Source organism: Zootoca vivipara, chromosome 1, assembly GCF_965207765.1.
Source record: "Zootoca vivipara chromosome 1, rZooViv2.hap1.1, whole genome shotgun sequence".
Taxonomy (NCBI): domain Eukaryota; kingdom Metazoa; phylum Chordata; class Lepidosauria; order Squamata; family Lacertidae; genus Zootoca; species Zootoca vivipara.
Window position 1 is genome coordinate 93,186,493 of NC_142582.1, and position 60,948 is coordinate 93,247,440.

A 60,948-nucleotide genomic window follows, 5' to 3' on the forward strand; every position below is an offset into this window, starting at 1 on the left:
ACGTTATGGCAAAGTTAACATTCAGACTTTAAAAGAAGACCAACAACAGATATCCCCAACGGAAATTTTAGAACTGGAAGAAGAAGAAGAAATCATTGAACAACGGACTGAAAATAAGGAGCAATGGATTGAGAAATCAATGCAACCTGTGAGAGAGGAAGCATTGACCACCTACGTGACTTTGGATGCTAAGGACCAAGATGGACTCTGGGACCTGGTCTGCCCAGTGAGAGAGGGCGACCAGATCCCAGAAAGAAACAAAGAAACTGAGGAGGGAGGAAAGAGTCTGGCCATTGCCCCCCCAGTGAGAGTGAGGGGACGCAGACCAGACAGAAGATTGGAAATAGGGGATACTGGAAATAAAGATGAGGGTGGGAGGCTGGTGGAAGAATTAAAACAACGGAAGGGGAAGAAGGAGGAATGGGGTGGTTTAGAATGGCTAAGAGTGGGTGTGGGGTAAAGAAGGAATATAAAGTAGATGGATGGATGGATCAAAAGGCTTGAAATTGGACAGTATGAAGACGCTGGCCGGGGAAAAGGGGAAACTGCTACCTGGGGAGGGAGGGGGTGGGATTTGAGGTTTAGCTATAAGATTGGATAGAATCTGAATCAGGAAATGGTATATCTTTTTAGGGGGAAATTATAGGCTAAAGGAAATTATTAGAAATAGTTAAAAGTAATGTAGTTTAAAATTTAATAGAAATTGTTGTGTGGGGTAAAAAAAAAGAAGTTGTGAAATTTGATATGGAATAGACCCGGGAGGGGAGGGACGGGGAAGTCGGGGACAAGATATTGTTAGAGATATTACTTTTCTTTTTTCTCTTTTTTCCTTTTTGTGCCTTTTCTTTTGTTTTTCTTAATTTTTCTTTTCTATTTTTTAAGCTTTTGTATTTTTGTGTGGTATTTTTTTATTGCAAAAATTTCAATAAATATAATTATAGAAGTAAAATCCCACAGTTAGCAGCTGTTGAAACATGCAAATGCAGGGCTATACCTGCTGCTAATTGTACACAATAAATTCATCTCAAAAGCTGAAAAAAAAATTATTATTGCCTTCATGGTCTAGAATGGTGGTTGGGATCCTCCAGATTAGGCTTGCTAGGCCTCCCTATTTGGCCTGCCATAAACCTGTTGGGACACATACTCCCTGCCAAAAGTGGGGTTTACAGGCATGTACCAGTGATCAGCTGTGCCTTTGCAATTGCCACCATGGCTGTCCATGATGGAGGTGGCATGCAGACAAGACAATCTTTATACTCTAGGCCGTCCACAGGAGCATGCAACTTTTCAGCATAAGTAACTTCTTCCTCTGGACCCCTTACATTAATTGCATGAAACTTGCTGGTCTCAGGCTGCCAGTCACATGCATGCCCCTCAACCGTCTCGCTTTAAGCAGAACCTCCCAGAAATACAGAAGCCAGCTTGGCTTCTGATTGGATCCCGGGATGTCTTGTTTTGGTGTCCTGATTCTCCTCCGTGGCAAGTTGGAGGGTGCGCACGTAGACTGTTCCCTCCCCACAATTAACCGACACTCATTAAACATACTAATAATCGGAATAATAACAACTGAAAGAAGAACCTGCTATTTAATTAGAGCTGTTTGCAGAACCAGCCTTCGAGTGCTAAAGGTAAAGGTAAAGGGACCCCTGACCATTAGGTCCAGTTATGACCGACTCTGGGGTTGCGGCGCTCATCTCGTGTTATTGGCTGAGGGAGCCGGCGTACAGCTTCCGGGTCATGTGGTCAGCATGACAAAGCCACTTCTGGCGAACCAGAGCAGCGCACGGAAACGCCGTTTACCTTCTCACTTGGAGCGGTATCTATTTATCTACTTGCACTTTGATGTGCTTTTGAACTGCTAGGCTGGCAGGAGCTGGGACCAAGCAACGGGAGCTCACCCCGTCGCGGGGATTCAAACCGCCAACCTTCTGATCGGCAAGCCCTAGGCTCTGTGGTTTAACCCACAGCGCCACCCACGTCCCTACGAGTGCTTCCCTTCGAGTGCTACCTGATGCTATATTCAGCCCTGAGAGGCGGGCAAGGTTCCCGCTTCCTCTTCCCTCTTGCTAATAAATTCTCTCTCCTTTCCTGCAGCAGAAAGAATGCCAGGAGGAGTTTGCCTCCAGCGGTGAGGTCACCTTCCCACTTGGAGTGTCTGCTGGAATGAATTGCTGATTAATACGCTATCTTTCCTTTAATCACAATAATTGTTCTTTTCTGTAATTTCTTTTGCTGTTGCATGGGGAACTGGTGACCTCATCATGCTGGCATTTATCACTTTTATTGCCGCACAGTGCCAGGGCACGATTAGCTGGTGGAAAGCAGATCCCATTAGGTCATGCTTGTGCGGAATGTTTGCATAATATACGCTTGCTTTTTGTGTGTTGATTCTCATGTGTTAAGAGGGTCAGTGGGAGCAACACGGAATATTTTGATCTGCAATTGTGCATTTCAATCAGGACTTTATTATCTTGTATTCATTTTATCATAGTTTGAAATTTAAAGCTGCTTTGAGGGGTAGAATATACATGGGCGGTGTGTGGTGTGTGTGTGTGTGTGTGTGTGTGTGTGTGTTCATCTCAGCTGGGAACATCCTTTGGAGCATAGCTGCCAAGTACCCCGTTTTCCCCAGGAAACCCCCGTTTTTACTTACCTTTTCCCGGTGGTCCCCCGTATCACTTCGTCTCCCGTTTTTCTCCGTTATTTTCTCCTGCCGGCGCAACTTCTGGTGTAGCCCCGCCCATCTATGGGCACCAAACATGGCCGACACCAGAAGTCACGTCGACGCACTTCCGGTCATGCGTAGAAGCTACTTTTGAAGCCGGTGGCGGCCATTTTTTGTGCCCATAGAAGGGCAAAGCGACACCGGAAGTTACGTTGATGCAACTTCCGGTGTCACACGGCTGCCGGTCCCGGATTCTGCAGTCCGGGACTTGGAAGGTAAGCTTTGGAGTCCAATGTGCTGAACTGTTTAAAGCTTTATACGTCAAAACCTGCACTTTGAACTGGACCCAGAAACTACCGTATTGGCCCGAATCTAAGCCACACCTGAATATAAGCCACATCTTTAAAAATAAATGGGGGAAAAGACAATAGCTGAGGAGGAACGGGGGCAGTGGCAGCAGTGGGCAGCAGCACTTCCAGAGGGTCAGCTCCACCATGGCCCACCAATGGGACGGGCGGAGAGAGGCAGTGGCTGGCTGAACTCACGTGCCACTCGGCGGGCTAAAGCCAGGCAGCACCTCGGGCTATCGCCAGTCCCAGTATACCAGCTGTATCTCCTGTTCCTCCTCCTATCAGACCTTCTCTCTCTCTCTCTCTCTGTCTCTCTCTCTCTCTCGTCCATGCTCTTCCTTTCCTTCCTCCTCCTCACTGCCTTCTGGCTCCCTCTCAGGGACCCCCTCGCCACGCCGTCATCTTGGGAGCTGGCCCAGCCAAAACCAGGCAACAGCCAGGGACAAGCCCGCTCCAAGCCAATTATTGTGAGGTCGTGAATATAAGCCGCACTTTAACTTTTCATGGTCAGAATTGGGGGGGGGGGAGTGTGGTTTATATTCAGGCCAATACAGTAATTGGTGACCAGTCTTGCCCCAGTGAGCAACCTGGCTGCTGAATTCTGCAACAACTGAAGTTTCTGAACTCTCTTCAGAGGCAGTCCTATGTAGAATGCATCCGGGGGGGAGGGGTGGCTTCAGCCGGAACTTTCTGGAACTCAGTTCTGGCACCTCTCAGGTGGGTGCCATTGCCATTATAAGGGAACAAGGGAGGGACTCGTGATGAGTTCTGGCACCTCTTTTTCTAGAAAGAGGGAGAGTAACCAGGGCCAGCCCTATGGCAAGGCTGGGTGGCGCAGGGCGCCAGGGCGCTGGGGCGCCACGGGGGTGCCGCGCTGCAGGCGCTGGGAAACGGGGCGGGGGGCGCCGGAAGGATCTTCGCACCATGGCACCAGGGCGCCAGATATGCTTAAGACGGCCCTGAGAGTAACCCTATCAAGAGCAAGCAACCTCACATCCATCTGATTTAAGGAACTGCCCACCAACAGTGCCTCTGTCTTATCTGCATTGAACTTCAGTTTACTGGCTCTCATCCAGTTTTATTACAGTTTTAGGAGCCATTTTTCAACCCAATTTTTTGGTTGGCAAGCTGCATCAGACCCTCCAGAGAATTGCAAATTTTGTTTCATGGGGGAATTAGGAAGGTCTTCAAATGCAAAACAAACCAAATTTCTCCCCCAAACCCTGCTCCCAGAGCCTATCGTTTTCTATTTCCAGTTCTTATATTTTCACTCAGCTGACAGTTGTGTACAAATAAAATGCTGTTGAAATTTTCTCGGTAGTATGACACAAACATTGCTGGGGAGACCGCAGTGTTACTGACCTTTGTGATGCTGACAATGAAACCAGTTGAGGTGCACAGCAGAAGTTTCATTTTACTAGAAATACTCTTCTTAGAGGCATTTACAATGACCTTTGTTTTTCCTCATAGCACCTGAACTTTCTGAAGACGGGAAAGAGTATGACAAACTCACAAACATTTTTTCTTGATTCCTCTCCCTCCAACCTTATGTTTTGCACTTTGCAAGGAATGCAAGTACTGTAGCTCAAGCCCAAATTTTTATTACATTACCCAGCTTATCTAAATTAGAAAGATTTTACAAGGTTCTACCCTGTTTCTATTACTACACAAAGCTGATTGACTCCCAACTACTAGTATTAGTGTGATACAGCTACTGCACAAATTATAAACACACACACACACACACACACACATGCTCGCAAATCTGTGCCCTTTGAAAGAGGATGAAATTGGATCTTATTTATTAGTGATGTTACAGGAACTATCCAATAGGATGACTGCAGCACCTCTTGTTGAACTTCTTTGAGAGGCTTCAGATACCCTGGAGGGGAAATGATGGACATGCAATGTTATAAAATGTTTCTGTTAAGTGCAACAAGATGAGAATGAGTAGGCTTCCATGTTTGTGAAGAGGTATTTTCTGTATGGGGACCCAGGTGGCGCTGTGGGTTAAACCACAGAGTCTAGGGCTTGCTGATCAGAAGGTCGGCGGTTCGAATCCCTGCAACAGGGTGAGCTCCCGTTGCTCAGTCCCAGCTCCTGCCCACCTAGCAGTTCGAAAGCACATCAAAGTGCAAGTAGATAAATAGGGACCGCTCCGGCGGGAAGGTAAACAGCGTTTCCGTGCGCTGCTCTGGTTCGCCAGAAGCAGCTTTGTCATGTTGGCCACATGACCCGGAAGCTGTCTGCGGACAAACGCCGGCTCCCTCGGCCTATAGAGCGAGATGAGCGCCGCAACCCCAGAGTCGGACACGACTGGACCTGATGGTCAGGGGCCCCTTTACCTTTTACTTTATTTTCTGTATATATTTTCTGCATGTGGATGTTTATTTTAAAAGACTGGTAGTCTGCCAGGGCAGATGCTAGAATCTATGATGAGCGAGAACAATTACCTGAGTACCCGAAAATCAGAACGAGATATTTGTTCTTTTGTAACTATTGAGCAGTAACAATTAAGGTACCTTAAGGCATTTCATGAGGGCTAGAAACTTCTTGTCTCCTAGCAGCAAAGAGCCAAGCTCGGATCCCCAGGCTTCCTTGGCAGCTTACAGATTTTGCTTCCCATGCTCTGCGGTGCAACAATCCCAGCCATGCAGATTTCCAAACTTTTCATGCTAACGTTTCGGCATGAACATGAAATTTAAGAACGTGAACCCTAAACTCCATTCTCACAATGCCCAGTGCTGCTAATTAGAAGCCTAAGGGCACAGACTCTTGAGACAGAGATGCATGCAGATATGCAGATGCAAATCTAGGTGTCTGTGCAAATTAAGGTCGTGAGTTGCTGGGGTCACCCTGGCACTGTGCTTTCCAACATGTCCAGAAGCACTGTAAACAACATTTTAAAGAAATTTTTAAAGGGGATGAAGAGCCGAGGGCCCCTGGGTCACCCCTTAACCCCTGTCTGGTGGGCTTAGTGCTGAGACTGTTTCTTCTTCCCCCAAATTGTTCCGAAGGTGTTTGGGGAGCAGCGCAGAGTCTCCCGCCTTCTGTCAACAAGTCCCAGCTACACTAGTGGCCAAAATTGTGGGAACCTTTTGGAGAAAGTGTATTTCCAAGGTTGGATGGGCTCATAACACCACTTTTTTTGGAGTAACACCATAAAATTACATATCAATGGAAAGATAATTTAATGAAGAATGTAATGGCATAACTTTTATGAAGGATTATTTATTACAAAAGCAGTCATAAAGAAGAAATGTGAAACACATAGAAAAAATGATATCAAACCTCGGAAATACACTTTCTCTAAAAGGTTTCCACAAATTTTGGCCACTAGTGTAGAGCCTGTGTGATTTCAGAAGCAAAGCAGGAAGCGATCGCAAAACCGTCTCACCTTAATACTGTCATCTTTTTCTCTCCCTCTTGCCAGGCAGCTGGCATTGTCCGTCTCACTCTTTCCATCCTCACATCCTCTAGTCTTGCTGTGATTAGCACTGAAATTGGCTGTTTAACCCTATGCTCTTTCTGGGAGCCAGACTGGCAAATCAGCACATGTACATTTCAGCTCCCAGGGCATCATGGCAGGAGACCTTTAAAAGGTAGGCGCTCCCTCCCTTTTGTTTTGTGTTGAGAAATGTTGGCAGCTCCCTGGCAAGTGCTAGCAGGAGGCTGGGGCAGTTTGTGCAATGCGGCTTTTAACTGGGCTGCCATGAAACAAAACATAAACAAGTTGATCCTATAAGCAAAGCCTGGATTCTGCCTGGGTTGGTATGCTAGCTATGAGCAGCTAGTATAAATATTGCAACAACCAGGCAGAGTTCTGTCCCATGGAAAATGTGGCACGGAAGTTGCAACCCCTTCCGATTCACAAAGGGACTGGATCTGAATGCCCAGCCTCAATGGCTCATGATCATGAAGACAATCCCTTCCCCCAAGCGCAATGAATGACAGTGCAAGAAAAATAGTCACAACTAGCTGGACCTGCCACGCGTTGCTGTGGGTTATTTGTGTGATTTCCCCTACCCTGTGCTGATCCATGATGTATCCCTGTTATTCCCCCTCACCCCCCGGCTTATCCCTGTGATTCCCCCCTCATCCCTGTGAATCCCCCAACTCTGTCCTGATCCATGACCTATTATGCCCCCTCTTTCCCCCACCCCCAGCTTACCCCTGTGATTTCCCTCCTCTCCTCCGTCCAACCCGCCCCCGGGTTATCCCTGTGATCTGTTCAGTTTGCACACAATCATTCCCCCAATGCGCGTGTTCTGTAAATTTTTGCCCTGTCCCAACCCTGACTCCCCTACCCATGTGTGTTATATGAAATAACATTTATTCTACCCAAAGGCACGGCCCTGTAAAAGGCCCATATTCAGTTGATTTTATGCTGCTGCCTATTCGCCCCCCACCCCACCCCCAGGCAGGCCCCTAAATCCACTCAGCTAGTCTGCAAAGCCGATGCGAGATACTGTGGAGAGGGCAGGTTTCATCCCTGTGTCTCCCCCCACCCTGTTCTGACCCATTACCTACCCCTGCCCCCTATTCGCCCCCCATCCCCCCCAGGCAGGCCCCTACCTCCACTTGGCAATGTTGGGCCTTGTTGCTGCAAAAGGCCTGTTTTCAGTTGGTTGGGCCTTGTTGCTGCAAAAAGGTCTGCTTTCAGTTGGTTGCTGTGGAATTTTGTGATGTCATCTGGTGGCGCGGCTTTGGAGGCAGCAGTGGGCGATCTGCCTTTCTATTGGATGCTGCTGGAGTCTTCAGAGCTTCTGCTGGTGACGTCTAATTTGGGCGCCACTTTTTTTGTTTAGTCATTATTTTAGGTATGAAAGGTTTGCTTGGGGGGGGGGATTTATGCCAGATCCCTGACTGATGGGCATGGAACGTTGTGGCCAAATTTGTTACATTACAGCTCAGCGGTTACGGAGAAAAGCTGTTACATCCACGTGCACAATGCCTATCTATCTATCTATCTATCATCTATCTATCATCTATCTATCTATACCGGTAGATTCCTCCCAGCTGCAGGAAAAGACAGCTCAGCAACTGCCTTGTTGGATCAGATGTAAGGGCTTTCCCCCCAACAGCAGCCAGCCAGATGTTTCTAAGCCTTCACAACCAGGCCAAGAATAGATTGGCTTCCTCTGTTGTTCATCCTCAGCAGCTGACCTTCAGATGTCTGCTTTTTCTGTACATGGGTTGCCTTTTCGGTTCTGTTCTGTTTTTGCTGGGAGTAAAGCAGCAACGCTTGCAATGAGTTACCCGAAATAGTGTGGGGTGAAGGACAGAAAAGAAGTCTATCCCTCACTTTCTAATTTTATGGAATCATAGACTTGCACGGTTGGAAGGGACCTCGAGGGTCATCCAGCCCAATCCCCCTGCAATGCAGGAATCTCAGCTAAATATTCCATGACAGATGGCCATCCAACCTCTGCTTAAAAACCTCCAAGGAAGGAGAGTCCACCACCTTCTGAGGGAGTCCATTCCACTGTCTAACACAGGTATCCCCAAACTGCGGCCCTCCAGATGTTTTGGCCTACAACTCCCATGATCCCTAGCTAACAGGACCAGTGGTCGGGGAAGATGGGAATTGTAGTCCAAAACATCTGGAGGGCCGAAGTTTGGGGATGCCTGGTCATGGGGATGCACATGGGCATAGCCGGAGGGGGTAGGGGAGCAGCTGCCTCCTTAAATCAAGTAAATCAATAAAAATACTTAACTAACTGAGGTTCTGCCCCTACCATAACATGAAGCCTCCCCCCCCCACATGAATCCTGGCTTTCCCCATGGAGAGGGGCTTCTTGGTGGTTGCTCCTAGATTGTGCCTACTAGTCTGGCCTCCTCTCTCTGCTTTCATTTCACCAGCAAGCAAAGCCATTTCCCGTCCCCCAGGGAGATGACATTGCGGGCTGGGAGCAAGCCCTCCCTATGTGCATGGGCCGGAATAGCTCCTGCACCATTGGTTGTCCCATAGCCGCGTCAACTCAAGGCTATCCAATCCAGACAGTCTGGGGGCGTGGCGCAGGCTAAACTGCCCACGGACAAGGACATGTTCCTTTTCTCCCTGCTCGGACAGTTCTCCCGCCCGCCCCCACCCCCCAGCTTAGGCTCTTTATCTCCTGACCTTGCTATAAACTTCAGTTGGTCGCCTGTTTTTTAACAGGGGCCTAGTAGGAAGTTTTTCCACTTGACAAATTGGCATTGGCCATTTGGTTTTTCGCCTACCTCGTAGCAATTCGTCACAACTTTGTAAGGTTTGGCGATTAAGCATTGGAGTATTAGGCTGAAGGGGAGGGGCGGTAGTGGCCACCACCTACCCCTCCTATTTCAAGGGTATTCCGTTAAAGGAATCCGAGGGGCGTGGTCCCTGTCCGAAGCCCCAGACGGGGGGCTAGGGCCACGGCACGACCCCTAGCGGTGACCCTGGGGGAGTTCCTAGTTGATGTGCACCAGCAGGGCTCCCCCTTCTGGTGGTTAACCCTTCCAAGACTCCTGCAGAAGGGCAGAAGTCAGATATAGTTGTGTGGTTTCCAATGCCTAAGCCAATACCACTCACATTCTGTAACCCAGAGGTCCCCAAACTACGGCCCCCGGGCCGGATGCGGCCCAATCGGCCTCCCAATCCGGCCCGCGGCGACCCCCGCCGCCCGCTGCCGCCGCCCGCTCTTACGGCGCGCGGCGCGGCGACGATCTTAAAAATCGGCAAAAAAATTGCCGAAAATCCTTTGTGCACATGCGTATGGGCCTCTCCCGACCCGGAAGAGGTCATTTCCGATGCACTTTCGGGTCGGGGGAGGCCCATACGCATGCGCACAAGTGATTTTCAGCGATTTTTCCCCGCCCATGTGCGTGTGCGCATGCGCACGGGCGCGCACTCCCCCGCCCTCCGGCCCGCTGCGCGCGCACTCCCCTACCCTCCGGCCCACTGCGCGGTAAGTCTGGGGACCCCTGCTGTAACCCATAAAGTTGTGGCCTTTTTTGCCCATTAAACTAAAATACTGTTTCATGTGTCTTTATTCCACTTCCTGGGAGGGTTTGAGACCTTGCCACACAAATACTTCTTTTGTTTCAACTTTTTGCCACTAACCAGCTGAAGCTGCAGGGTCTTTTCGTGGTGGGTGTTCTGTATTTTCTTCTCTTGTTGCACTTTTAAATGGTTTAAAGTTATTTTGAGTCAGCGCTTTTTTAATATGGCAACTTATTTGATTTTTTTAAAGAACAAATATTTGTGACTGGTTATTGTCTTTTTTGGAGCAGTATCTGTTTTAATTCAGGTTGTGAGGCACCTTGCGTTTTGCACTGGGATGAAAGTGGGAGATATGTATATTACACACACACACACACACCAGAATTATTGCCAAATGCCCAGCCCAGTTACAATGTGGGAATGACATCCCACCCACCCACCCACCCACCCCCGCTAGGGAAGAAGCTAGACTGGTGACTGGGAGCGGCCACCGAGACCGCATAACACCAGTCTTGAAAGACCTACATTGGCTCCCAGTATGTTTCCGAGCACAATTCAAAGTGTTGGTGCTGACCTTTAAAGCCCTAAATGGCCTCGGTCCAATATACCTGAAGGAGCATCTCCACCCCCATCGTTCTGCCCAGACACTGAGGTCCAGTACCAAGGGTCTTCTGGCGGTTCCCTCGTTGCAAGAAGCCAAGTTGCAGGGAACCAGGCAGAGGGCCTTCTCGGTAGTGGCACCCGCCCTGTGGAACGCTCTACCATCAGATGTCAAAGAGCTACCAGATTTTTAGAAGACAACTGAAGGCAGCCCTATTTAGGGAGGCTTTTAATGTTTAATAGATTGTTTTATTTTATTTTTCTGTTGGAAGCCACCCTGTGTTTAAGCCCACCCAACAACTTGAATAAGTTTAATTCCAGGAGAGCGTTCCCTAGGGACATGCCAGGGAATCCCCAAATGCCATTTCCTATAGAAGGGGCTTAAATACAAAAAAGGATTTTGACGACTAACTGCTCCCAAGTCCCTACTGTTTCCTCAGGAAATGAAGACTAATGGTATCACAAAGTCTGCTCCGTCCCTCACTTCCTCACCAGTGGAACATTTCTTCCTTTCTGCTTTGTTCAGAGCTGCATGAAACTGAAAGATGACTCATGCTGCTGGTGCCCCATCCAGTGTGCCAACCCCCCCCCCTTAGCCTTGAGGTTGTCCCACTCACTTCAGCCAACCACGGTCAACGTTTCAGGACTCTGGTTGGGAAGAAGCTGATCAGATGCCTCCTTATTTGTGCCATCGCAACCCTTTCGCTTTGCAAAAACGTCGGGTCAAATAATTAGCCCACCGGTTGCATATAATGCTCTGAATCTGGGGTTTTTTCCCCCCGGGGGGTGGGGGGGAGAGGTTACAGATGCTGTGACAGGAGCCATTGTCAAGCTGCGCTAGAGCTTCCACTTCCTAATCCTAGCTAAAACAATGAAGGTTCGAAGGTGGGCATAAAAAACAGCAGCACAGGGGACTGATTTGCAAAATAGCTCTGTGAAGTTAGTTTGGCTTTGCAGGATATAAGGTTGAGAAGAGAGAGTGCTTCCTTTGTAATTTGATGTGTGTGTTTTTTTTCTCTTTCCTGTAAAAGGGCATAAAAAATTACAACAGTGTAGCAGATTTCAAGAATAATCGCACGCATTTCAAAGCAAGCTTATAGGAAGCTCACGGTGTTGGGGAAATAAGGACTTCTCTCCCTAGTTTCTCGTCCATCAGAATCTCTGCATCTTTGACAGAGCCGGCAGAAACTTTTAACAAACAGAAACCGTATCCTTTACTATTGGTCTTCTGCCTGCTGCTACGGTTGGGTAAACTGGTCAATTTCAGTTTCTCTCAGTTCCACATTATTACGCTCCCTTCTCCGCATTTCCACATCAGTTTGCGAATTTATTTTGAAGTTGTGAAAATTCATCAGCTTTTTTAGTGCGAATCTCCCTTAATAGACACACACTTTTGTATGCAATTTTGCCTCGTGTTGCTTTTTGCAAAGCAATTTCCCCATATGCAAGACATTTTAAATGTGGTTTTCGCTAACACATACATGCATTTCTGTGCACATTTTACCCTTGTCTACTCATCTTTGTTCATATTGGCTGAATAACTGCATTGCAGAATTCAGAGACATGCAATTTTTAAGGGGTGGCTGTGTTTTGTGTCCTGTATTGCTTTGGAAAGGGCAAATTATGAAGAGTCACCTTTAAATTCAAACTGAATCAAATTCCTCCTCCATTCCTACCTGCCACACACCTGTTAAAGGTTCAGAGATACTGTCAGGGAATAAAATATAGCTACATTTTAGGACAGTTTCCTGTGCTCGCAACAGCTATATGGCTGCTTAATTTTCCCACGGTGTGGAAATGTGAGTTGCTAAATTTCTTCTTGTTGTGCAGCTGTTAAAAACACAGAAGGCTCTGCCAGAAACAAAAGTGGCACAGCTTGTGTTTGTACGCGACAGTCCTTAGGGTGGCTGTGAGGTTTTGACACAGAGAGATTCTTTTATCACTTTTGTGATGGGTTCTGCCAGGTGGGATGCTGGAAGATCTTAATCAGGACAGAGGTTCCCATAGCGGACTTGCACCACGATGCTCCTGTTAACCTTTCGTGCACCTGGATCCAGTTCCTGAAAGCTTTCCATTCTGCCTGCACGCTAGTGCGACGCTTCGTATCCCATCTGAGCCAAGTGGGGGACAAGCAGCCTGAACTGCTGTGATATACATCACAGTGGTTATAGACAGATACAACAATCTGTGTTATCAGCACCCTAGGCACCGGGGAGAAGATACAGAACATTATTGTAGGCCAGCTTTAAATGGGCTTCTAGGCAATCTTCCACAATGGGTGGCCCTTTTCTTGAGGAAGCAATCCCAATTTCCCCCTATGCCAGTGGGGTTTTTATGGAATTGCAGAGCCATGAGACACTTCTTTGGGTTCCTCCTCCATGTGAAGTCCAGACCTTTTCTGTGGTGGCTCCCCATTTGTGCAATGCTCGCTCCAGGGAGGTTCATCTGGTGCCTTCCTTATACAGTCAAACCTCTTCTTACATCCGCCTCCGCTCCCGTCCATTTCACCCAACGGAAGTAACCGACGGGTTTGCCGCCATTTGCGCATTTGCAGGAGCGCCGCTCACCATTTGCACATGTGCAGAAGTGGGCAGTTGCCACCTGCGCACAACGGTAATAATAATAATAATAATAATTTATTATTTATACCCCGCCCATCTGGCCGGGTTCCCCCAGCCACTCTGGGCGGCTTCCAACAAAACAGAAATTCTAAAACACAGAAATCCATCAAACATTAAAATACAGAGATCCATCAAACATTAAAAGCTTCCCTAAACAGGGCTGCCTTGAGATGCCTTCTAAAGGTGCTTCTCCCAGCGACCCGTTTCAGACAGAATCAGCAAGATCCCTTTCTCATCCGCTCACGTGTGTAACTAGCACTCTTTCCATTCTTACTCAGCAATTTTCCGAGCCAAAGTAGAGCATCTCTTGGCAAACCGGGGCAAACTGCACTCAGCTTGCCTCAGATCGATGAAAGGTGAAGAGTGTCTTGCTTGGAGGACCACAGGAATGCACATTCCCAGGTAGCACAGAGCTGCTCCTGAAAGTGTAGGGGAATGAGTCACACCTACGATGCAGAGCGCTTTCCAGGATAGAGCTAACAAAAGCCACCCTATACAAACCACAGAATGCCCAACCAAACAACTTTGATTTATTCATATGGAGCCCAAACTTGGGACACAGCAGGGCAGGGCAGGGGCAGGGCTCAAGCCCAGGCGATGCAGCTCCTCTTTTAAGGGACCAGAATTTGGACCACTAGAACCACCTAGTGGTTGAAGATCTGTCACTGCAGTTGCTGGTTATGATGTGGAAGCAAAGAAGGGAGTGTAGCAGCGGGAAAGGCCTTCTCTATATAAGGCTTTCTCTCTAAACAGACCTTCTCTCTAGACAGGCAGCCTTGTTTAGGGAAGCTTTTAATGTTTGATGGACTATTGTATTTTAATATTCTGTTGGAAGCTGCCCAGAGTGGCTGGGAAAACCCAGCCAGATGCTCGGGGTATAAATAATATATTATTATTATTATTACTATTATTGGAGTTGCACCATTATTTTACATGCATAATCGTACGCCGCACACTTCCACATTTCCTCCTCCTCCTTGTTTTTTAATGGTAGGAAGGAAGGAAGGAAAAACCCAACACCATCGGTTCACATTAAGGATGCAATAACCATCAGTACAGTTATCTGAAATTAACCCTATAAGTCAAAATAAGCCACCCAGAAGTCCAAACAAGTATCCACATGAGACTGATGTGAATAGGAAATCTGTTCTTCCTTACACCAGATCCCATTTTTAAAGGTTTCCTCAGCTGGACAATGTACAAATTCATAGTGGTCACCTGGCACACAGTGGAAGAGGAAGGGGGTGCGGGGGGTGCAGTCCGCCCGAGGAGTCATCACTGGGGGGGGGTTAACAAAATGAGTTTTTTTATTTAAAAAAAATGGGCTCTCACTAAACTTTTTAGGAGTGACGTGGTGACTTAGGCGCTCCACGCTGCCTGAAACAGCAGCGTGGGACTTCCTATTGCCTCTCCCTCAGCCGCCCTACAGCTGAGGGGGGGGGAGCATCAGAGAGGGTCCAAGCGTCGGAGAGGCTCGCCCCGCCCCATGGGCGGATTGTCCCGCCCCCATTGGCACAGATCGCCCCACCCCCATGGGCAGCTCTAAATGTGCATATGCAGATTGCATGGAAATCAATGTCCTTCTTTGTATGTGATTTGTATGTCCTCTTTTGAGGCAATAGCTTTGGGAGCCACCCTACCCAAAATGTCATTTAACATGTTTTTTTTTTAAATGTTAATGGCAGCAGGGGTAGGAGGGAGGGGAGGGGGAGTTTAGCCCTTTCTCTCCTCCTCCTGCAACCCTAATTAAAATCACCCACACTGCTGCTATTGCAAGCTTTACTTGCAGTGCAAACAGGAGTGTTGGGGATGTGATAGTCTAGGGGAGAAAGTGTTAAACTCTCCATGGCTGCTCACCACAGTTCACCTCTTGCCCATCCCCTCTCCCCATGGCAGCTATATGCATTTTTAAAACGGCATATATTAAATGCAAAAGAACATTTAATGTTGCATCTAATTGGGCCGGGAGGTTAGTTCTCTTGGAAACCCCGTCAAGCATCTGCAAACCATATTGCTGATTCCATCACTACAAGAGAAAACACATTTGCAATTCATAAAAGTGTTGTGTGTACATGCCCCTGTGTTTGTGTGTGTTTCCCCAGATACTTGAATCGGTTCCTGCTCTTGAGGCAATGCTCTCGTCAGTGTGAACGAGATGCAGGATCTTACCCAATATCCACACAGTATACAAACATGATTCACCCTTGTAAAATAAACAAGGCTTGGAATAGTGAGCCTGCAGAAACGGACGTGATATAACACAGGCAACATAGTAAGGAAATGGTCTAGCTTGTTGAGAATTGGAAAATGTTGGTTTACTACCACATATGTATCAGTGGGTTTCTTTTTTTAAAATGACTTGTCTGGTATGAAGGGGTCCGATGTGAGCTGTCTAGACTCTACACTCGTATGTATGTAGATTCATACATATTTGTTTATTTGAAAAGCATTTATAGACCACTTAATGTTTCAAAAATCTCTAGGCAGTCTATAATCTAAATGCTTTATATTTTTTAAAAAACACAGAACCTAAATCTAGTAAAACAACAATGCAAAATGACATACAAGAAAACATAAACTATTGTTGTTGTTGTTTAATAAATTTCTATACTGTCCTTCAGACACTGAGTGCCAATTGAATCTAGCCAGGACCCCAACTTTTATTTTATTTTATTTTTAAATAATTTTTATTAAATTTTACATAAAGAAAAGAGCGAAAAAAGAAAAGGAAAAGGAAAAGGAAAAAAATATAAAATAATAATACAAAAATACAGAACAATATTATCACATCTTATTTCATCAAACTTCTTCCCTTCCCCTTCTTACCATCCTTATTAATAATTATATCATTTCCAAATCTTAACTAAACATCATAAAATTGCATCTTATCTCTCATTTCATAACTTATTCATAAATAATTCTTATTCATTTTATATAAAAGAGTGAAGGAAAAACACACACCGATAAATAAAATTTAGAAAGGGGCAGGATTAGAAGTGGACATACAAAGGGAAAAAGTTAAAAAAAAACAAGACTCTGTGTGCTCTGCTCTGCTCCCTCTTTATTCCTGCCCAGGGTAGCTCTGCCCTCTGGCTGCCCCTCAGAGCTGGCATGTTACCCAGGGCTGGGCCTCCAGCAGCCATTATGAGCTGCCCAAGGGAGGAGGCTTGCAGCAGTAGTCATGGAGAGACAATGAGATGCTCCCTTGCCACCACTGTTGCTGTGGACAAGCACCAATTCACCCTCCCTGAGCTCAGTGGTGGCAGCACTGGCAAGGGGAAACAGGGACACTCCAGGATCGAATCTGAAGCTGGGGTGGCTTTCATATTTCCGGGACTGTCCCTGGAAAATTGGGACACTGGGAGGGTATGTTTTGGGAACCAGACTTCCCTGCTCTCCTCAACTACCGGTAATATCTATATAAATAAAAATGTAAATGTCCGTTTGTACATAACCAAAAATCTCCGAATATGCTTGACCGATTGCCTAGAAATTTTGACACAACGTTGCATGCGAATATACAAATGTTTGCATATACTTAGATTATGTAGATGTCACACCTGTGACAGGTAAAACATGATTTTGTGTAAAAATAGCGCCATCTGTTGGACTTCAAAGCAACAGACACTATAGTACATTTTTTACTCCCAGGACACCACGGGGAACGTGGTGGCGTTGTTCTGACGCGAGCGCGCAGAGGGTGCTGGGAGCGGGTGGCCTGCGGCTCTTTCTGGGAGAGCAGGGGTGGGATCCTCTCCCTCTGTCGCCGGCACCTCGGCTCTCCCCGCCGTCCTTGACCTTATCCGCCTTCGCTAAGGACCTGTAGCTGAGCCATCTGCCCCCTCACCCGCCGGAATCGGCCAGGGGAACCAGGCAGACCCTCCCCAACATGTCCATACGGTATGCGCGGGGGAGAGAGAGAGGGCTCAGGGTGGAGGGTGACGTCACGCGGGGGAATATGACGTCACCCGCCAAGGCAACAGAGGGAGTGGTGTCGTTACGTCATGCGTCTGTCCTGGGAAACAGGGGGCCTGACAGAGCCACAGCAACACATGGCTGGATACAACTAGCAGTCAATAAAGTAAATTCAAACTGAGAAAAGATGCATCCCTGTTTACATTGAATTTAAAAATGAGATCATGTCTCTAATGCAGCGAGCTGCCAGACCTTGAATCCCCACCCCACCCCAAAAAAATATTTTATTATTTTTTTGCAATTGTGGCCTTTGGCGGCAAAAAGCAAGTGAGAAACCAATGCCTTTCCGAGGAACTCTGCTAGCTGTTTGCTAACAAATGAACTGTTTTTTCTTAAGAATCCATTACATGGAATTTGTAATATATACATTATTAATTAAATATCTGGCTCATGACCCCTTGCAGAGAAACAAGAGGCCAGCTCATGAAGAGCTGGGTCAGAAGGGTGGATTTGCTGGAGAAGTGTGTTACTACTCCAGGCTTCGTCAGAATAAAGTTCATTAATCTTTAATTCAGCCTGTAGTCCATTTCTACAGAAGCAGCTGAAGACAAAACTCCCCTTAGCCTTTTCTAAGAATCCCAAAAATCTCCACAAGGGGGAAGGCAGGAATAGTACAAGAAAGTTCATACCTTTGTGTATGGGGGTGGGGAGCCAGCAATGATTACAAATCCTTTAAACATCATTTTTAGGGCATGTTCATGATCATTTAATGGTGATACATAATCTCACTTTCAATGCTGTTTTGGGGCAGACATACTGCTGCATTTCCAGTCGGTGCATATCCTGCTGAAATACTGTAACTTCCAGTTTATTTTATGTCTGCATGCTTTTGTTGCACTATAGCACAAGAGTGCCCCTCTAGATGGCAATAATGTAAGAACATTGGGGAAGCATTGCAAAACAACTAATGAAGTGGAACGATACGTTGACAGTCCAGTATAAATCCACTCCCAACGCAATTGTATTGTGGCAATAACATGTTGCAGAATAGGTATGCAGAATATATATACAGAACGCAGAAGAAGCGGCAGAATTGTTGGAAAGTATAAATGGGACAAAATGACAAATAGCTTTCATAAGTAGATAAAATATGGGAACAAATATTTGATTTTATAGTGGATTTATATATAATATGTCAATGGTTTTTCCTCTCAGTGCCAGGGGTATCAATGATGAAATTGCAAGGAAAAAGACACGGCACCATATTCTCCAATCCAGAACAGTACAACATACAAAACAAGACAAAATGCAATATGTTATCCAAAGGGCTACACTATATTGTATTACAGAGCTATTAACATTCTAATTATCAATGTCACACACCAGAATTTTTAAAGCGTTGTTGTTGTTGTTGTTGTTTGTTATCTGTATTTTGTTATATTGGGGGGGGGGGACAAAGAATAAAGAAAACAAATGAACAACATATATGAAGAAAATTTATTTAAAATAAAATCCTAAGACCAGAAAGTGAAGTATATAGCATGTGGAAAGCAAGAAGAGTGCTTATATATAAGAATACACATAGACACACATCCTCAAAAAGACACAAACAGATACCCCATTTTAAAAAAAAACCAACAGCCTGAAGGAGTCCAAGGTCCCTCCATGTTTTTTTCCTGCATTCTGTGCGAATGTCATTGAGGCATGCATTACTATGTTCAAACCCACCATTTATTAGGGGGGAAACTACAAAGGGGTACATAGGTATAAGAAAAATTCAGAATGTTAATACTGGGATTGCAAGGGACAAAAATGAAATGAAATACATACTCTTCAGGATCCAGCCAAGACATTTTGTTGTCTAAGGCAAAGGGCAAGATGTCACCTGCTTTGCATGTACAGAAGCCAACAAGCCTGGCAGTTGGACCTTATTTCAACATCCTCTGCTGCACCTGAGGGAAGCAGGCTACCTTAGGAACCTCCAGCAAAGCAACATACTACGTGGAGAGGGGTAGGGCTGGGGGACGACTCAGGAGAAACGGCTGGTGAGGGAAGCTGCCACTAATGCTGCTTTTTAGCAGCTGCGGCAGCTACTTCATTCTGCCAAATACCAGCAGGACTGGCCCTGACATCCATTCTCAGGTGAGCATCTCTGCACTGCAATTGACACAACCATGTAGTAAAGTGGGGAATTCCTCTGATCCTGATATCCGCTTGCATCAGCGGTGTGTGTAATTTTTGTATCCATAAACAAAGGAAAGGAATGCTGAGTCTTTCTCTCCTCTCACTTCCGAGATCAACAGAGTTTTGATTGCTTCCTGCTGTTTGCAGAGATATTCTAGGGTTGCTTCCACACCAGTCGTTTTGCGTGTTCAGACCCAGAGACCTCCCCCCCAAATAAATAGACACTTGACTCAAATTTTAGTTTTGGTTTTTGGCAGAATTTAGGCCACAACTTTATTGATTGCAGAAGGTGAGTGATTTCATAGGCTCTGGTTCGACTAGTTCCATGCCCATGGCAGGTAGCGCTGACCCAGGGTTCCAGCATACGTCAGCCAAGGGTGAACACCTGGCTAGGAGGAAAGTTGGGAACAGACTATGTCCGCCACCCAGATGTCCCCCTGGACTCTGGCACGGGCACAACTCCCTCTCAGGAGTTGACCAACCATTGAGTCCCTGGATTCCTTTAACGGAATACTCTTCACATAGGGATGGTGAGAGCGTTCCCCCATCCCTATCACCTGCACCAGAGCCTATCCACAACCTTACAAGTTGTGACGATTTGCTACATGGCAGGCGAAACCCAAATGGCAACAGCCAATCAGCCAAGTGGGGAAAATTCCTGTCATGCCCCTGTCCCAATGACAGACGACACATGATGGCATAGCAAGGTCAAGTGCAAAGCCCTTAAAAGTAGGGAGAGGTGGGCGGGTGTTCCAAATGTATGCGCCAAAAAAGGAAGCTCTGGATCACGTGCATGGGCATATATAGGTCCCTCGATCCGTTTAGACTGCGCCCCATTGGCCAGATTGAACCCAACATCGAGGGACCTACCAATCGGGTGTCGTGGCAGACCAATCATACCCACCCACAACACAGGGAATCGGTGTCCAGGTTTCACCGCAACACGTGCCCTCTTTAAGGGAGGACACGATTTCTCTAAAAGGAACGCCATTCAGTCACTCACTTGCTATGAAGAATCCAAACTGCCAAACCACTGCAATCCCATGCAAGCCCTGCAAGTCAGTGTATGTGCTCTGTATGCTGAGGCCCCAAGAGCAACGGGGTATCCGGGAAAATTTAAAATGCTGGCTGTCTTGCAGCTGCCTGTCCCGAATCGCAGCACTGCTGCTGTCCTCTACCCTACTGGGGAACAGTGGCAGACTTTGGGATCTCCAATTTCAGTGGTGCCCTGTGTGATGCTAAAATTGGGCACCCAAATGCCTCTCACGTTCTATTCTACAGCGTTGTTTTGGCACCCCTTGCAGCATGGTGCCCAGTGCGACTGGACTGGTTCTCTGTGGTGCCTTTCAGATATTGACAATTTCCATCATCTCCGACCATTGGCGTTGCTGGCTGGGGCTGGTGGAAGTCCAACAGCATCTGGCATGCGCTGTCTTGGTGACGCCTGGTTTCAAGGAGCTGCATCAAACTGACTCTGCAAGTGCAGCATACATCTCAAACACAGTTAAAGCATACACCCCTCCCTGATCCCAAAAGGATAATGGGAACTGTAGTTTGTTAAGCATGCTGGGAATTCTAACTCTGTGGGGGTAAACTACCATTCCCTGGAATCTTTTGGGATATAGAGGAGGGAGAAAGGTTGTTTTCTGCTGCTCCAGAGAAGCGGACACGGAGCAATGGATTCAAACTACAAGAAAGAAGATTCCACCTAAACATTAGGAAGAACTTCCTGACAGTAAGAGCTGTTCAACAGTGGAATTTGCTACCAAGGAGTGTGGTGGAGTCTCCTTCTTTGGAGGTCTTTAAGCAGAGGCTTGACAGGCATATGTCAAGAATGCTTTGATGGTGTTTCCAGCTTGGCAGGGGGTTGGACTGGATGGCCCTTGTGGTCTCTTCCAACTCTATGATTCTATGATTCTAAGTGCTTTAAATATATGGCGCGTATGCGGTCAGTTTCTTGAAAACTTCTTGAAACCAAAAGATACACCCAGAATTCACCTGAAGGTATGTTTGATTGTCATATTATATAGGATCATATGAAACTTCCTTATGCTGAGTCAAATTTTTGATCTGTCTACATCAGCATTTGTCTCTTTTGACTGGCAGCGGGTCTCCAGGGTAGGATTGCCAAATGCCCAGAATTTTCCGGACATAGCCGATATTCTGCCCTCATAAGCAGCATCTGGGGGAAATCGCTGAAATGTCCAGGAAAATCTGGGTCTATGGCAGCCCTACCTTGGAGAGCTGCTGTAACAGCAACTTTTGTGTCTGGATTTTCACTTATTGAAATAGGGCAATCCAACACCAGGGTGTCAGGTAGAGGTCTGTTTCATTATCTTCTACTTGAGATCCTTTTAATTTGGAACACCAGGGACTGGACTTTAGGTCTCCTACTGTTGAGTGGTGGTCCCCTTCCAAATTTTCCTTCAGTTCCTATTTTTCAACATTCAATTCCTCTCCCTCCCTGCAGGCCCCACTCAGCAAACTTTCCCAACTTGTTGCACTGAAGGGCATCAGTTTGCTGTGTAAATGTTATTGATTTAGACTCAGGGATTTCTGGAATGTGAAGTGTTGCTAAGAACCAGTGATCCTCTCATTCAGCTTTGTCTCTGGTAAATTGTTTGTATTCTTGGAAACAGAGCCAACAGTCTTCTGGTAATATTTATGCTGCAATGCTTAGTTCAAAAAGGCTGGCTTGCATTTCTGCTTGGCCTTTGTGATCTCCATGGCCTTGCCCAGATAAGCCTGCCAGGTTGCAGCTGGAAGGATTAACAGAGATCCCAGAAGCATATTTGGGGGGTGGGGGCTCCCTGTGGTCTAATATATTAAATTAAAAATTAAATTCAAGAAGGATCCCAACTGTTACTGCATAGCCTCATCCACACATGTACACATGGCACTTGACCAATACATACATGTTTTGGTCCTTAGCTAAGAGTCACAGTGTGCCACAGGGTCAATTATACTTGTAGAAGAGGGGATTTAGCAATCAATCAACAAGACAGAGTTTAGAGTAAAAAGCACATGCCATTTATTACAAAAATAGAATGTATTCCGTAGAGTGGTAGGTCTTTGGGATGATGGAGGCCGAATGCCAGACATGGGGAAGGAAGAGTGGCAGGTGCCCAAAAAAACATGTAGGGATCCTGATTGTGTTTGAGGAAGGAGGCGAAGCCTTTGCAACCCTACTTGGGAAAGTAGAGAGAGATGAAATGGAAAAGAAACATAGTTGAAGAAGGCAAATCAGAGTGCAGATACTGTATTACTCTGGAAGGCAGAAAAGGTTCTCCTTTTGAAGGATGCTGTGGGTCACAAGGCCACACTTTGCACCATTCCATCAGGGTTGCTTAAGCTGTCTCTAATGAATCTGTGACAGGGAGGCTGTCAGTTTGCATTTCTTAGTACAGAAAGTATTGATCTGATATGTAGAGATCTTTCCTATTCTAATTAAATCAAGGGGGTTCTGGAAAGTTCTCCGTGTGAAAGAAACAGCCAGAAGGTTCGTGACGTTTGGGTTATTCCTGCAGAGAAGCCGAGTACAGCTGGTTTAAACTGCTTCTCTTCTCTCTTTCTGTCAAAGTCATGCTGACTATACAGTGGTGCCTCACTAGACGAATTTAATTTGTTCTGTGAGTCAATTTGTTTTGCGAAAAATTCGTCTAGTGAATCCCATAGGAATGCATTGGGGGGGTTTGCCCATAGGAACGCATTAATTGAATTTCAGTGCATTCCTATGGGAAACCATGATTCGCTAGATGAATTTATCACAAAACGAATTCGTCTTGCGAGGCAACCTCCGCTTGAAAAATCTCTTCGTTAAGTGAAAAATTGTCTTATAGGGCATTCGTCTAGCGAGGCACCACTGTACAAGTAAGGCCAAAAGGAGCCTGGGTTTCACTTTCTCTTTCTATCTCTTTTCCTTCTGGTGTGGTGTTCTGTACACAGTACAGTCATACCTCGGTTTAAGTCCGCTGCAGTTTGAGTATTCTTGGTTTGAGTACTCTGCGGACCCAGAGTGTTTACTTCCGGGTTCCGTGGCATGCGGATGCGCAGAAACGATCTGCGTGGTGCACGCATGCACAGAAGCGCTCTATCGACACTTCGCACACGCGCAGAATAAGCACTCCATTTAAGTACTACTCGGGGAGCGAATGGCTCCCCAGAACCAATTGTGTCATTAAACCGAGGTACCACTGTATGCTTAGTGTTAAGGTTTAGACTTATTATAAGTTATTGTAAGTTTAAGTTAAGTCTGCTGCAACTGGACTTCTTATGGACAGTGCCAATCCTGAATGTATTGGATTTGTGACCATTATGCTAATTTGCCTTCAGTAGCAGTAAAGCTCTGCTGGATGGAATATTAATGGCCTCTGCTCTGTTTTTTGGGAATCCTGCAACATGTTTAAGTTTTTACTCTGCTAACTATACATTGGAATCTGCTCTGGATCAATGTTGAGTAGAATTTCATGACAGAGGCCTGGGGAGTGAGTGGCTGACAACAGATCCAGGTACTCTTGGAGTAGAAAGTAGATCCATTTCAATCAGCACTTAGGCTTCCTTGGTTGCCCTGTGTGACCTGTGTTGGGAGAGAAATGGGGGAGATGACCTTGTTGACTCTCCTTGATCTCTCAGTGGCTTCCAGTATTATTGGTCATAGCATCCTTCTGGGCAACTAGCTGAGTTGGAGGCATTGCATTGCAGGGACTCTGCTTTTACCTAGACAACCAATTCTACACAGTGGTGCTTGGGGGATATTGTCCAGCCAGAAGAAGAAGAAGAAGAAGAAGAAGAAGAAGAAGAAGAAGAAGAAGAAGAAGAAGAGTAGTTTGGATTTGATATCCCGCTTTATCACTACCCTAAGGAGTCTCAACGTGGCTAACAATCTCCTTTCCCTTCCTCCCCCACAACAAACACTCTGTGAGGTGAGTGAGTGGGTTGCAAATGTGTGTAGAAACTATATACATTCATTGCTCCATGCACTTTTGCCCCAGACCCAGCCAGGCACTGGCATGTGCTCCCCCCCAGAAGCATGTGCATAAAGGAATGTGGCCCTTGGGGTGAAAAAGGTTCTTCACTCCTGAGTTAGGGGAAGTACCTTATCAGGTTTCCTCCAGCTTGGTACAGTGGTGCCTCTACTTATGAAGGCGATCCGTTCCGTGGCGCTCTTCGCAAGTTGAAGTCTTCGGTTGTTGAAGCGTCTGTTTTGCGCATGCCGCTTCTGCGCAGGCGCAGAACGTATGCGCGGCAAAACGACTTCCGGGTTTGCCGACTTTGGAAGTCGAAACCTTCGGAAGTCGAGGCATTCGGATGTCGAGGTACCACTGTATTCACATGTAACGTGCTACCATGGGATTCTGCAAGAGTAGAGGAAAGTTACCACTGTCCCTCCATAGAAATAATTGCCTGGAGATGTTTCTCTTCTTCCCATCATAAGGTCCCTGGTGCTGCTACTCCTGGATACAGATGATGGGAAAGATGAACAATCGGAACAGGAATGACCTAAAATTCAAGAGTGCGTGAAAGCCTCAGGCCTTGTAGATAAAGTCAGGCCAGCAATTATCCCAGAAACGGCATTGGGGAATTTACAGGACCCTTTGGCACAAGCGCTGAGTGTGTGCCTCAGATTCCTGGCTGAAATACAGAAGGAAGCTGAGAGCGAGAGCCAAATCTGAAGGCCAACAAGATTGTACCCCCCATTGGGACTTGCACATGGGAGGAAAGGGTTCAATTAAGGCTCCCAGCTGCTAATGAACATCTCCTCAGTTGCTTTGGCTTGGTGTGCAGCCCAAACATGTATACTAAATTGCACACGTACTAGTTTAGGGAACAAAAGTGAGAGGAAAGGAGGGTGTGTCCAACCATTATGGTTTTGGTGTCCATTGAGAGCCAATCAGACAGAAAGTAGATAGAGAATAAAAGGAATATGGGAGAAAATCTAGAGTTGGAACTGCCTAAGGAAGAGTGGGCAAAGGTATGGAATAAAAACCCAGTGGGATTATTATTATTAATCGAATTTATATACTGCCCTACACCCGGGGGTCTCAGGGCAGTTCACAGAATAAAATCAAGATTAAAAAAGAGAGAACTCCATTAAAGTATTATTGGTATCTCACTTCCCATGGACTATCTAGAATTACAGTGACCTGTTCCCCAGAATGATGGAGGGTTTGTAACACTCATGGGACATATTTTCATATGTAGTAGATGTGTGTGCCGGTACAGGCATTTTGGCAATGTGTTCATCAACAAATTTCTGCAGCCACTGGGCAGGAGGTTCATGTGAGCCTGTGATTATCTTTATTTGTGGGTGCAAATGAGAATCTGATACCCGGAGACCTTTTTAACATGCCTTGTGTTGCTGCTAGACTTGAAGTGGGGAAAAATTGGGGGGAAATAAAAATACAACTAAGTTTCCGATAGGGTCCTAGTGCCAAAGGGTCTGTGGAATAGCTTTGGCCAAATAGCTAACATGCACAGTAAGGACACTGTGTACTGTGAGTATACACAGCAATGCCATCTGTGTGTTGTGAGACAGCTTTTGTAAACTTATAAACAAGAGTCACAGAGGAAAGCACCAGATGCATGGAAGGATGTTTTCTGGTAACATGCACCAAACAGGACTTTAAATGTGATGTGAACTTCTGGAACTGTTATTTGTTGCCTTACTATATCAGCCAAGATATTACCGGTATGTGATCTCTTGTTTATATGATTGTGTTGATTTTCAAAGAAAATCATAACATTTCTTGCTCTCTTGCCAATGTGTTGGGTTTCACAATCTAGTTCATAGGCTAGCCGCAACCCAACACATGAAGGAGGCTGCTTCCACAGAGGGCATTTGCTGTGGAACAACTGTGCTTTGTGATCTGATTTCATGAACATCATATTTTTTGTGTTCAGATTCCGTTCTATTTCACAGCTCAGAATAGCTGACTTTTTTCTAACACAGTAGACTACCTGGACAATATCTCCAGGCATATATGGCCTATTGTGACATTACTCTACCTGCTTAAGTGGTTGCGGCCATTTTCTAGATTGCCTCATTTCTCTAGGAATCAGCTCTATCACTTTAACCCTTCTTATTCTAAACGGCATTGACTTTACGAGTATTTTTCCTCTCTCCCACCTTTAATGGATTGAATGCACAGACTGTGTGCACCAGGAGACATGTGTTCAGTACTGGGGTCCCAATTCTGTGGAATTTCCTTTAGGCTGAGCTCAGACAGCCTCCCTCCCTGTTGAACATCCATCACCTAGTGAAACCCTTTTCATTACAGCGGGGATTTTAAGTAAGTTTTCTTATTTTTGTACTTACTTTAACCCAGTTTTATATTTATTTTATCCGTTTAAAGTAACTGAGATGTGGCGATTGCTATTTAAACTTATACACACACACACACACCCCTTGAACATGGTGGTAGGGGCATTCATGATTGAGAGTGCAGCTCAGTGAGTGTCAGAGGGAATATTTAACTCTTCCCCACCTCCCACCATAGTGATCTGAAGGAAAAATTCCATCTCCCCCAACATTTAGGGGTGGAGAAAGTGGACTGCTCATTTGGCTGCAGAGTCTGGAAGCAGGGCTGCTATTCCACTTCCAACTTAAAGCGCAGCAGCAGTTACTGGGTGCCGCTAAATCGCTCATGTCTGGAAAAACCCTTCGGTTGCTGAAGCCCACTGACATAGAATCATAGAATCATAGAGTTGGAAGAGACCACAAGGGCCATCCAGTCCAACCCCCTGCCAAGCAGGAAACACCATCAAAACATTCTTGACATCAACAGGTTTATGCGCAGCTACATCTGTGTTGAGCTGCGGCCACTGCCTTCTCTGGAAATGTATGACCTGCTTCCCTAAACACGTCCAAAGGCAGAAGCCTTTGCAGCAAGTTTTCAACGTTGTGCTTTAATTAGGCCACTTCCGTCAGCTCCACAAGAGACCTGGATGAGGCCAAGTCTTGGCAGGATGTAGCTGAGTCTGTGTCAGATGGAGGAGGAGCAGGTGGTCTTGCCCTGAAGCTCTGTCATTGCCACACTGTGGCCCTTGGAGAATGAGCAGAAATGCAAAAGACTTGATGGCGGCTTTGGTTGTTCACTTGTCAGTAAACGAGAATAAACTCCAAATCATTCCCATTCCCCACTTTGTGGCAAATAATCAACTCTTAAACATTGCATGACTTTGAAGTCCTACATGGCTTGCCAGAACTACTTGACTTGTGACTCTGCCTCCACCCAGACAAATTTATGTAGTGTCTTTTATTGTTAGAATGTTGATGCTAACCCAATGCAATAATTAAACATGTATATCCCTTTCAAGTGTTCCAACATTTGCACAGCACATTTCAGCATATACTGTACAGTACTCCATTTTGCAGCTCGAGGGGACCAAGACTAAGAGAGGGAGTGGCTTGCCAAATGCACCAAGTGAATCTGTGGAAAATAAATATTCAAACAAGGGACCTCCTGAGTGCACTTGTTGCACAATCTTCAAACTGAGGAAATTGCCATGCTTATTTATTATATTACATCATGGCTGAGATTGCCTTCATTTGGGACTGCTCTTGGAGATGACTCGGAAGCTATAGCCCTATCCAGACTCCTTTCACTGGATAGTTCTTTGGTCTGATCCAACAGCATATTCTTAGCTATGCTTTGTATCATAGGTGGAAACCTATAGACTCGAACTCCCATCAGCCCCAGTCATCATGTCCAATGATCAGGGATAATGGGAGTTGTAGTTCTGCAGCCACAGGTTCATCTTCCCCTGTTTTGTCTACCTGAGGGCAGGCAAACGTAACGAAAGTGAACATAAACCAGACCCTCCAAAAGATTCTGGTTTTGTCCCCCTTCAGAACTTGTTCAGTCCTCATTGACAGGAAATTTGCATCAGGAAATCATTAATCATCTCAGTGATGATTCCTGTAAAGGTAAGGTAAGGTAAAGGATCCTTGGACAGTTAAGTCCAGTCAAAGGCGACAATGGGATTGGGATGCTCATCTCGCTTTCAGGCAGAGGGAGCTGGCTTTCCGGGTCATGTGGCCAGCATGACTAAACCGCTTCTGGAGCAAAGGAAGCCAGAGTGCACGGAAATGCCATTTACCTTCCCACCGCAGTGGTACCTACTTATCTACTTTCACTGGCGTGCTTTTGAACTGATAGGTTGGCAGAAGCTGGGACAGAACTACGGGAGGTCACCCCATCGCGGGGATTCAAACCACCCACCTTCTGATCGGCAAGCCTAAGAGGCTCAATAGTTTAGACCACAGCACCACCTGCATCCCACCGGTGATACCTGTAGGGCTCTTCCTACTTTTCAAACAGCTGAGATGTGCTAACTTGTTATCATTTCGTGAGGGGGGGGCAGGGCGGAGAGAGAACTCCTTAAAACAACTCTTCTGTCTTCTCTTTGTTTCAAATCTGCTTGTGGGGGGTGAAAGATAGCTGCATGTGGTCATCTGTCCTCCAAAGCCAATTTCACAGACACTTAACCAGGCTGTCAGCTTCACCCCAGCCTCTAATTGGGCTACTCATGGCACCGTGTTAAATTGAAACAAAGCCGGGATGCAAGGAGAGAACCATACTGAAAGGAACAAGAGCTGTGTTCTTGGAGCCTCAAAAAAAGTTTGCCCGCTCGAGGTGCCAAACAAATGCCAGCCATGATCGTTTACTGCCATGAATATTCAAGCCCAGCTGCCAGCAAGAAGGAGCAGCTGTGCTGGCAAAAACCGGCACGTCCCCTTCAGGGTGCCCTTGCACACTGACCCTAGCATCTGGGTCAGCTTAAGAAGAAAAGCCCTCTGTGTCCCAGGCTTCCCGAGCTGATAAAACGGATGCCTCAGGCCAACACTACTTTGCAAGCAGAAGTGTTTTAAAAACAACAACAACAACAACAACAACCCACAATCATAAAGTTGTGCCCATCCACTTCCAAAAGATACCTTTCTCTAGCTCAGGTGTATCATGTCCTTGTAACACTGGATCGTCGAAAGTAGCAGTTTAGGTTGACTGATAGTGGAAATTTAAACAGCGCTGGAGTTTTGGCAAAGACCACCAGGGACTCAGAAGAAACACCCTTGTGGATCTCAAGGTGTGGAGGTGACTTGGTGGAGGTGCAGGCTGGGAAGTTAGTGCTGGTTATTAGAAGGGTATAAGCTGCTGCCATGGTGTCTAAGTAATTACACTCCTAAGAAAAGGAGCAGATGTCGAAGTCTTTGTCTTTTGCACTAACCGAAAGCATCTCCAGATGCTGCTGCTCCAGATGGCTTAGGCCTACAAACAGCAACTGGCAAGGAGTGGTGAAATTGGGCAGTGATGGAGGGAGATCAAGTACCACATTTCACTCATTTTCACTCATGATCACTTAAGCGGAGAGTGGTTTGTGTGCACTTGCACAGCAGCATCGCATAGAGACTTTTATGTGTGAATGAGCGTCAGAATTCATCAGTCCAAAGAAAGGGACTTTCAAATCACAAGCACAATGGTTTTCAATGGAGTCAGTCCGCACATTTAGCTGCAAGTTGTCAAGCACAGTAGTAACAATTTTATTTGTTTAACTTTAAGCTATACGCCTGGAAGACAAGGTGTAAAATATTATGGGCATTTTGAAAGAAACGTGTAGTTCCTTTTCAATGCTGTTGGCAGTGAAATTTCCAAAAGCAAAAACAAATGGTATCTTTTTAAACAAGCAAGTATTTCAACTTAGATACTTTACTGGATACAAGTTGTATGGGGAAAAGGATATAGTAGGGTTGCCATACATTCGGAATTTCCCGAAAATATCTGGAATACTGCAGTCGGGAGCAGTCTCCGGGTGAAAATCGACCAAATGTCTGGGAAAATCCATGTCAGCAGTGATGTTTTTGCCAGTTTTGCCCAAAATGCTCATCAACTTTTCTGTCCAGAATTTCCCTGTTTGAAAAATGGCAACCCTAGGATATAGCAACCTATACTCCGAGACTGCAAGAGAATAATTAGGAAGAAAAATTCATAAAAGAAATAGCAAGAGGTGTTGGCTACAATTAGGGATGCAGGGGGAATTTGGTTTGCATTTTAATGCAAAGCTATCTTAATTTGCACTTTCTGAAAATGCAGAAGCTGAAACACAGCTACTTCTGAAATTCACACTTCTCTGAATTTTGTGATGCCGTATTGCATCCAAAACACATGTACAGAAATGGATATATTTGTATATATCCACTTTAAAATGTATATATTAGTGGCAAAAATTCAAAAGCGCATTATATTAGGGAAGATAGTTTACAAAAATGTGCAAATTAGGCAAAATTACATACACAAAAACCTATGTATTTGAAAAGTGCACTAAAATGCTGGTATATTTTCACAAGGACTTGCAAACTGATGCAGAAAAATGTTGATGAGAATTTAAGATTGGAAAAAGAGGAAACTTACAGAAACCAAAACTGAGCTAGTCATTGACTCCTAGCTACAATTCTAAACGCAGCTATGGGAAGAGAAGTTCCATCTCGCCCTCAGGATTGTGGGTGCCCCACCACCACCACAATGCAGACATGTGACATCACACACACACACCTGCACATAGTGCATGTGACATGTCCAAGTCACACCCCCTGGGAAAGGATACCTCACTCGTTGGCTGCGGAGGGTGGAACTGAACTGCTCTCTCTACTCTCTACTGCCTGCCTGCTTTTTTCATTAACTTTGTGGGTGCCAGTCCCTGCAATTATATTATTGTGGATGCCCAAGCACCCACAGCCCCCTGGAGTGGGCTCCTATGGTGGACTTATTCCAAGTGAAAAGGGCATAGGATGACACTGACAGATTGGAAAGCTTACAGAAAAGGGTTACTGAAATCCTTAATGGATCAGAACAACTTCGCTTGGAAAGAAACCCACAGTCTTTGGGAATTTTTCGGTTCAGATAAAAGAAATAAAGAGGTTCACAAAATTATGAACAGTGTGACTAGAGTGGAACGACATATGTGTATAAAATGATCAAAAACCCAATAAAAATGATAAAAAAATAAAAAAATAGAGTGGAACGACATTGCTCCTCTTGCCCCGACTGCTAGTCGTTATTCAGTGGAACTGATTTGCAGTGGATTCGGAAGCGATAATATTGTTGTAATGTCGTAACTCACGCTGGGCCCTTAGGGTGAAGCACAGTTAAATATAATAGTACTGTAGTAGTACCGGTAGTAGTAGTAGTAGTAGTAGTAGTAGTAGTAGTAATTTCTTCTTCACACAATCTGTGTTGAAATGTACTAAGGGGACTTGCAGCCATCGCAAATTCACACCTAAAAAGTGAAGAGTGCCTTTACCGGGGGGGGGGGGAGGAAAGGCTTACACAAATTAGTGATTAACTGCATTCTACCAGGATCAAGAAAAAAATCTATTTTTTCACACCTATTTATCTATGGGCTTATCCACACTTACCTTTTGCCCCATACTCACTAGGCACAGAACTGCACTTTCCTGGTCGTGTCTGTTTTCTTTCGCGCCCACTTTCCCCAGGAAAACCCGCTCTTTAATGCTGAATTAGAACAAACAGCAATTTGGGTTTTCCGCAGAATTATTTTCAGCGGTAAAGAGAGGGTTTTCGCAGGGGAAGCACGGGGGCAAAAGGAAAAAGCACTTGGACCCAGTGCTCTAAAGTGCGGACCTGTGCCTTGAAATGTGGCACAAGAGGAAGTCTGGATGAGCCTTAACTATCAATACAGATATATTTTGATCTTGCAACTGCAGCGACCCTTCCTTCTGGCTCCATCGCGGGAGTTTCTTCCCGTTCATTTCCATATAAGAGCAACTGCATTCCCAGGAGACCCAACTACAGTACTACAGTTAAGGCAAGTTCGTTACATTTAGCTTGAGTTTCTCCAACTAAATCTGGACTTGATTAGTTCTTTTCAGAAGGGTGAAAGTACAGAACAATACGGGTGTGTTTGCCAAAAGCCCATTGGGCCTTGAATGTCCTTGTATGGTGACCCGCAAATGCCATGGAAGAACAGGACAAGCCTGTAGCAATGGGAAAGGTCTCTATAATAGCCCCTGATTCGCTGTATACTTGACAAGCTGTTTTCCCATGTTGCTTGGTGCGCGGCTGTGGCAGCCTTTGCTGGCAAAATTGCATGAGCTTTGACACATCCACAGGCTGCTTATGTCTTGGCCATCACAGTTTACTCTTCTCTCTCCTGCCCCCCCCCAAAAAAAATCTGGGCAATGGAGGCACTCATCTTATTTAGATGGGTATCTGAAGAAGTGTGCATGCACACGAAAGCTCATACCAATGACAAACTTTGTTGGTCTCGAAGGTGCTACTGGAAGGAATTTTTTTATTTTGAACTTTTTTAGAGTTTTGGAAAGAGAAATAGTATTGTGGAAGTTGGTTATCCTTTCCCTCCTTTATACAACAGTATGCAGTATGAGGACTGACTCTTTAGTCATAGAATCATAGAGTTGGAAGGAACCCCAAGGGTCATCTAGTCCAACCCCCTGAAAAGCAAGAATCTCAACTAAAGCATCCATGACAGGTGGCCATACAACCTCTATTTAAAAACCTCCAAGGAAGGAGAGTCCACAACTTTCTGAGGTTCCACTGTCAAACAGCTCTCGCTGTCAGAAAGTTCTCATTTCTTGTAACTTAAAAGAAAAATAGAATTGCAGAAGCTAGTCAAGGCAACTGACCCATTCATCCTTAAAAAAGGCCAGAAGATCAAATCATGGATCTCCACCTAACATGTGGCTTGAAATTTACTACAAGGGCCTAAATAGTTCTCAATTCAACACTAGGGAACACATTTACACCATTTACTTCCTAGTTATTCAAAATAACATTTTTCAAGGTCCTCATCAGCCTATTACCATGTCTATGGTATTTTCAGAAATGTTCGATATGCGCCATAGAAATCTGATCTTACCTACTGAACTCAAGTTTGGTTAAGCAAAAATCTCTGTTCACATTTTCCATGCATCTGATAAGATCCAATTCAGAGGGTAAGATCTGATATTAGCAAGGCACAGTGCAGAACAACAGGAGAAGCTCTCAGCCTGGGGAAAACAAACCAAGGACCCCTTTCTCTCATATACATATTAACCATAACAATAACCAGTGCTGTTTTTCTAGAAAAAGAGGTGCCAGAACTCACCATGATCTCTTATCATGACAATGGTGCCCACCTGAAATGTGCCAGAATTGAGTTCTGGTGAGTTCCACCTGAAAAAAGCCCTGACAACAAGAAGTTTATTATTTAAACCCCACCCATCTGGCTGGGTCGCCCCAGCCTCACTGGGCAGCTTCCAACACCCATAAAAACATTAAACATTAAAAACTTCCTGATACAAGACTGCCTTCAGATATCTTCTAAAAGTTTTGTAGTTCTTTATTTCCTTGACATCTGATGGGAGGGAATTCCACAGGGAGGACGCCACAGGAAGGCCCTGAACCTTCATTTCTTGCAGTGAGGGAACCGCCAGAAGGCCCTCGGAGCTGGACCTCAGTGTCCAAGCTGAATGATGGGATTGGAGACGCTCCTTCAGGTATACAGGTCTGAGGCATAGCATGGGAGTTGTTCTCTTATAACGGCAATGGCAACCGAGTTTTGGCGAGTTCCAGTTGAAAACAAACAAACAAACAACAATTCTATGGCATGGGAATCCACATAAACATTATCACCCCATGCTTAGAATATTCATGCACATTTCCCAACAATATGAAGAATTTGTTTGTTTATGTCTTTGTTGCATTTATACCCCGCTTTTTCTCCAAGGAGTTCAAGGTGGTGTGCATGGCTCTCCCTCTCATTTAATTCCGTCAACAACCCTGTGAGGTACATAGCTGCCAAGTTTTCCCTTTTCTCACGAGGAAGCCTATTCAGCATAATGGAAAATCCCTTAAAAAAGGGATAACTTGGCAGCTATGGTGAGGTAGGTTACTCCGTGAGGCAGTAACTGGCCCTCAGTCCATAGCTGCCAAGTCTCCCGCTGAAAAATGCAGGATCACCAGCGGCGCGGCACCGGAAGTCACTTCTACGCATGCCTGGACATGCATAGAAGCAACTTCCGGTGCTGCGCTACCCATGTATGGGCACCGGAAATTGGGCGGCGCCAGGACCCAAAATGGAGCCTCCCTAGCAGGTAGGAAATCCGGGGGATTTACGGGATTTTTTCCGATCCGGGCTGCCAGCGGGAAACGGTTTAAAATACGGGAGTTTCCCACGAAAAACGGGAGACTTGGCAGCTATGCCTCAGTCACCCGGTGAGCTTTATGGCCAAGTGGGGATTTGAACCCTGTTCTCAGGTCATAGTCTGACACTCTAACCACTACACCACACTGGCTTTCATACTGTATTGCTGGATGGCTGTATGTGTACGTGTGTGCAGGGGACCTAGAACACTTGTGTAGAAAGGGAAACCGTATTTGCAGCCCGCTGAAGCATGCAGATGTGCCCCAGAATTCGACACTACATAAGAAAATAGAAGCAAAATGCTACCTTAACCTAAACAGTTGTTTTCACATCTTTAACAGAGGGTCTCTTCCACCCTGGGCTGTTGTGATAACAGTTTGGCTGAAAACAGATGCTTTGTCCTTGAACGTTATTGGGCAATGTGCACTTGGGGCAATGCCATAGACTGCATCAATAAAGGAGCCCAACAGGGCTTTGCTCCTTAGCACCAAGCCCCCAGCCTGTGATGCCAGCACGGTGCCTCTGTCCTGATCCTTGCAAATGAAATTAGGAAAACAGGCTGCCTCAGTTGCATCTGCTTTTGCATTGCACGAAATGGCATTACAGCCAGGGTTCACTGGCTGGGGAAAGTCATAAATGTAATTTCCTCCTCAAATTAGCTGTGCCAATCTGGCAATGGTGGGTTGTTGTTGTTATTGTTGTTGTTGTTGTTGTTGTTGCTGTTGTTGTTGTGTTGTTTTAAGGAGAATCTAACCACAACCTATTTTTTAAAAAAATAATACATTTAAAAACCCACTTTTGGCTCCAAAGGGACAGATCTTTAGGGGATTTAAAAAGGAAAGACATTTCTAGATTTCAGTGAAGCGTTGGTCAGTTCTGGGCGTTGGAAGAGAAGCATGCAAAAAGCTTAGAGATGTGGTGATCTTTAGCTAAACCCTTGTGTGAAAGACCTGTGGGTGGACAAACGGGTAATTTCAGGAAGGAATTTACAGAGCAATATTTTTTTTATTTAAAAAGGTTGGAATTTAAGACAAGACAAGAGCTTTAGGGTCATCAGGGCCAAATCGTGAAGAGTTTTGCAAAGTTTCAAAGGTGCATCCAACACTGGTTGTCTTTCATAGTCCTGGTCTGGTCAACACATTCATGTACATCCAGTAATTTCTCATCCACTTGATAGTATGCAAGTGAATATGTGAATGGACGCTACATCAATATGTTGTGATTTGGGTGATATTATTATTATTACTAGTAGTAATTAAATGTGTATACTGCTCTTCATCTATAGATCCCATGGCAATTCATAGCACAAAATATTATATGAAAGTTACACCTGTAATGTGATGTTGACTTAGTATGTAGCAGCAGCAGCAACTGAGTCCATTGGTGCATGCGATTTGAACTTGCACAAAAATTATCCAAGCCAAAGACTTTAGCCACTGGTTAGACTGCACTACAGTGGATCTCTTAAATTTATGCTAGAGATGAAAAGCAGAAACAAGCTTAACCTCAGGACTACCCTCCCATCTCTCTACTTACCGGTATTTCCCCACCAAAATTGGCATGATCCAAGGGACATTTATTAAAGTGACAGAGTAGTTAGCTACTTTATTGTATATTGCTCCATAATCATGAGAAATAGTGAGCCAAGGACTGAGCCATGGATTGCTATAAATTGGTGGCAAAATCTACCAGTCCTACTACTGTTTTAGCAAATATGACAACTGTCCAGTTTCTCTCCAGCACAGAAGAAATACCAAAAGATGAAATAATTTAGCCACCAGGCTAAACTTTGTATGATTTGATTACATATGTAAATGAAATAAAAGGGACAGCTTCTGGCTTTTAAATAAAGACACAAGCTGTTTATTAGGATTGGAACAGGAACAGGAGATGGTTTTTTGTTGTTCAAGTTAAAAGGTGAAGGGCCCCTGACCATTAGGTCCAGTTGCGGGCAACTCTGGGGTTGCGGCACTCATCTTGCTCTATAGGCCAAGGGAGCCGGCGTTTGGCCACAGACAGCTTCCAGGTCGTGTGGCCAGCATGACTAAGCCACTTCTGGTGAACCAGGCAGGACCATTTAATCTCCACTGAGAAACGCAGGAAATCAAAGAGATGATTTGGCCAACCATGGACCATCCTTGCTGGATCAGGGAAGTATTACTGAAACAAGAAACCTGCCATTCTGACAGCCAAACATGTTTACTTGTAGGATATATGTTGTGATTTATTTGTATACCATCTTATGGTTCAAAGGTTGCCAAAGATACAAAAGAATACAAAAAAAGAAATCCAATAAAAGCACAATCAATACAACAAATTATCATCATCCTCACCACCATCACCACCACCACACACACCTTACCTTCCAAGTCCCAGACTGCAGAATCTGGGACCGGCAGCCGTGTGACACCGCAAGTTGCGTCGACGTAACTTCCGGTGTCGCTTTGCCCTTCTATGGGCACCAAAAATGGCCGCTGCCAGCTTCGAAAGTCGTTTGTACGCATGTCAGGAAGTGTACGCAACTTCCGGTGTCGCTCCGCCCATCTATGGGCACCAAAAAAGGCCACCACCGACACCGGAAGTCACGTCTATGCACTTCCGGACATGCGTAAATGCGACTTTTGAAGCCAGCGGCGGCCATTTTTGGTGCCCATAGAAGGGTAAATCGGAAAGAAAAAAATGGCCGCCGGCAGGAGAAAATGACGGAGAAAAACGGGAGAAGAAGTGATACGGGGGACCACCGGGAAAAGGTAAGTAAAAACGGGGGTTTCCCGGGGGAAACGGGGTACTTGGCAGCTATCACTCACACACACACACACACACACAGAGAGAGAGAGAGAGAGAGCTGCTCCAGTCTCTCATCTAGGAGCAAGCTCGGGCCCTTGCCTGACTCCAACAGAGAGACATTTTCCCTTCAATGATGCCCTACCAGGGCTACCTCAGCAGTGGCGACCGACTGCCAATAGCAATCTCCAAACAGCAGATTTCCACTTTGGGAACCAGCTACAGTTGTGGCAAAGTTCTTGCTCTTCATGGGTGGGGCCAGCTGGTCAACGCATCCTGCCCCTCTAACAGGCTGCTGTTCTCCAGCTGCGGTAGAAAAACCCTGGGGAGGCTAATATATGTATCCACCTCCCAAACTGCAGAAGTCCAGCTACTGCTACCTGCTTCCTACGTGGAAGATACTTGTGAGTGGAAAACTACTATTTCAAAGCTCTCTAGGAAGGATTAGGCAGAGGCTCGGTGTGCCCTTTGATGTGACACACTGTAGAATTATAATATTATCCACTGAAAGAGGATACAATTGGGATGGAGAACTAGCAGGTGAGGATCTAGTCTGCTTTTTTTATTCATATAACATCATCAATGTACAATGCATAGGGGGCTATTTATAGTTTTATCCCACCTTTCCTCCAAGAAGTTCCAGGTGGCATGCAGTCTCTCCCCACCCCCATTTTATCCTTTGCCACCCTGTGACATAATTGGGTGAGGAGTTGGTGATCAGGAGTCCAAAGTTATCCAGTGAACACTATGGCTGGGTGGAGATTTGAACTCAGCTCTCCTTCACTAGCTCTTGAAACAATCATTGGCTGGCTTGCACACTAGCTATTTTCTCTGGAAATGCCACCCTTGGATTGTTCGTTCTTTTTATGCCCAAAGTAATTTGCAAAGTGTTGCGTTCCAGTGTTATCCGAGTTCAGAGTCAGACAATTCAATTTCTGATTTGATCGGTGGCCCTTTTTTATTTTACTTTTTGCATTTCAGGGCTCCCGTGCCTTTTAATTTAAAGTTTCCTCTTTGCAGGTCCAAACTGTTTGACGGTCTCCTGTTGTTTAAACAAATGGTGGATTAATGCAGAATAAATTGATAATTGCCTCAATATTATTTTTCTCATGAGGTGGAAAGGCTTTAAATATCCATTTCCTCTCTTCACCTTTTAAAAACAAACATAAAAATGGAGGGGGGGGGGAAATAATGCAACACAACCAATAATTGAAGCCTCCAGCTCCGTCCACAGGAGCAGAAACTGACATTGGGGCAATTTAAGAGAGCATTCCTTACCAGGCCCATAGTTACAGTCAACAGGAAACCATCAAATGAACAGAACCTGAAAACCAGAAGCTTTTCATAAACAATGGGAACAAACTTTACTGAACAGGAATGGCATGTGAGTAAACATGGCAGGAGGACTGTGGCTGTGGGGACGCATTGCTAGATACTGTAACATAATGCTGTATTAAATGCTGTGTAAAAACTTGTTTCCATTCCCCTTCTGCCTAATTATAGTGCCTGAGCGACACACTAGTGTGTCTAATGTAGAAGAACCCACCCTGGAAATGGACCTGGAAAGCTCAGGTTCAAAGTTCTACCTAGGGCCAAACTAGATGCTACCATGACATGATGAAATTGGGGGCGGCGGCATGCCAACCCCTTTCTCCCTGACACTTCTTTGCTTTAAATAAGAGGTCCTCAACATGACATCTGTGGGCACAGCCCCCCTGAAAACAACCACCAAAACACCTCCTATCTTTTATTTTTATTTTTTTACATTGAGGGGCTTTTGTGGTTGCTTGGCTAGGGGGCCTTTGGGGGGGGGGCTTCTTTTTGGTCTGTATTTCATCTGTTTTGAGGTTTGTATGTATTTTGCCTGCTAATGCTTGGAGGGGAAGTAAGTTGATCACTTAAGTTGATCTGAAGTGCGCATGCACACGAAAGCGCATACAGTACCAAAATAAAAAAAACTTAGTTGGTCTTTAAGGTGCTGCTGGAAGGAATTTTTTTATTTTGTTTGATCAACACTAGTTTTTCTTCTGGGAAATGGTTTTTTTTAAAAAAAAATACTGTCCGTGTCAGTATCTGAGATTTGGAAGTGTTCCACAGGCCTAAGAAAGTTTGAACTGCCTTCCCTAAAATCATGGCCACTGCCTCCCCATCTGCTTTGCCCCCTAAAACTGATTTATCCCAGGGCCAGCATCAGCAACTGGGCAGCTGCCTGGGTCTGCCTCTGACCCTTGAACTCCATATTTTATATATGGGCCAGTGCTCCAAGAATTAAAATAGTGCCTACACAAGCCCTCTTTGGAGTTCCGCTGCCACCATTGCCTGATAACCCCACCAGGACCCACTGATAGACCCATCAGAAGGCACTCTGACCACTGTATTTCTCTCAGCGGGGCTTCCTCCCACGTAACCCGGATGCAAAGCAGATGCTCTGCTCCTGAGCTGTAAGGAATACACTGAATTACAGTTCATGGGAAATAACAGCAGGCATCTTTGCTTAGCTGCATGGCAATACCAGCTCAAGTGCCAGGCAGAAAGCAAGTGCAAAGAGCTATTGCCGGTGCTCAGCTGCTTCTAAATTTAGCTTCATTCCCAACAACTGGCAAGGCTTTGGACTAAGCTGAAATGAGCATAAAATCCACTAAACAAACAGCCTTTAGCTGAAGCTGCTCTCTCGCCTTCCAACGGCTGTGTGCCATCTTTGCGTCTTTCCAATCTTGTTCCTGAGTTAGATTTCTGGGCAGTCCTTTAGTATAAAACTCCCAGGGCAGCATGCAATTAGTCATAATCTTAGGTGGGGGCGGGGGAACCAGCATAAAAGTAGCTGGCCACAAAATAAATAAAATCCAGCAGAGCTATACCATACAACTAAAATCATTTAAATAAGGGGCTGAAATATCTGGGCATATTTTTTTTAGGTCTTCACCTGCCATTGAGAGAGCACCTAGGTGGGCCACCAGGTAAGTTTCTCAAGGGGCTGCATTTCGTAGATGGAGTCCATGCCCCTCAAAGCCATTTCCAATCATCACCTGGCATCCACCTAACCTTTGTATAGTGGGGCAGGAGATGGGACATGGAAAGCTTTGTGAATAATGGAGCATTTGGGTTGAATAAGGTGCGCCTTCAGGTAGCCAAGAGTCATTTAGAACTCTTTAGGTAACAATGCTCCCACTAAATTGCTGTGAATTAGGTAACAATGCTCCCATTAAATTGCTTTGAATTGCCCCCACTAAGCAGCAAGGTTGTGCCGTTGTTTTAAGTCCTGGCAAGATGCTACCTTTTAATTTCGTGACGAAATTAAAAGACGCCTGCTTCTTGGGAGAAAAGCAATGACAAACCTAGACAACATCTTAAAAAGCAGAGATATCACCTTGCCTACAAAGGTCCGTATAGTTAAAGCTATGTTTTCCCCAGTAGTGATGTATGGAAGTGAGAGCTGGATCATAAAGAAGGCGGATCGCCGAAGAATTGATGCTTTTGAATTATGGTGCTGGAGGAGACTCTTGAGAGTCCCATGGACTGCAAGAAGATCAAACCTATCCATTCTGAAGGAAATCAGTCCTGAGTGCTCACTGGAAGGACAGATCGTGAAGCTGAGGCTCCAATACTTTGGCCACCTCATGAGAAGAGAAGAATCCTTGGAAAAGACCCTGATGTTGGGAAAGATTGAGGGCACTAGGAGAAGGGGACGACAGAGGACGAGATGGTTGGACAGTGTTTTCGAAGCTACGAACATGAGTTTGACCAAACTGCGGGAGGCAGTGCAAGACAGGAGTGCCTGGCGTGCTATGGTCCATGGGGTCACGAAGAGTCAGACACGACTAAACGACTAAACAACAAAGATGCTTCCTTATAACTGTTCCAGTTAGCAACCTAGTATTTTTGTGGTATGCTATGTTTGAAAAGTCTTCAAGGGCAGCCCCATGTATATAGCATTTCAGTAGTCTGGTTGAGGGGACGCGGGTGGTGCTGTGGGTTAAACCATAGAGCCTAGGGCTTGCTGATCAGAAGGTCGGCGATTTGAATCCCCGCAATGGGGTGAGCTCCGAAAGCACGTCTAAGTGCAAGTAGATAAATAGGTACCGCTACAGCGGGAAGGTAAAGGGCGTTTCCGTGTGCTGCTCTGGTTCGTCAGAAGCGGCATTGTCATGCTGGCCACATGACCTGAAAGCTAATAACGCGAGATGAGTGCCGCAACCCCAGAGTCGGTCACGACTGGACCTAATGGTCAGGGGTCCCTTTACCTAGTCTGGTTAAGAGGTTAGCAGTGCATGGATAAATGTTGAGTTCTCCCTCTTCTAGGCCTCAGCCAGAGAGACCCAACATGGAAGAGGTCCAAGGTCCGGCTGACAACTGTCTGTTCAGGGCACAGAAGCTGACAATAGATGTCCCCAAAACATCCCAGAGGAGTATGTGGTCTCAATTCTTAAACATTAAGTGTGTTGTAATCAGTTTTCCACTTGCCACCAAACTCCTTTCACAAGTTTCTCGCTCTTGTGCAATATTTGCTTTGGTAAAATTTTCCTGAGAAGGAAGTGTTAGATTTTCTCACAGTACAAGCCCTAGAAACGTAAAAAACCATTTGAAACTTGTTCACAAGCCGATTATTATGCAGATCAGTCAACAGTATCCTTTCCCTCATTACCTCAAATGCTTTGTGCCATCTGTTGGTAACAAACCTGCATCTGGCAAATTACCTATTGATTAGGGTGCCTCTGATAATTGGGGTAGAAGCTCATGGAGACAGGCCCAGCAGTGGGCATGAGGAAAGCTACTGGTGTGAAAAGAGATGGACCCTACGGAGTCAAGGTCTTGCATCCAAATGTATGTCGGACAAGGATTCTTCCTGAAAATGACTAAGACCAAGGATCAGCTGCATACGTTTCTTTCCACTGCAGTAATTTCCTGCAGTGATTCCTGATTGATTTCAGAGTACCATATTGGCTACCCCTGACACAATGGAGCCAAGTTGATCTGGGCAGAGCTTGCTAATGTGATCTCATGCCTCACACGCACATCCTCACTCCAGGGATGTCTATCATAAGGACAGGGCTGTGATTTGTGAAACAGAAAAATCCACTAACCTAGCCATGAATGTGCGCGCTTGCCTTCCCAGATTCAGATCCCGCCCCCACCCCCCGTTCTGCAACACAGAGATTATACCAATGACCTACCTTACAAAATTGTTGTAAGGATTGCTATGATAATGTGCAAAAAAAGATTACTAATGCACTGAGTCTTATTACACGAGGCCTACAATATGAAGCCTTTATGAAGGCTTGCAGGAGGATATAAGAAAAAGTAACAGCATGGGATAAAGTGACTAATGAACATACACCAATAAAATGTTAAGTGTGAATGTGTAGGCGAGTTTAGGTCCACAAATGACCAAAGTTTGTCAAACGGTAATAGGTATTTGATATTTCCTGTGACATTCGCCTCTGCTCCACAGAAGAGAGAAAAGGGATCTGCACTGGCAATGGAAGATACAGAAGTAGGATACATTCATCTACACCAGGCATAAGCAAACTCGGCCCTCCAGATGTTTTAGGACTACAACTCCCATCATCCCTAGCTAACAGGACCAGTGGTCAGGGATGATGGGAGCTGTAGTCCCAAAACATCTGGAGGGCCGAGTTTGCCTATGCCTGATCTACAAATTTATGTGCCTGCCATCTACATGAAATCCAACAGTTGGCCAGCAGAATTGACACCACTGACAGAACAGATCCCCCTTTCACAGCCCCCCCCCAACTCTAGAGGATTGAGGTACCCTCTGAAACAGATGCGGGGCCTGGGAAGTCCCACTGCAAAAGCCCCATGACGCAGTGCTGATGTTGCCCGCTGACTTCTAATGGATCCTAGGCAGTGAACAACAATGCACCCTGGAGGAAAAGACACCCAGATGAGACCTAGAGGCTATCTGGCAGCAAGGTTGGGAGGGCATAAAGCCGTCTTCCTGCCCAGCTCCACTTCTCATCCGTACCAATAAAGGACACCTGCAGGCTGGGAGATGCAATTCTCATTACGTCAGTGCATAAAGCCCCCGATTCACCTCTATATTATGGAAAGACAATACACCCAACAAGGAAACCAGCAGGCCTCCCCTATCAGTCACACCCCTTTCAGAATTATTTCCTTCTTTTCTTCTCTGTTTCCCAAGTTCAATTTCGGCGAGTTTCACTCTCTCCCCCACCTGCTCTTCCCACATTAAACATTGATGCAGGAGTGGAACGTGATAGTGGTGGCATTTCTTTACCGATGCAGCGAGTGAAGGGAAGGCCAGGGGTGGGGGGCGGAGGAGGATTGATGCTGTGGGTGGGGGAGACGTGGTGGAAATGATCGGTTGGCGAGCCCGCTTTGGAGGGGAAGCAACAGAGAGGAAGCGGGGAGTAACATCTGGCAGGCAGAAGCAGGGCTGAGAGTGGGGTCAGAAACAGGCCTTGTGCTGAGGCAGGTCATTGTATATGCACTTTCAGCATCAACAGTGGAACCAGGAGGGTGTACCATTACACACTTTCTCTTAAAGCCGACCCAGGTAGCAAGCTTTGCAAGGCACCGGCAGCCTATTCAGCAGCAAGGGCGTTTGGGGAGATGGCACAAACCTCATTCATGCAGGCACACGCTGCATTTCAGATCATCAACAGTTCTTGGTCAGGTTCAGAGGCCGAGGCTGCCAGATTTGGTTCACTGCTTCTGTAGAAGGTAATTGAAGATGGGCAAAGACCCTACAGGAGCTGATAAGCTACGCCTGCATCTTTGCTCAGGTATCAACAGTATCCAATGTGTGTCTGGAATCAGCAGCAGCAGTGGGCTGAAGCAAGAGAAGTGTTTCAAAACGTACTCATCTATATGCTGGTGGCCATTAATATTAATTAATATTACTGCAAAACTCGGAAGACAAACTGACCAACAGGTTCGTTTTGCTTCCCATCATGATCTCGAACCAACAACCTATGAAACACTTAAATGCATGCACATTTATACAGGGTTCACAGGTTGACAGCATCAGTAATCTCTCAAAGGCTCAAAACACCAACCTAATGTAATAACTGTGAGATAGGCTATGTAGAGAAATTAATTTGGCCAAGGCTACCCTCGTGGGCATAAGAGAATTTGTTCTTCCAGTTGCTATTGGAATAAATTATTGATCCACAAATCCACATGACTTCACACATGAAATTAATTATTTGCATACAACTGAAACCTCTGCTTTATAATCTGTATCAATTTGTTTTTAAGTAAACCCTTTTCTCGGTCTTTGACAAAACAGTGGCATCTAGTGGCTGGTCCCAGTGTTTTTACTCTTACTTAGCAGCTTAGCATTTTTAGAACAAGATGGGTGTGGGAGTCGAGAAACCTAGTTGTTCTGGATAAATGCAAAATGAGTGGCAGATTAATATTTAAGAATTCTTGTACTAGAACGGTTTCAAGAATTACATTATATAAAATTAGAATTTCGTATGTTTATGAAATTGTTTAGCTAATTTGTTTAGAAAATTGTTTAGAAAATTGTTTAGAAATTTATGTGATTGTTTAGCTAGCTTAACAGCAATATGGCTTTAAAAAAAGAAAAAACTTTTAACAACTGCGTAACAAAATTTGCTTTGGGGTGTGAGTTTTCTTTGTTGGTCGCCTGAATGACACAGATGTTACAGAAAGGGATAGCACCTGTTAGTGGTCCAAACACTCTACCAAGAAACAATAAATCCAGAGAGAAAGGCATCTGGTTGGCCACTGTAAGAAATGGGTGCTGGACTTGATGGACCCTCGCCCTGATCCAGCGTGGTTCTTCTGTATATTTTTGGGTGTTTATATATAATCAGTCTTACAATAGTGTCAGCTGACATTGTTACTGTAAGGCCATGACCCTGTACCATTTGTACTGTTAGCATCTTTCGTTTTCTTCCTTTTGCGGTTCTTGAGGAAAGGCTACAGCTGTGGAAACGGGTTATGGCACAGCATCTCCTTTGCATGCCGAAGGTTCCAGGTTCGATCTCCAGGAAGGCCCACAGTTCAATCTGTGGCACCTCTAGGTAGGACTTGGACTGTCTGAAACCCTGAAGAGCTGCTGCCAGCCAGAGCAGGCAATGCTGATCTGGGTGGACCCATGGTCTGACTCAGCGTTAAGGCAGCTTCTGTGTACTGATTCACAACATCAAAATACAAAGCAAAAACATGATGGTGACAATCTAGGCCAGGCATGTCAAACCTGCGGCCCTCCAGATGTTTTGGCCTACAACTCCCATGATCCCTAGCTAGCAGGACCAGTGGTTGGGGAAGATGGGAATTGTAGTCCAAAACATCTGGAGGGCCGCAGGTTTGACATGCCTGACTAGGCTCTCAGCACATCTAGATGGCAATGCATCCCCAATAACTGTTTATTCCAATTCAGCTTTAAAGAGCAGATTTTTGTGGAGAAAGCTCCAGAGATTAAAGGGGGGGTGCTTGGACACACACACAGCTTTAAAGCACAGACCTGTGTCTGTAAAGAGTGGGGCAAAATTTAAGTGTGGATTGCACATAATTGCAATCTGACTCAAATAGAAATTGGATTAGGCATGTTGAAGCCTACCACTGACCTCAAGAAGAAATCCATCTTTAATATTGATAATGAACATGGTGAGCAGGAAATGCTAAGCATCCTTGTACACAATTCTAGAAAGTTTGTAATAACATTTGAGTTTCCCCATGAGCAATCCCTGTTTCTGTGTTGCATATTACTTTCTAGTGTCCATGTAGTAAATAATATTTTTAATTGAAACTAATGAGACACTCAGGTGCTCCACAGCCTCATCACACCACAAGCAGGCAGCCACATGTATATTCCAAGCATCCAACAAAAACCTCAAAAGCCAGCTGACCATTTCAGAAAATTTTAATGTGCAATTAAAAAATAACAACTGAGGCACATCCTTAGAAGCAGCTTCACCATAGAAACCCTCTAGTTCAGACATAACCTGGCTCGTTATTAATGGTAATTCATAACCAGAACTAAGAGCGAGTGGATCAGTCACAGTCTAGACCCATCCTGTGCTTCCCATTCATGCTGTCTGGTTGCGTCTATTCAGGTTTAACTCTGCCCAAAAGAAAGGCTGCAACTGCAGGTGAGGAAATGGAGGCGCCACTGAGACGATCGGCTAGGTTATTTGCTAAACCTGCCCCCACCCACCTAAACCAGAGTCAAAGCCCCCAAAGGAAGCAACTAAGAAAGAAAGAGGAGCAAATGATACGAGAGAGGACTGGAAGGTAGCCAAAGGGAAGAAAGGAGTGAAGGAAAAAGATGAATCTAAGCAAGAAGATGCTAAAGAAGAAGGTGCTGAAGTGTCTGACGACAAGCCAAATTCTCAGTAACAAATTTAACCCCCTTCATTTCCATCATTTGGTATCCATACCTCCATACTGTATTGGAGAGGGAGGAATATTTTTCTCAACTCTTTTATAAATGCAGGTTTTCTTAGCAGGAATTTAATTATGGAACATCTTCATTTCAGTTACCTGTATCTTAAACCAATGGGAAAAGAAACGAAATCATTGTTTTGTGATTGTCACAGTTTGTATGGTACCTGGAAAGAATGAGTGGTGGTTAACTCTTGACTTCTGTCACTATATAATCCCTTTTGTTTTGTAGGTCATACAAGACTTTAAATTTTCACCCTTGTTATGTGCTGAATGGTTTCTTAAAGTAGGGCGGTCTAAAAATGATTATGATAACGCCACAAAATAATTGCGTCAGACATTCCGATGGTTCTGTGGGTTGCTTTTATAAAGAAGCAGGGATATTTTCATGAAAAATCATAAGGAACTAGAAACCTTGTATCGCAAATGTAGTTCTATTTTGCCACATTTTACAGAATAAGAAAGAATGTAAAAAAGGGGGGACTAGAACCAAGAGGAAATGTAGTTCTAGTTACATAGTACCTTTGACATGATTTAAACTTTGAGTCCCTTAGCTGGCTTTCCTTGTGACCTAAAGTCTATTCCACATCATTATTGCCTTTAAAGAGGGAGGGAGGAAAGATACCTTTCAGCTCTGCAACTACATCCAACCATTGTTCCAACCACACCATTTTTCTATGGTCATTTAAGGATGTGAATCCTGAATTGTCCTGCTCCAGCTTCAGGATGGATTTGCTGTTGGCGACATGCGAGTTTCCAATTCTATGTTTTATTATCAGCCCACAAAAATCTGCAGTTAATAGTGTACAGCTGTAAAGACCAGGAATGACCAGGGGCTGCTCTAATTAGGGGCGGTGTGAACATTCAAATGAGAGATTGTAAAAAATAAAAAGGCAACAAAGCTAACATGGAACATATTAGATCTGCACATATGCTATCAAGTCAGAGTGCCATATTTTTTTTCCTGCGTATTGTGAGCAAAATGAAGAAATCTTACAGAATGTTAACAATTTGCAGCTACCTGACATAAGCTTTCAGAAAACTAGGAAAAAAGAACACAACCTCAAAAGAGAAAAATAAAAACGAAGCATTTTACATGGAATTGCTTTGCCTAAAAGTGAAGCTTTTATGCCATATTACAGGCATAGGCAAACTTGGCCCTCCAGGTGTTTTAGGACTACAATTCCCATCATCCCTGACCACTGGTCCTGTTAGCTAGGGATGATAAGAGTTGTAGTCCCAAAACATCTGGAGAGTCGACTTTGCCTATGCCTGCCATATTAATACAACAGGACTTCATGCACAATTTCTCCTTTTATGTTTCTGACACAGAACGCGATCTCAGTCTCACGACCAAGAAAAACAGCAGGAGATGCTCCACATTTGAAAACAATACAAGTGTATCAATTCTTTATAGAAATATGGGCGTAATCCAGATATGGTAACACAAGCGGTAATGTTTGGTTACCTCTTAACCAGAAAAACATCCATTTAGAATTCATATTAAGGATGTCTCTGAAGAAGCCTTGTGTAGGCAGCTGTTTGTAGAGCGTCAATATAATTGCCTTATTAGCAATGACCATTACCGACACCCCACTTTGCCCCACTAACTTACAGATTGTGAGACTCGCATAATACTTTTTCAAATCCCCATCGAGCTCACATGCCTAAGGTGCCTGGTGGTTAGCTGCCAAGCCTCATGCTCTCTCTGCAGGCAGTTTCATGCTCTAGTGCAGGCAGGAACATGTCGTCCTTACAGCCAGCTCTGCATCTCCTCTTCATACCTCTGTGGATCAATGAAAGGCTTGTCAATGGACCGGATCATCAGCTCTCCACAATACACACATTCAGCTGCCACAATATCATCAATGTCAGCTTTCATCTGCTCACGGCTTAACTGTCCCTTTCCTTGGCTAGAAGTATCGGTGTCCTTAGGCCGGTGGTGGGATTTGGAGGGCTGGCTTGTGGCCGAGAGCTTCTTTTGAAGGTCTTCCAGTTTAGCCTGCTTATAGGCAGGCAGGTTTGGATAAACTGCCTGCAGAAGGCAATCGTAGTGGAACATGTGCCCACAGAGGAAGAGGTAGAAAGGGCGGTTCAGGAGCGGGAAGTCACATGCCGCACATTTCTCCTGGGGTTCCACGGAGCCGTATTTGTTCCTCATTTCCTGAATATCTTCCCGGATCCTTTTGGCACTCTGTGTGGCTTCCTCCATCTCCGTCTTCAGTTCCTCTATGTGCTTGTTGTAGGCCTCTAGAGAGTTGCAGATGGCTTCCTTGAAGTGATCGATGGTGACAAAGTCTGGAAAGAAGGGCAGGACATCTTCAATCTTCAGCAGGTTGCAGCTGGAAAGGCAGGCCATGGCCTTCTTGACATCCTTCTCTTCCTGGACGACATGTCGCGCAATCTTCAGCCAAAGCTTCTTCCTCAGCTCCTCATCATCTTCAGGGAGGTCTGCACAGGACTTTGCCATATCTACATCCACCTGGGAAGAACAAAGCAAGAAGGAAGGAAAGAAAGATAATGAACTAGTCACCATTTACCCTTCACTCCTGTCACTAAATACTGTACATGGTTGGCAAAGGAAAGACACTGCTAAGAGGAACCAGAAATAGTTACATCAAAATAAAGGTAACAAGAGGAAGATGATACATCTCGTCTCCCCCAACCAAATCTTGATGTTGTTTTCGGTTGCTGCTTTCAGTGGGATCATTTTGAAAACTCATCTATCCAGAGATGAAACAAGACAGAAAAATTCAAAAGGAGTTGCATTTCCCCATGGGACACACTTTTTGCTCTTAACCAACATGGCTGGGAAAATGGGCCCAGCCAGATGCGCAGGGTATAAATAATAAAATTATTATTATTAACATAGAGAGAATTAATAATGCAGAAGACATTTGGATGCTCTCCTTACAAAATGGAGGTTACTGGATGCTTTCATTAATTGCCCACGAGAACAATAAAGAGTCACATGACACCTTCAAGAGGAACACATGGAAGACATTCACATTTCAAAGGCTTGTCTGAAAGACCATGAAGACAGGGGTGGTTCCTGCAGAGCCTCTACTGGCAGGGAGTTTCACAGGGCAGGACCTGCCATGCTAAGGGCTCAGTCCCTAATAAAGGCTGACTGAACCTTAGGGGCATGGGCAACCACAAGAAGTGCCCCATATACACACAGCCAGGAGAGGGAATTCTAAGCAGTGAAGACAGTGGAAAACTAAATGAAAGAAGTACAGACAGTGGGTTATATCAAACTCATGTCTCTCCATGGATGAAAGGCTTGGAGTCTTCCACCAGTGGAACACAGATCAAGGTGATCTTGGGTGATTTTGCCCTCCCCATTACATTACTATTCCAAAGGGTCTCCCAACCCTCTGGAGCAGATTGGAAGTGATGCAGGGGGGAGGGGGAATTCCCAAAGATGGCTTCACTCACTGTTCCACTGGCAGGAGTCTCTGCTGGATCCAAGAGCCTTTCAACAGCAGATGGACGCCAAGTGTACACACCCAGCAGCAATTGCATGAAGGTGACATAGAAGAGCTAAATGAAACGTTGTTGTCTAGAAACAGAATCTCTCAAAATGCCAGGTGCTGGGACAGATAACCATACGCTTCTTGTGAGTTTTCCCCCAAACAACTGCTAGCTGCTGCTGAAAAGAACACCCAACCAGGCCAGCAATGCAATTATTCCATTAGACAATGCTGTACTAAAAGACTCTTGCTTTCCAGACAATGAATACAGCAACAGTGTTTCCAGGTCTTCTGTCTACACCAAAACTTCCACAGTACTTTCAAGCCTTGAAATAAATCTAACACATTTTCAAGTGCATAAACAAACGGGGTCATTGTTCCCCTACCTGCAAAGCGAGATCCACAGCTTCCTCATACATCTCCATAACTTTGTACACATGGACACAAGCCCGGTGGTGGCTGTGTTCTGCACAGAGCCGAAGTGCGTACTTCAGGTCATAGTGGATGTTGTCAGCGTAGGTTCCAGCGCGTTCCAGATACGACAACAGCGAGTCAGGGCGACACAGAGCATAGAGCGACAAGAGATAATTATGAATGGCCTGCTGAGTTTCCTTCAGTTCGCTCACACAGAACTCCATGTATCGAATGGCTTCGTTGATCTGCTCAGTGCTCCCACTCTGGCTGTAATTGACAAGGGCGGGGATGAGGTTCTTGGCATCCAGTTTCTTCCCCATTTCGATCCAAGCATCCACCAGCTTCTTGGGGATGTGCTGGATCAAGACTGGAGAAAACTTGTAGAAGAGCACGTCGTCCCTGATTTTGGACAGGACTTCCAGTGCTTCGTTGTAATTCTCATGCTGGCAGTAATGGGCTATCACCCGCTCGTAGTCGTGCATTATGACGGCAAAGTACACCATGTGCTCCGTGTCCCCATGGCTCGCCAGCAGCTCGTGAATGGTTGCTCGGTTGTTGAACAGGCAGTCTTTGTTTTTGGGGCTGCCCAAGAAGCTGCGGAATTTGTCCCGGGTCTTTTCGTAGAGGTCCCGTTTTGATCCGTCTGCTTCCAGGACTCCTAGGCGGTTTAAATACAGCTCCGTCAGCCATGTGGTCAGCAGGGTTGTCTGAGTCTTTTCAGAAGGCTTCAAGCTAGCCAGTTTTTTAATCAGAAATTCCATCAGCGCCTCTTCCTGCTTGGCTTCGATAAATTTAAGAGCAATCTCCTCAAAGTAATTTTGAGTCAATGCATAACACTTTGCACTGTCCAGGTATCTCTTGTTCTGGAAGCAATATTCGGCTTCCTTGGCCAGCACGATATCCAAGCACTCGGGGCGGTCCTTGCAGTACTCTTTAGCCAGATCAAACTTGTTGATGTTCGTATACATCTTCCACACGTCACGGGACTCTCGCTGCACATTGTATCGAAACACGGCCTTTTCTGTGTGGATCCAGATTTGCCCAAATGCGGGGTCTTTGATCATACGCTTCAACGAGCCAAACTTTTCCAAGAACACATCCTGGAAGACAACTTGCCCATTCAGGGTACACACAGCCTTCACTCTGTCAGGAAACAGCAGCAGAAAATGAAACTGCGTGAGCACTATATTCATGGGCTTGTTGGCTACTGCGTCTACGTCAGATGGATATTCCCAGACCTGCTCATCGCTAAGAATAGAGTCGGGACGTCCATAGTCCAGCGATCCGTACAGGACACCGTTGCCCATCATCCAAGCAAAAGCACTGGGGGTGGAGCGAAGCTTAGGAGTATAAAATGCAATTTCGCTGTAGCCAAGGCTAGCTGGAAACTCACGGAAGCCAGGCAGGTGATCTGCAGGCATGCTAAATATTGCTCCAAAGGCTTGCTGTTCAGATCCCTCTGGAATCTTGCCAACAAACTGGAAAAGCCTCTTGCGAGTAGTGGCAATGATAAAGCACTTCCCATCAATTCCTCGTTCTATCTCGAGGCAGCAGACTGGGGCAGGTCCTGCCTCCTCTTCTAGGTTATAGATCTGGCGAAAATACTGGTCAGGGTTAGTGCCGAAGAGACTGCCTTCACTGACCGAGACCTCAGCCTCGTATATCTGGCCTTGGGATGTTCCCACCAAAATGGGGCCCGTGTTCATCTCTGAGCCAAGGAACTTGTTCCAGCCCACACTTTCAATCAAATGACCTTTCCAGCGTGACAGGATCCGCACCTTCTGAGCACTTCGGTTCAGATAGAGGCACTCACTGGTGTTCAGGGCAATGATAAGGTGAGAACCTGGAGTAAAAAAGGGATACCGTAACACAGATGGAAACAGAGGATCATAGCAAAATACCTCTCCTTAGACACATCTTCTGATGCCTAAAGTTTTCAGAAGGTTCTAGAAATAGATTTGACAAGCACAAAATATTCAACTCCCCTCCTCCACATCATATTTGTCATATCATTAAATGCCTAGCATAACACTATAACAAAACTGTCATGCACATTTAGACAGGAAGGCCATTAAAAATCCTGATTATTCTTTGGGAATCTCCTACTTGCTTTCATTGTTTCCATCCAAATGAGAACACTCATAATTATGCATAAATGTGATGTAGAATTTGGCTTCTTTTGGTGTCAGTAGATGTCAAATTTGCTACAAATTTGAATATTTTTAAAACCCTTACTAAGATATCAGCCAACACATTACTTTACCTTATTTCAGTTAACAGAAGCACATTCTTCAACATTGCCAGCTTCACTCAAAGATCAGTTTATCTTGAACAGACAGAAAGCATACAATCTGCAGTGCCCCTGTGATAAATCTTAAGATAAAGACTTGTGGACATCCAAGTCTGAATATCATCACTGTGCTATGACCACATTTAATCGGCAAAAAGTGTACTGAAGGAATACCCTTACAGGATGGTCTGACCAAAAATATAGGTAAAAGAAGAAAGAATAACAGAGGCTATTGCAAATGTGTGTTTTCACATGAATGTGCACTTTACAAAAAAAAAAATCCTCAAGGAAGAAAAACATATTTTGTTAATACTGTATATGGAGTGAACTAGGGATGGCTTTTCTAGACGGAAACATTCATATTGCATGCAAAAAACAAACCCCATAACATGTTTGTGGCATTTACTGAAGATGCCAAAGAGCACTTTGCACCTCCTCTTATTGCCTCACCTGTGTGGTCCAAAAAGAGCTTGTGAACTCTGGCTTCATCCTTTCGCCCAAGCTCTACCTGGTTAGGCTCATCTGCCTTGGCCAGGTCAAGCCTACATAAAAGGGGAAAGAAAGCAAATTGTTGAAAATTAGGGGGCGGGATTGTGTGGGACTAGCAGGAACTTTGCTGCTTGGCAGAATTATCATTCAGGCTGGGATTTGGGACTGGAACAGCCTCAGTTGCCCTGACTGATGTTCTGTTCCTGATGTCCCCATCTAGATGTTAATCATGCTGGATCTCTCAACAGCTTTTGATATCAACAACCATGGTATATTATGAGACTGCCTCTGTGAGATAGGAGCATTGCGCTATTGTGCTTCTCTTCCTACCTACAGCATTAGTTCCAGAAGATGGCACTGGGCAACTTCTGCTCTGCCCTGTCGCCGTTACTCTGTGAGGTTCTGCGGGGTTCTATGCTGTCCTAACATCTATCTAGCATCTATTTAAAGTTGCTGGGAGAGGTCAGCAAATATTTGGGAGTTAGGTGTCATCTGTATGCTGACAACACTCAGGTCTTTTTCTCCAAGTCACTTGAGTCAGGTGAAGGGGCTGGGCCACTGTCTGGTCAGCATAATGGGCTCAATGAGGGCCAGTTAAATAAAACTGAATCCCAGCAAGTCACAGGTTGTGTAAAGTAGTGGGTCCAGACCCTGAAGTCATCATATGAGGCCTGTTGTCATGTGCCTCCAAAGGTGGTGACAAGAAAAAGGACCGTCTCATTTATGGACCCCATTTTGTGGAATGCACCCCCCAGCAAAGTCCGCCAAACACAGACATTGACATCATTTTGGCACTAGATAAAGACTCTCCTCTTCTCCCAGACATTTGACTGTTAACATCCTTGGGTTCTGCTGGACTTTTAAAGGGATTTACTTTGTGCCAATTATGATACATGTATTTTCCTTGGAGTTGTGTGGGTCGCTTTTAGAATGGTACTGACACAGTTGTTGGTTTTTATCTCTGCTTTCAATTCATGTATATTTTTATATTGTTCGCAATTTTATCTTGGGATTATTTTTTAGTAGGAAGCGTCTAATATATTGAGGAATAATAGGAGGGAGGAATTCAGCATCATGCTCGTCTTTCATCCTTCCCACACCCTGAAACAGGATAACAAAAGACTGCACATACCTAAAAATAATGTCTTTTCCAAGACTCATACACAGCTGGTTTGAAGAGACAACCAGGCTATTAATCTTTTCAGGGGGGTTGAAATCAATCCTCTGTTTGTTAAAAATTGGGGTCTCTTTTTCTAGGCGAGCATTCACATACCCTTAAAAAAAGAAGGAAACAGTTAGGTTTTTAAAAAAATTGAAATCAAACTGCAGCACAATTCTGTGTATAAACCCTCAACTGCCATGCACTTACTAGACATGGAAACGTGATCCAATTACATACACTGCATTTACTGAAAACAGTTAACTGTCATCTGTGCCAAATAAAATAAAGAGAAACATTAATTTATTCCTGTTGAGGCATGTGCAAAGTGCCCATCCTCATGCCAGCAATGTGTGCAAAAGAACAGAGAGACAACAAAGAGCTCTAGAAAGAATCAGTTGCTTTATATATAAGCCATAAATAAACCAGAAAAGAATGACCATCACACAAGCAATAATGCAAGCAAGTTTGCAAAATGTATGCACTGCAGATAAAATGCAACATCATGGGGTGTGACTAGGACTAAGGTGAAACTGTGAAGCTCCCTTGTTATTTTTACAGCTGGGTGCTGCATGTTATTTAAGTAATCTTGATATATTTATTGTATTTGGAATGTGGTTGTTTGATACGTTATTATAACTGCTTTTGTTTTGCTTTGTTATGAAAAGGTTGCTTTGTCAATATGAAATTGTTTTTGTAGTATTTGTTTGAAATGCAGCCATTTACTTGTTGTAAGCCACTTTGAGCATGGTTGGCTGTGGGTTTTTTTTGGCAAAGTGGCATACAAGTAAAATGAATGAATGAATAAAATGTATACAAAAGCAGACTGCGGAGTAGGTTAAACAAAGACTATTATAAGAATCTCAGTGTTAAAAGATATTAATCTGGAAATATTGAGAATAAAGATACGACTTGTTTCCAAGCAGACATGCACAGCATTGTGCTGTAACATTATAATCTCTCATTCAGTCAACAACTGCCATACATAAAAGATGACGACTCAAAGTGCAAATGATGTGCTTTCTAATGTGCTTTCTAAAATATATATCCCTTTCCTTCTGGTTCACTTTCCGTTTTAAAAGTGTTCCGTTAAATGCAGGAAGTTACAACACACACGCTAATGACAGCTGCAAACAATTTCACTAAACACACTTAACCACATTTGGGGGGGGGGGCTTTCATCTCACTACCTTCCGCAAACGTTGGTGGACAGCAAATTGCACTGCCCAATACAGAAAGATGCAGAATTCATACAAATATTCAAGGATGTTATTTTACGACACAGATACACAGCCTTCTGTTTCGGAAACTTAAAAATGTGTAGTTCCAAGAACTTTTGAAACCTTCCCAAGGTAAATATGTCTCTTTTCAAGATCAAGGAGAGTTTTTCACTGAACTGGAAAATAGTGTGACATCCTCATAGATCAACCCACAAATGGAGCAATTTTTTATCATCCACAAACAGATAGTATCAGAGCTTTTGAACCACATCTGTCCTTCAAAGACACCCATTTTTCCTAGGCTCACATTCATTGTAAGGCTGCGGAACACCAGAAAACCCTTTAAAGAAGATCTGCTAACAAGATCTGCCCATACCACCTCAGGGTGGATGACAAAAAAGGGATGAGCAGTTGCGGGTCCCTTCCCAAGTTAATTAATATCAGATTCACTGGAAGTAAATGTGGGGGCAGAGAGCGGAGAACCCTGATGCCAAAGGAATTTATATAAGCGGCAGTACAAGCCTGGGAAAATGTTCACAAGTAACATGTACTTGGAAGAACTGACACGGAATAAAGCAAATGTTCCAGATCATCCGGCTTCATTCTTTGCAACATTGACCTATGCTGTTCCACTTGCCTCAGTTCTTCCCAAAGAGTTCCTTTCCTATATTCTGGGATGGGAAAGTTCCATTAGCACTGAACTGAATCACAGAATGGCACTATAGCAACTGTCTTCCATATCTTGACCCTGCTTTAAAGTTACCCTCAAATCACAACCTGTGTTAAAATAGGAATGCATCTAGATAACCGCAGATTCTGTTTGCTTTTCATTCAAATGGGAGTGACACAAAAAATAAAAATTGTATGACAGAGTATACCAAGAGGTCAGCTGTGGGCTCCTTTTATCAACTATCGTTTCTGTTCTGTTGAGACTATCCGTAGCATCTGAAGGACCATCTCTTCCCACACAGATCTACCTGTGGGTTGCACAGGACTGAATTTCTACTCCAGTAGCATCTTCTAGACCAGACATCCCCAAACTTCAGCCCTCCAGATGTTTTGGACTACAATCCCCATTATCCCTGACCACTAGTCCTGTTAGCTAGGGATCATGGGAGTTGTAGGCCAAAACATCTGGAGGGCCGCAGTTTGGGGGTGCTTGTTCTAGACTATGAAATTCCAGATCTAAACTTCTTCAAATGCCTTTGGACAGCAAGCGTAGGCCATTCATGGTACTGCTTAGCGATTACTTCTGCTGCTTCATTTTTGTGTGGTGGAACACAAACATGGTTATTTCAAAGTTCTAATCATGATTTAGATTTGCTGTAAACCTCTCTATGGGAGACCCCTACTCAATTTTGAAGAGATAAATTGCCTCCATTGTGAACTGAGAAAGAAGCAGAACCGGTGGGGTTTTGATCTGAGAGTAACAAACAGGAGAGAAGACAGGAAAACGTTTTGCCACACCGGCTAGGGATCCACAATGATCAGAATTCAGATCGCTCAGTAGAGCCTATGGCTGCTTACTCGGGAAAGAGCGGCCTTAGAAGCAATGGGGGAATAGGGGTATCCAGTATTTTTGGGGGGGCAGGCCTTTTGTTGTGGGGGAGGCACAACCTCCGTTTGCTATGCATTTTATTTATTTTTATTTATTTTTGGGGGGAGGCAGCTGCCCCTCCCTTGGCTACGCCCATGGAAAGGGGGCATGGGGGAAATGTGCATTCAACTCCTAGCAGAGAGGAGGAGGCAGAAAGAGCCGAAATACACGCTGTTTGAAAGAAGAGACTCAAGTGCACTAATGAATGGATTCTGCTTCCCGTCCTCCTACCCGTGTGCGGGATGCCCAGGCTGGCGCGGTTCTGCTGCGAGGAAGCCGAGTGCGAAAGCGAGTCGACGTACTGGTCCAGAATGGAAGCCATGGCTGCTCCGGCAGGCGCCACGCCCAGCCTTCCCGGACAGCTCTTCCAAGCCGCCTCCGCAGCAGCAGCAGCACCTCCTCGGCTCCGGCCCCCAGCGACCGCCAAGAGGCGAGGCTCGGCCCTCTTCCTCTCTCTCTCCCACCACCGCCTCCTGGTGCTGCTCCGATCAGCTGACGAGACCCACGAGCGCAGGCTGCGCTTCCTGTTTCCGGGTTGAAATCCCGACCATAGAGAAGGGAGCGCAAGCAAGAGAGTTCAGTGGACAGCTTCTCTTGCGTCGCCCGACTCTCTAGGCACAGGAGGGGAGGGCTTAGGACAGTTGTGTGTGTGTTTTTAGAAAGAATAATAAATCCAGGAAAATATGGAATGTTCTCCCTATGCATGAGTTTGACGCGGAGTGAACGTTTAGCTTTACTATTATAATTATTATTATTATTTATTAAATTTATGTACTACCCTTCATCCGAGGATCACAGGGTAGTTTTGCAATATAAAAACATAAAGAGGGCTGGCAGGAGGTTATTAAATCGCGGTAATGTGTTTCTAAGCGCACAAACTTGGACCTTTTTGCAATCGTTCGGTGGATTTTTAAAATGTATTTAAACAATATATATATATATATATCACTTAACTGCAATGGTCTCTTATGTGGTTTACAAAGATGCAGTACAAAAAATAATCAGTTAAACTGCAATCGAATTTGTGTTAAAGTGCCTGCAATACTGAACACACAGCACTTGGTTGATGCAAGCAAGCTGTGCATCAGAGCCATGAGAGACCGCTAACAGTGGCTCCCTGAAGACTTCAGTGATCAGGCATGACTACAAGGGATTGGATGTCCTTGAAGTATGCTGTAGCCAAATTCTTAAGTGCCTTGTAAATGCATACGAGAACCTTGAACTGGTAGCATGTGGGCAGTCAGTGCAGACCCCTGAGCTCAGGAGTAATGTGGTGGTGATTGTCTGCAGTGTTTTCCATCAGCTGGAGACTCTGGATCAGGCCCAAGCGTAGCCCCACATAGAGCACATTGCCGTAATTGAGTCTTGAGGTTACCAATGCATGGATCACGGGGATCGGACCACCCAGCTATTGCTGATGTACCAGATGTTGCCCTCCTAACCCCTGAGGCCACCTGAGTTTCCAGGGTCAAAGATGGATCCAGGAGCACCCTCAGACTCCAAGCCTGTACTTGAAGGAGTGCAGCCCACCCAGAACAGGGAGCTAGCCAATTTCCCGGACATAGGAACTACCAACCTACAGTGCTTCCATCTTCCTAGGGTATTGGCCCTCATCCAGTCCACCATAAATGTCTACTCAGACAAGCCCTGCTGAGCTCAGTTGAACTTGTTTCAATCCTATATCCACTTACCTGGGACTAAGCTTTATTTAAAACAATTCATTGAAATGAATTCATTGAATTTCTGGATACATGTGTAGGATTGTGTTGTTTACATTGGTAGAAGGAGCTAGGGAACATCCTCCTGGTTTCTTTTTAAAACTTTTTATCAAATAAGAAGGCCCAGAACTAAATTCCTTTTAAAAGCCTATTTGGATCATTTTTTTCCCATGGACTGAAATTAGCCTCTGGGGAAAGTCGGTACTTGAAAGCCCAGCTGGCTCCAGTGCTCCCGAGAGGGGCTTGAGAACAAGACAAGTAAGCTGGTACGAAGCGCCTGAGGGGAGAAAGAAGCAACTTTCTTTCCACAGGGTGATTAAAATGCTTTATCTTCTTTCATACTCACAGAGCATACCGTATGAATAGCTTGGTCTGTGGCACATCTGTAGATGAATAATATGTTCAGTATCACTCTGAGCTGGACAAAGACATTTTGCTGCCTGAGACAGTGCAGCAGCTGCCCCAGCCCTCCAGTTTTGACTCCTGAAATCTCACAAATGTGGCTTCCCCCTCCCTGGCAGTAGGGGTGGGGTGCTAACAATTTGCTGCTCCAAAATCAGCTGCCTCACTGTCGGCCAGTGCTTCAAACGGAGGTGCTGTGGGTGAGAAAATCAACTGGTCTAGACGGAGTGATCTGGTGTTGGACCCACACACCCATCCAAAGCACCAAATTGTTGATTGGGGATCCTTCTGGAATTGGAGCTGCCCGACAGCCCACATTGGGGCAGATAAGAGTGCTCCCCCCAAAAAAATTAAGTTAGCATGACAGCTACGTACAATTCTATCTTGGGAAAACAGACCTAGCCTCAGTTCATGGATGTGGTAATTGCATCCATGCTGGCCTACTGTAATGCACTTTTAGTGGGGTTGACTTTGAAGACTACTCAGCAACACCAGCTGCTTGAGCCCTTCTTGGGGCGAGATGGTTCAATCACATCACACGGCTCCTACATCAATTGCACTAGTTGCCAGTGTGTTTCCAGGGGCAATTCAAAGTGCTGGTTCTGACCTTTAAGTCCCTAAATAGTTTGAGTCCAGATTATTAAAATTGACTTTGGAAGCCTAACTTGTGTGTCAACCTTTAAGATCAATGTAGACTTGTGGCTACCAGAGGTAGGGTCTTCTCGGTGGTGGTGCTGTCAGTTTGTATTTCTTAATTCAGAAAGTATTGATCTGATGTGTAAAGATCTTTCCTCTTCTAATTAATTCAAGAGGGTTCTGGAAGCTTCTCTGCGTGAAAGAAACAAGCAGAAGGTTTGTGATGTTTGGGTTATTCCTTCAGAGAAGCTAAGTACAGCTGATTTAAACTGGTTCTGCCTTCTTTTCAGTCACGTTGACTATAAAAGTAAGGCCACAAGGAGCCTGGGTTTCACTTTCTCTTTCTATCTCTTTTCCTTCTGGTATGGTGTTCTGTACACAGTAGGCTTAGTGTTAAGGTTTAGACTCATTATAAAATAAAAAAATTCCTTCAGTAGCACCTTAAAGACCAACTAAGTTTTTATTTTGGTATGAGCTTTCGTGTGCATGCACACTTCTTCAGATACAGTGAAATAGAAGTCCCCAGGCACTTATGTAGAGAAGGGGTGGGGATGGGGAGGGGAGGGGGGATCACTCAGAAGGGTGGTGGAAGTGGGTGATTGACTGACTGATAGCTGTTGATGACCGAAAACGACTGCAAATGGTTTTGCATGAAAAAGCAAGGGTTGAGATGGCTGAAGATCGCTTATAGACTCATTATAAGTTATTGTAAGTTTCAGTTAAGTCTACTACAACTGGATTTCTTATGGACAGTACCAATCCTGAATGTATTGGATTTGTGACCATTAGGCTCATTTGCCTTCAGTAGCAGTAAAGCTCTGCTGGATGAAGTACTGTACAGTACAATTGCCTCTGGTCTATTTTTCGGGATCCTGCAATGTGTTTAACGGAGTTCTTCTGTGGATCAATATT

General features: G+C 45.0%; 1 protein-coding gene, 1 long non-coding RNA gene and 1 pseudogene across 2 annotated transcripts; 1 reads left to right on the forward strand and 2 right to left on the reverse strand.

Moving 5' to 3' along the window:
• Positions 1–4,800: 4,800 nt before the first annotated feature.
• LOC148687670 (uncharacterized) lies at positions 4,801–6,618 on the reverse strand. The gene is made up of 2 exons (XR_015950255.1): positions 6,413–6,618; positions 4,801–4,897 (listed from the first exon to the last, which is right to left on the reverse strand). It is a non-coding gene; the product is annotated as an uncharacterized LOC148687670 (long non-coding RNA).
• Positions 6,619–45,800: 39,182 nt separating this feature from the next.
• LOC148687671 (high mobility group nucleosome-binding domain-containing protein 3-like) lies at positions 45,801–46,593 on the forward strand (annotated as a pseudogene).
• On the reverse strand, positions 46,100–57,800 carry VPS18 (VPS18 core subunit of CORVET and HOPS complexes). Its single transcript, XM_035111455.3, has 5 exons — positions 57,512–57,800; positions 54,437–54,578; positions 53,266–53,357; positions 50,498–52,368; positions 46,100–49,120 (listed from the first exon to the last, which is right to left on the reverse strand). The coding sequence occupies exons 1-5, from the start codon at positions 57,600–57,602 to the stop codon at positions 48,392–48,394; spliced, it is 2,925 nt and encodes a 974-aa protein (XP_034967346.1). The 5' UTR covers positions 57,603–57,800; the 3' UTR covers positions 46,100–48,391.
• Positions 57,801–60,948: the final 3,148 nt, after the last annotated feature.

What these genes read in the sequence shown, in the direction of transcription:
- VPS18 (XM_035111455.3), bottom strand. Translation starts at nt 57,602, where the DNA reads ATGGCTTCCATTCTGGACCAGTACGTCGACTCGCTTTCGCACTCGGCT. An exon ending in GCTCTTTTTGGACCACACAG is followed by an intron (nt 52,369 to 53,265) that starts GTGAGGCAATAA and finishes TTTTTACTCCAG; the next exon opens with GTTCTCACCTTATCATTGCC. An exon ending in CTGTGGATCTCGCTTTGCAG is followed by an intron (nt 49,121 to 50,497) that starts GTAGGGGAACAA and finishes TGTTCTTCCCAG; the next exon opens with GTGGATGTAGATATGGCAAA.